The following is a 72089-nucleotide window of genomic DNA, read 5'->3' on the forward strand; positions in this document are numbered from 1 at the left end:
TCTTATAATGTGACGTTCTTAAGAGTTAGGATAAGATCCTTCTATCTATCTATCTATCTATCTATCTATCTATCTATCTATCTATCTATCTATCTATCTATCTGTCTATCTATCTCCGAGTCTATGTTGTCATTATATGTATAAATATATGCTACTGGGCAGAATATGGGAATTATAGTGAATCTAAGGTTTTATAGTGGTTTATAGTGGTTTATAGTGGTTTATAGTGGTTATACAGTGGTGACGGACTTGCACGATACATTTAATGCATTAGATTGGAAGGTGCATAGGATCGTACGTTTAATCGACGTGGGCTCCAAGGTGGGGTAGGATTCTACGCAATCGTTATATAGGTCTTTTTGGCTGGGGGGGAGTAGAGGACTTCTACATACAATGTATGTTTAATGTGCTGGACACATCATGGTATACATGGAGGGATACTTTCACTTTGGCATCTGGTGGGAGCTACGAGGTCTGACATTCACAGCATCACAAATAAATAGAATACACATAAGGATCTCCCACCATATATATATATATTAGAAATATGTATATATATATCTTTATATATTTATATTTTTATATTCTCAAACACTATATACAGAAGGACATGCGAGGGGTCAAGGCGTAGTACAGGAGAAGACATGCCCCTGGTGGATGGGGGGGGGTACAGTACAAAGGACAGATGCAGCCACATGATGTAGTGTGAACGACACAAAATACTGGTGTCAAACTGTGTTTTTATCGATACAGCTCTCCGCGGCACTCTTAAGTTGTAGGGCGTGGGGTTTGGAAAGATGGCTTCTTTCAATACTGCTAGTTTTCACAGGCCACTACTGAGATGACCAGACGTGATGTCATGGCGGCCAAGGTGTGGTATCACAGTTTGCTTATGTCTTTTCTTCCGGGGAGCTGGGGAAGTGGTATGATGATGTCATAATGATGTCACAGTAAGGTCACAGCTCACTACAGCGCTCCTGCTTGCTGTAATGATCAAACTGGTTCTTCCACCGCATCATATAGGCGCTCCAGCGGTGAAACTCTACTTTCCATTGCCGCTCCGCTTCATCAATGTTGTCTGCAAAAAAGATGAGACAAGGAAGGGAAAGTGGGGAGATAGAAATGAAAACATGGAAAAGGGAGCAAAAAAGACAAAAAATGAGACAAGGCAGGTAGAGACAGAGAAAAGGAAAAGCAGAGAGAAGGTCATTGGGGGGAAAATCAAGTAAAAAAAGGAGGGGAACCGGAAACATATGCAAGAAGATTGGGAAAAAAGTGTGTATTAGACTCAAAATATATAACTTATTAACAATTTGAGATTTGGTATGGGGTAAGATAAAGACGGGTGCATCAGGGATCCCTGTCCTTGGGGGGACGAGTGTTAAGGACCAATACAGGGCTTGTGTTGTAGAGTATCGTGGATTAAGCCTTGGTGGCAGACCGATAAAACCCCAGACATACAAACATTTCATAGGTACATATAGGAAGCATTAAGTATAAGTATGGTTAGTAAGTGGGATGGGGTAGAAAATTAGAAGAATATAAAGGCATTGCTATAGGGAAGTGGTTAAGAGCCATGTAGGTGGTGGAATGATTAAGGTCAACTGGTGATGTTTTGAGCGATGTAGGGATGAATGAATGAATAAAAAATATAAGTAATGACATATGAATGTAAAAAAAGACACATGAGCAGAAGGGTAATATGCACTATGGTTAAGAAGAATTAGAAAGAGACATAAGGAGGGTAATACGAAGTGGGGTGAGTAGCGGGGAAAGTATAGTGAAGCAGTGCGATGTAGGGTAGGTGATTTGATATACAGCAAGGAAAGAAAATGACGCCAAAAGTAAAGGAAAAGTTTATTGAGTGTATGGAAACGTAATGAGAAAAACATGGATGATTAGGAAGCGAGATGAATACAGAGCAGGAGAAGCACTTGGCCGGACATGTCCGATGTCACAGTGTGTTAGAGAACAGATGGTAAAGGCTTATGGAAAGTTATGTCAGAGATTGCTGTGTTGATTGCGCAGCGTGAATCCAGTCAGATGTGTTTTGTTATGTTTTGTGCTGTGATAGTAGCACGCAGAGAGCAAGGAGTGGTAGAAAGGGGCTGTTTCTCAAGCAGTTTGAGCAGACATCCCTGGTTTCTACAAGGGAAAGAGCCATAGGTCAAACACTGGGCCAGGCACATAAAAAAATTGTTTCCCCATTCTCTCTGTTAGATATATGGTACTAAAGCCTCATTGAGAAGGTAAGGAATCATTCCATTCAAGTGATGGTCGTTGAGCAAAAGAAGTAGCCATCTCTTAGGAGAAACCCTTCCATATAGCCACATAACTCTCCGACACCGAAAAAGTGTCGTGAGACCTCTGCATTCTACCTATGGCTATCCTATCTTATTGCACGGACGAGAACTCAACTTTATGTCTGAAGCTCATATATCTTCAATATTTATCTCTTTTTTCAGTTAACCAAGTGTCTATTAGGGGCAGGTTAAGGCGAGGACACTAGAGCTGAGATAATTCTGTGAAAAACCCCAAAATGTTAATTTTAGATATAAATTAAAAAGGTTCTTGGGCCAAAGGTTGACTTTCTCATTAGTCCGGACCCTATGAAATTCAACCTTAAATCCTCCCCCCAAACAGATTACAGTAATTGCTCTAAATTTGGTGATCCAAGATCATTAATTTAATTTCTATGGAATCCAAGGTCTACTTCACATGTCAGACATACGAGGATGCTTGATGCAGGTCAGGGTTTACAAGTCATTTCAACGGGTCAGTGGATTAATGAATGGGTGGAAAGATCATTTTACTGTTCATGTCGTATAGATGCAGAAATTAGGTGAAAATGTAAAAAAACAAAACAAATAAAAAACAACAACAAAACAGGAGATCCAAAAAACCCCAAGACAATCAGCAAACTACAAGCCAAGAAAAGGGTTCAAAGGTTAGAATTAAAAGTTTAAAGGTTAGAGAACATGAAGGGAAGAGTTAGCGATTGTAAATAATAATAATAATGTTAGCTGGTTAGTGGTGACAAACCAGATCAGTAGACTACATATTTGATTCTCAGAATATCAAATGTTAATGGATCTAAAATGCCAAGATATCAGCAAGTGATTAGCCGTGAGGTTCAGAAGTCCGCATACGCCAACGGTCTTAGTATAATTATTGGGAAGTCGATAATTTCTTGTACCTGTGATGTTGAGAAGTTTCGGAAGGAAACGGTTCCAGAACATGCACGTTTGGACCCTGATTCCCTGCAGGTCCCTTAGGGGCTTGTTATTTAGTGCTATGTACTTCTGCTCTGTTGCGGTGTAAACAGGCCAGCGTTGCTGACGGGCTTCGTTGCCTTCATTAGGGTCACTGGTAGAAAAGGTAGAAGAGGCAACATGAAGTGATTACAGGCCTCCACTTCTACAATTCAACTCATTAAAAAAAACACAAAGCAACAACAAATACTCAGAGACTCGTTAAACACACAGCTGAACTTTTAGAAAAAAGTCCCATGGAATCATTTCAAATCTCTAAATTAACCCACATTCTCTTATTCATTCTTTCTCCCTCTATCATAGGCCCATTCCCTCACCCTGTTCGTGCAAAGTTGGCCCAATATCTCATCATTCTGCGGCTCAGCTGCTCTTCCTTTGGGGTGTAGTTCAGACTGCTGTTGAGAGGTAATCCAAAGACAAACTCAATCTCGTATCCATGTGGAACTCCCATCCACTGTGGCCAGACAAGGTTGGATGCCCTGTGATCAAAGAAGTAGGCATAGACACGGTTTCCAAACTCGGACACTTTGCCTACAAAGTGGGTCATTGGGCAAATGACATTGTGGTCTCCCACCAAGTTGTCCATGGCTTCCCTGTTCTTAACTCCAGCATGTTCGTCTTCCCAGTCTGTATACTGCATGACCACAGCCTCAAGTGCTATATCATTAGCATGTGGGACACTCATCCTTACCCCACCCAAGAACTCATCTCTAGTGATCAGGCTCTCATTATTCTTGCTGAAACCAGGTGCCCCATAGAGTAGAAAGTAAGAGCCCTCATTCTGATTTACTCCTACTAATAAAGGACATGGCTTAAACCTCCCCATATTCAGCAGTGTCTCAGGTGGTTCTGGAAAGAAGTCTCCGTCTGGCACAGGAACAAAGGAAAAGCGGAAGATACTAGAGGGCAACACAGAGAACTCGTGGTCAATTAACTGCTGTGGTTCCTTTGCTCTTAGACAATTTAACAGTTCAGTATCATTCCCCATTCTACAATCCAACAGTTTTCCCAACAGCTCAGCGCGTCGTCGAGCCTCCTGTGGAGTTACTGTTGCCCAAGGTGAGTTCGGGGAGCCGCTTTCGAGTATAGCCCTGGAAAAAAGATGATGGCTACCAGGGGAAAGGAAATGCATTCCCACCGAAGCACCACCAGCACTTTCTCCAAAAATGGTGACTGTCCTGGGATCTCCACCAAAGAACGCTATGTTATCTTGAATCCACTGCAATGCTAGGCGCTGGTCAAACAGACCCACATTCCCTGGAGCATCTGCACTGCCAGGTGTCAGAGTAAGAAAGCCAAAGGCTCCAACTCGGTAGTTCATGGAGACTACAAGAACATTTTCAATATGGCTCAGAAAGCGTCCATCATAGACATCCAATGAGGAGGATCCACTATAGAAGCCACCTCCATATATCCAAACCATAACGGTTGCGTTGGAGGGACGTGGATGGGGCACCCATATGTTAAGATACAGGCAGTCTTCACTCATAGGCCTGTTAGGATTCCACATTTCCATGCCAGGAAAGCCAGGATACAAGGTATCAAAGTACTGGTAGCAGGCCTTAGGGTAGGCAGTTGCATCCCACACATCATCCCATGGCTTCTTGGGCTCTGCTTGTCTGAAACGTAATTTGCCCAAAGGGGGCTCACCGAAGGGAATGCCCAGGAACGCACTGACATGACCTGAGAGCACAGGAAGTCGCACACCAAGCACTTTACCAGAACGCGTGGAGACCAGGAGATCGGACTCACTTTGGCCAAGGGCTTGAGCCAGGAAGAGGAAGAGACAGATAGTGGAGAGACAAAGTGGGGTAAGGGGTAAGATAGCCATAATTGGTCTTCCTTTGGATAACCTAAGGAGGAGAGAGGTTAAAGACATAAGTCAAAAAGCATAAGCAAAAGATCTAGGAAGTGCAGAAGAAAAGATGGAAGGAACTGGAGAAGGGAGGGAAAAAAGTAAATGGTGGACGAAAAATAAGGAAAGAAATGAAAGGAAGAAAAAAAAAAAAAGAGTTCAAGCCAAACAGTGAGGGTCAAAACACACTACAGAAAATAGTAAAAATTCACACTTGCCTATGAGACCAATTACAAACATAGAATGAGAACATGCGCCAACAAGTCAGATTATCACTTGTGCACATGTTGGTTTGGATGTGACAACTTTGTTATTTTTGTATAGTCTGCCTTCTTTCATTTTTTGCCTCCCTTCCTTTTTTTTCTCGCCCTCAGTAACCCAGAATAACAACCGTGACCTCTCCAGCAGCAAATAATCAACACATGAGGTTAATCGAGTTAGAGGAGGAAGAGAATTTTGGTCCCGTCTTATCACAGCTCATGAGTTTGGTAAGGAGGTGGCTCCCCTTATCAATGCCTAGCAGATCTTACAAACTTGGGGCCGTGGTGGGGGGTGGCGTTGTCACCAAAGGCACTGAACTCTAATATCTCCTGACCGGGTTCCTCTCATTTTCTAAAGTGCTTATATGTCACTGACTGTTAAAATTTGTAAACTATGATATCTTGGAAGCACTGATAATTTGTTAAAAGTTGATAAATTCTGAAATTTCCTAGAATCTGTTTGGTAATTCTCAAAAAAAAAAAAAAACTAAATTAGTGAGTTCCGGAAATTTTGACATTTCCCTTTTAGTTTATAAACGACAGAGACTGATCTCGTGGATATATGGTCGCTACTTCCCAGTGAACTTAATTATTAATTAATTATCATTACAAACATATCCAACCTCTATTCTAAAAATACATAATTTTATGATTTGGGAATTTGAATGTTTACAGATCCTCTGATCATTAAAGTCTAGTGACCGGTATCATATTTTTATTTTTTAACGCATGTCAACTTCTTGCACAAACTCAATTATAGAGCAGCCAATCGCGTGTGTGCTAGCAAAACATCGGTGCTCAGAGAGCATACACGTGATTCGCTGCTGCTGCTACTCCCATTGATTTCAATTGGATGTCAGCCTTTTATTGACTAGAAAGGGAATACTACTGAGCATGTGCAATAAGCATACCGCAGTATGCCCGCTGCTTTCAGTACAGGAAGCTGGAGGGGAGGAGTTAAATGAGACAAAAAGAACTCCAATAACTAAAGTATACCGGCACATATTTGCACGCAATAAAACGTGCTTGTGTCAACACAAAAAGGACTCTGATAACAGGTAATTTGTCACTTCTGACATTCTACGAACATTGATTGCGTGTAAAATTTTAAATTTCTGCAGGCTGAGACCATTTGTATATTCAGATATCAATTCCAGGTCACTAAGAAACTGTAAGTTTTACTAAAGCTCCCCAGATTCCGGTAACTATCTCAAATTCTTAGTAAATCCTGGCATTACCCCAAGGCTGGAATAATTTAGAAAAAAAATGATCTTCTAAATCTGATAATCTTCTAAATTCTGGTATTTCCAATGTCTTGATAACGCTCCGTCTCTGTTTAGAATTTCAGCTATTAGCGTCGGCTCCGCTTGGAAATGTCCTGATGCCGGCCACAATTCATTTAGTGAATTCCTGAATTCTCCTCAGGCCTTTTTAATTACTGTACATTTTGACATCTTTCCCAAGGCCGGGATGATTTGTAAATAACAGACTTTGATGCAAATTGTGATATTCTTAGATCAAAATTCTAGTATATCCCAAGCTATGAGAATTTACAAATCCTGAATATCTTTCTGGTTTTTTTTTTTTAAGATTTTTAAAATCCCGAGGATTGGGAAATCATGATATCGCCTCGGTGTCAGATAATTCCAAATTGCTGATATATTCGTGACAATTTGGAATGTTCACAAATTTTATCGAATGCGTGGCCTCGGATAATTCCTAAATTCTGATATTCTGCCCACTCTAACAATCTGTAGTTTTTATAAGATTTCCCCAGGCTTTGATGATTTTAGAATCTTAGAAATGAATTGATTGATAATATGATTGTCACCAAATTCTAACATCTCATCATCAAAAAAAACAACTTAGTATCCCATAAAGTTATCGGCTTCATACGCCCTCTAAAAATTTGTAAACTCCGATTTCCCCCGGCCCGGCTCTTCTCTAACCCCACTTACCCCTCACTCCCTTTTCTGTCTTCGCTGACAGCTTCAGCTGGGGTGATAAATGGAGGGGGTATGTGGGGGGAGACACTTCCTGCAGCTGTTCCTATCTATTTCTAGCGGAGACACAGATACCATTTCAATATACACACAGATTAGATATATATATATATATATATATATATATATAAGCAGACCTCTGTGTGTACCCTACCTTCTCTCCCATGCATCCATTAATATATCTGTTATGTCTATCCATGCGCATCCATGTCATCCTTCCAGCAGGCGAACAACGCCTTAGACACAAACACGGTCAGCGGATATTTATATATTATATACAGCCGTGCGTAATTAATTTTTGGCGTGCATGTGTCTTTAAGGAACTTGATTAACCCCTCGTGGCGCATGAATGGACAACATGAATGCCATATATCCAGTATATAATATATATATATATATATATACATATACACACACACACATATATATATATATATATATATAGGACAACACACATAAGCACACTCATGAACATATGAAATTATTAATGGTTTGAGTGTCTGAGGAGCCCAGAAAACAACAAACTGAGTGCACATTTTTGCAAGAACATACCCAGCATTTGCACGCATGAATACGCGAGATCTCATTGTCACGAGCAGACCACCTGTTGGATACTTACAGATACAGAGGAATATTACAAGCGAGCTGTCAGAGGAGCGGATTCCTAATTTAGAATTCACTTGTTAGATAGAAGGTTCTGTAGAATGTCTCAGGCATGGCAAATCTAATGAATGAAATAGCCCAGGAGGGAGGTAGGAGGTGAGGGAGGATGCAGGGCAGTGGGAGGAACGCAAGTGGGAGTGAGTGGGAGAGGGGGTGAAGAGAACGTACTGAGAGGCAGAGAGAGAGGGGAAGGGGGAGATGGGGACATGAGGGGACACAGGGGGGGGTGATAATGTTTATGTGAGAGAGGAAAAGGCAGAACGGACAGCAGTCAAAACACTACATGCCCCTGTCACCCCAGTAAAAGCACAAGAGGCCACTGTCACCCCAGTAAAAGCACAAGAGGTCCCTGTCACCCCAGTAAAAGCATGAGAGCCCACTGCCAAATCTGTCTGATTGCTGGAGGCCCCTGTCACCCCAGTAAAAGCACAAGAGGTCAGTCACCTCAGTAAAAGCACAAGAGGTCACTGTTACCCCCAGAAAAAGCATGAGAGCCCACTGCCACGTCCGTCTGATTGCTGGAGGCCCCTGTCACCTCGGTAAAAGCACAAGAGGCCCCTGTCACCCCAGTAAAAGCACAAGAGGCCACTGCCACCTCTGTCTGAGCGCTGGAGGACCCTGTCACTTCAGCCTGATCGCTGGAGGCCACTGGCACCTAAGTCTGAATGATGGAGGCCACTGGCACCTCAGCCTGAGCACTGGAGGCCACTGGCACCTCAGCGCGACTACAAGAGAACAATCAGTCTCAAAGTTGGAGGCCGCTGCCACCTCAACTGGACTGTTGGAAGCCGAGTGTGAGTGCTGGGGGGCAACCACCACTTAGGTCCAAGCACTAGAAGTACATGTCAGTGCTGTCAACGGTAGACAGCGTTGTAACCACATTTTAAGCACTGAGGGTCAATGGCCCTTCCCCTGGACTGTGCCACTTTTACACGTATCACGTGTCCTGAACCCAAACATGTGAATGTTCCACAGTGACTGTAAGCACTCCATACCGCTGCCCGTCTCACTTCATCATACTTAAAGGTTGTCCTGCGAGAGTTTCTTTATACCTATCATGCCCCGGCCACCTCCAACCGAGCTACCCCTCAAACCAAAACTACCACCCACATATTGAATCTAAAAACACATTTACACACGTTGGGCTTCACCCAAGTAATTCAGATGTCGCCGGGTGTTTGTTAACCCACGAGCTGCCACAGCTCCGGCCTCTGCGTATCACTGAGACCCAGGGAGTGTATTTACAGCAATCTCAGAATGATAGGAGTTGTAATCCACTAGGGGATGAAGAATGACAGGTCGCTAATGGAGGTTTTAAGATTTCAGCTCATTTCTAGCAGGTGAACACTGCACGTCAGCCAAGCACTGCATGTCACTGTCAGCCAAGCACTGCATGTCACTATCAAACAAGCACTGCCCGTCACTGTCAAACAAGCACTGCATGTCACTGTCAGCCAAGCACCGCACGTCACTGTCAAACAAGCACTGCATGTCACTGTCAAACAAGCACTGCCCGTCACTGTCAAACAAGCACTGCACGTCACTGTCAGCCAAGCACTGCACGTCACTGTCAAGTAAAATGCCATTAGTGAACGCTACTTAACCTCAACGCCGCGAATAAAAACAAGCCATCAATACTGTGTAAACCTCATCGGGGCAATTAACTATCCTCTGATCCCGACGCACTGCATGCTTATTAAAAGCACTGGAGGTCAGAGGCTCTTTAACCTTAGCACTGCATTTCAACCCAACGACCAAAAAGGCCTGAAACAAACCCAAACACTGTGCTTCGAGGGAAGATCTAGACGTCAGTGCTGTATGAACCCAAACACTGCCCCCCCCATGTTATGGCGGTCACTGCTCGTTGAACTCGGACACTGCGTTCCAGTGCGTAAGAACCAGCGGTCACTGCATCTCACGAGATAAGCGAAGCGCTGCATCCCGCTACCCATCGTTCTAGAGACGCCAATGCGAGTGACCTAATCCTTTCCTCCGTCTGCAGGATCATTCTGCACCCTGGCCTCTTGGCCCATCTGTCCGTCCGTCTGTCCGTCCGTCTGTCCGTCCGGTGTGTCTCTGACCCCCCCATCTCGCTCATAGAATTCCATTAATTAGGAGGCGAAGACGTATGTTTTTTCTGCATCAACACAGATTGCAGACAATAATTGCGCATTTCTTGGCAATTAAACTGCGCCAACACAGATGCCAGTTCCCAAACACATGTACATATGCCAATGAACCCACACACACTGATACACACGCTTACAATGAACCCACACACACACACACTGATATACACGCTTACAATGAACCCACACACACACACACTGATATACACGCTTACAATGAACCCACATACACACTGATACACACGCTTACAATGAACCCACACACACACTGATACACACGCTTACAATGAACCCACACACACACTGATACACACGCTTACAATGAACCCACACACACACTGATACACACGCTTACAATGAACCCACACACACACTGATACACACGCTTACAATGTAACTAAACATCACCAGCAGAACCCGTTTCCTACACGCTGAACCTCGCCCTGACGTACACAGGTATACACACACACACACACAACACTGCGCATGCATGCCACACAAACACAACACTGTGACTGCACGTCACACACGCATATAACACTACATGTGTATGTGATACACGTGCATAGATAACTGTGTACAGGAATGTCACAGCACTAAGCATGCCACATACACACAAAGTTGTTGGTGCACACAACACTGTGCATGTCACACTCATACACACAAAAAAGTCTTTGTAACTATGTAACACCCACGCATGTCACACACAGGCAACACTGAGTGTGCATATCACACCGTCAATGTATGTCACACATCCGCACAACACTCCATATTTATTTATGCCAGACAACATATACACACAACACTTCCCATGGATCTCACACACATATTACACCGTCCATTAATGTCACACACAACAAAATCCCCACGGTCACACAATATGTAACACATACACAACACCTCTGTACCACACACAACACTCACACTGTATGTTATACACAAGCAGACAAACTTACACCACTAAGCAAACATATAGTCTTCTAACCAGGTGTCTTAAAGAGCCCCGTACTTACCTGTCAGTGTAACACACATATCAGTGTCTCTCACACATGTGTTAGAACACACACCATCCCACCACGTCAGCGCAAAACACACACAGATTCATGTGATACAAACACTATCCTTGCATTTGGTGTCACATAAACACACACCCCCTGCATGCCAATGTCACACATGCAGACACACAATCCCCCTTGCCAGTGGAAAATACAACACACACACTACCAATATGCCAGTGTCACACTACCCCATGCCACTGTCACACAAACACACACACCCTGCTTGCCAGTGTCACAGACACACAATCCCCCTTGTCAGTATAAAACACAACACTCCCTGCATGACAGTGTCACACACACACCTAGACATATACACACTACCCCATGCCAGTGTCACACACACACATAAACACAAACACTACACCCATTCAGTTACACACACAGTCTCTGCATGCCAGTGGCACACACACACTACCCCATGCCAGTGTCACACACAGATAAACATACACACACTACCCCATGGCAGTGTCACACAAACACACACACCCTCCATGCCAGTGTCACAGACACACAATCCCCCTTGTCAGTAAAAAAACCCACAACACTCCCTCCATGACAGTGTCACACACACATAAACATACAAACACTACTCCCATTCAGTTACACACTCTCTCTGCATGCCAGTGTCACACACACATAAACATACACACACTACCCCTTGCCAGTGTCACACAGACACACACAGACACACACACACTCTGTATGCCAGTGTCACTCACACTCACATTACCCCCTGCATGCAGCACCCAGTATGTGGCCCAGTGCCCTGCCTCCTGCCCTTACCTGAAGCCAAGCCCCAGCTCCTGCTCAGCTGTGATTTCTGCCTCTCCTCAGCCCTCTCCTGCTGCTCTCCCCTCCCCTCTCCCTGCCTTTATGGCAGTGTCAGCCTGCCTCTCCTCCCTCTGCTGGGCTCTATCCCTTCTCTCCAGCTGCTGTTAACACTCCTCCCCTTCTCACTCAGCCTGCAAATCTCGCGAGGTCCCTCCCTGCACCAAGAGACAGCCAGCAGGACCAGAGACAGCTCCCTGACCGACATCAGGTGAGACCCCTGCCAGGACTGACCACCCTGAGACCTCCAGCACCATAGACAGCAGCCCGAGACACATCCCTTTCCCAATTAAACGGCCCTGGGTGACACATCAGAGCCCACTGAGAGACAGCTAATACAAAAGGCAAGTGGTCCAGACACCTGTGGTCAAGCAGTGGTCAAACAACCAACATAAACTAATTATATATACAGGGCTCTCGCTTACAAGCACATTATCTATGTTATGAAGCCGGGTTTTAAGTGTTACTTGAATACAGGTGCTGCAACTTCAGAGAAAATCCTGGACATAAATATATCAACATTTCTTAGTCAAAATTCAGGTAGACAAAGGGACAGCAAGGGAAATATTAAAATATATAAGACAGCCAGTGACAGCTGAGTATTGCAGACAATTGTGCGACAGTCTGTAAGAGACAGCCAGAGACAGCTGTATGGAAGAATACAGTACACAGTCCATCCGAGAGCTGCCCTGTGTGACTCCTTATGGTCATCGTTTGGTTCAAAGGTCATCTCTGATACATCAACAATTGTGATATGATCACTAGGCCAAACCGAAGCTGCGGGGGGCACTGTTGAGTAAACGTTTCCTGGAACATAATGTCACCCCCCCTCTAGCTGGATACATCATATGAGTCAAACATGGCTGCCTTCAATGGACAACCAGAGAGGACCTCATCAAAGGCAGGTCTCCAGCCCACCATCTACTGGTCCACCAGGTGAAGATCACATTTTGACCTGTATTGACCAATAGATACACATTATTTTTTTTTCCTATGCTAGGAATTTAATGGAACAAAATCTTAGTTTTTAATGTTATTGGCTGAAACGGAGCTTCGAGGAATAAAATATTAACCCGTTGTGATAGGACATGGTTAGAGCTCTCCATGGAATGGATGGAAGAGATTGGTCTTCATAACTATTTTAAAGCCCTGCCGGTGGGGCAAGTAAGAAAGCATTCTCTTTAAGGAGGCACTCATGTGATATAGTGGAGAAGATACAGGTTACTAAGAGTAACAGAGGTTATGATACAATTTGTAACATTGTATATGAAGTCCAAGAGACAGATGCAGGTCAACAGGCCTTATAATGGGACATGCGGTGGACAAACCACAGGACAAACTTAAGGTTCCTGCTCAAGATCTTTCAAGACAAGCAACACAAGGTGTCTTAAGGGTATAAGGGGCATCTCACGCACTGGTCAGGCCCATGCATTGTAAATAAGTTAAGTGTCCACAAGGAAATCGTCAAGATAAGGTTGGTGTCTACGCCCAGCCATGAAGCTGTGGTTCAGCGCTAATCTAGACACAAGGAAAGAACACCATCCATCTGGCATTTATTTGTAGACGGCGTTCACGTGTAACGTGCGTCTGGTACGTGTCAATTTCCTCACGCTTTGTCGGGTCCCGGGATGGTGGAGGAACTTGCAGATCATTATGAAGCATCTTGGGGAAGATGGTCATTTGTACAAATTATATTAAGGCAACACTTTCCGTGTGCTGGATCCTTTTATGGGTGTTCTGCAGATTTCCTCCTGGTGCATTGGGCATGCATTGAGTATACTGCTGACCAAAATATTTTGAGCTACCACATTACTTAGCTTTGACTCGGGTTACCCCCCCCCCACCCCGGCCAATGGTCGTCTGCACTCCCCTTTGCATGACGCTCACCCTTAGACAACAGAATTATAGCAAAATCCCATAAGCTACAGGTCTGGAATAAAGTGTTCCTCCAAGCTAAGCTTATAGTCTTCGAGACTGAGCCTATGATTAATGACAGACTATCCAACGCTCATAGCCATGGAGACAAATAGCGTTGTGTAGAGATTCAGACAGGAAGATCCACATAAGCTAGAGGCTCTGACAAATAGTAATGTCTATCAGTCTATAAACGCTCTGGGAACTGATAATTCATTGATAAAATCAATATTCCATCCATATTCCGGTCTCTGCTTGAATACATTCTTTCTCTTACTCTACGTCCTCTCATTTTTCCATCCCCCCTTTTTATGTGTCTAGCCCCCCCCCCTCGTACTGTCTATTTATTACTCTCTGTAAGAAATGATCCTCTAGGAAAACTATTAATAACATCCTAGTGGAAGTGAATCTCCGGGAGACACGAGAGAGATTGTAAAGCATGTGTACGGGCAAAAAATAACTGCTTGTTTTTCTGCTCGAGTTTATAAATAATAGACAGAGCACATAGAGAGGGGCTCAGAGACCCCCAGAGTCCACCTCAAGTGGTAGGGTGATATGGGGAAACTCATTTAATCTTTATATCTGGAGCCCCAACAGCCCTGTTCCTCAGGATTCTTAACAGGCAATCTGTATCTGTTTATCTACCACCCTCTCAGTGCAGTAAGGTCAGACCTTGGCATATAGATTTTGACCTATACATTGCACATTTTTAAGAAATACATTGATCAAACAAAACATGTTGATTGTGGGGGCACTTTATATTATGTTTACATGCAATACTGTAAAATTCTTAGGTATTCTAAAATATTTCCCACCATGTCTATTTTGATCTATACATTTGTTAGCAGTTTGTATAGGCCAGTTTATTTTTCTGCTGATAACAGGTGGATGGTAAGTTGTGGGCCAATGAAAATAGTCTTGTGCATAGTTTGAAGGCCATTATTGGGGGCTGAAAGGAATCATAAAAGCCATAAACATCACCTACTATATCATCCATAAATGATCTACTGTATGGCAGTTAACTCTCTCTGGCAGTGTGCCTGGTGTATATTCCCAACACATGCGCCAAAAGATAAGATATGTGCAGATCTGATGGACTAAGATGTACTGAAGAAGAAACAGAGAATTCAATTTTTTTTTGGTTTGATTTCAAGTAGGCCGATTGGTACAAAATATGAAATCAATGAATGTGATTTAGTAAAACCAGGGGCATTTCAGGCAGCTTCCTCCAGTGAAACCTCAAAAATACTAAGGTGAGGTTGCTGAGGACAGTTTAATATGAAAAGTCATATACCATGACATCAGAAGATGTCCAGCTGTGCCTACAGCTCAGCATTGGCAGAAAACAATGGGAACCTGGAACACTCATTTACTGTCTGGAGACATCTGGTTAGAAGTGGTCTTCTTGCGGCCACAGAAGCCATACCTCCGACGTGGAAACAAGGCCACGCTACTCAACTATTCACAAAACCACAGGAACCAGGGGGGCAGAATAATGGCAGCAGATGCTCTGGACTGATGAGTCAAAATTTGAGATATTTGGCTGTAACAGCAGGCAGTTTGTTCGCCGTAGGGCTGGAGAGAGGTGCCAGAAAGTTTGCCGCCAATGGCAACATTGGGACCTCCTCATAATTAATGGCGGTTGGATCCGACGGAAGATGCACGTCCCTGTCTGTATGTGATGGTTCGCTCATGACTGGGTGAGAATTTCGGGTATATCATCACATACGTGCATCGTAGTTTGGATCCAACTGATATGATATGCTTATAATATGGATGTGTCCAGCATGCTATATGGGGAGTGTGGGAACTGAAAGAAGAGGCGTTTGGTATATCCTTTCATTAAAGTTTTACTGCAATTATGTTGTTATTAATGTTTAAAGAATTTAAGGATGCATTTTTTTTCACTACAGTTGTCCCTTAAAAAGTCTTGAAGAGAATAAAAAATGTGCAGCCGAGTCGTCAAACATGCCTCACATTGATTGAAGATAAACGAGTGATTTATAGCCGAGCCGTAAAATTGATCTTTGCTTTTTAATCATAACCTTAGGACTAAATATGGATAGTTCATTGGGGCATATGTGTTTTTTATACGTGTAATAATTCTCAAATATTAAAATGTATATGCGACTTGACGTCTCTCCGAAAGAGACTCCGAATGCAAGTTTTAAACAGAAGGGGCACCTGCGTGACGATGCGTATGATGATTTCAGGAGGTTTTGCTGCTTTATGAACTGGGTGACTTGCGTTCCATGACGAAAGCATGAATTATACATTGTATCAGAAGATTCATGTGGAGAATGACAGGCCATCCATCCTTGAGCTGAAGCTGAAGAGACAGTGGGTCATGAAGCAAGATGATCAATGTCAACATACAGAAGGCCCTAAAACTCTAGATGAAGGTACATTGTGTTCTACAATTAGCGCTTCGATGTTTGGATCTCAACACCATGGAATGTGAAACGCTATGGTAGAACCAAAAGCAAGCGGTCTCACGTCATAGGGTTCGACATCCAAGATGGGCATTAGCACTATTAGCATACCTGGCAACATCGCAGAGTGGGCTGCTTGCAGCTCTCCCTCTTCTGGAGTAGCTTCATGTGGAGGCAGAGTTAAAATGCCCCTCCCCTGCCTGGAGAGAGAAGAAAGTGAAATGGAGACCCAGGGATGCAAGGTTTCACCCGGAGACCCAGGGAAGCAAGGCTTCAGCCCGAGAGCCAGGGTAGCAGGGCTTCAGCCCAAGAGCCAGGGAAGCAGGGCTTCAGCCCAAAAGCCAGGGAAGCAGGGCTTCAGACCGAGAGCCAAGGAAGCAGGGCTTCAGCACGAGAGCCAGGGAAGCAGGGCTTCAGACCGAGAGCCAAGGAAGCAGGGCTTCAGCCCAAGAGCCAGGGAAGCAGGGCTTCAGCCCGAGAGCCAGGGAAGCAGGGCTTCAGCCCGAGAGCCAGGGAAGCAGGGCTTCAGCCTGAGAGCCAGGGAAGCAGGGCTTTAGCCCAAGAGACAGGGAAGCAGGGCTTCACCCGAAGACTCCCGGTCAAACCCAGATAGTTCCCTTGTATGACTATTAATTGCTTTTGAGTTCAAGATCATTATCTAAGGTACGTTCCCCATTCATTCATGTCTGGGAAATTGCCACATAATGTCCCCATCTTCTGCTGTCCCTCTCCATGTTGGAGTTGTGAGGTGGAGATGCCTTTGCAGGAGAGGTAGAGCTTCTTAGGTAGGACTTGTTAGAATAGGAAGGCAATAGACTTGGATTAATGCCCTGCACTCTCAACCACAACATCTAAAGTCAGCATAAAATGCAAATATTGAGCGACACCACCAATAAAGCAAACACATTAAATAAGCAAATAAATGAGGTGCATGTAGATAACCAAACAGCTGTGTCCCTAAGTGCCCTATCATAATAACAAACAGGCGTAAAGTGTTAAAGTTTATCATTGTATGAGAGAACGACTGATATCATTCTTTATAGCGCTCAATGCAAATAAACCCTGTTACGGTACACAGGCAAAGGTGGAGAGATCCAGGATGCGGGCTGGCGTTATGACCGTGAGAAAGGCTTCATTTATAGCCTTTTTAATCCATCAATACTCCAGGGGGTCCTAAATTCTAATCAGTGGTGGTGGTGGGGGGGGTTGGACAACCCATTTAGACTCATCGCAAGCTATAGCTGTTATCCTCTTCTTCAAGTTGGCACAAACAGAATTGTCACAGATGGGTTCCTACTGGGTTCTTTCATGAGCAAGGTCCGTTTCCCTGTGAGAGGGCACATGCGTATGTGGTCAACAGCATCTCACAGACAGGACTGCCCCGGCCCAATTGGGACAGTTGGCAGCTGTGCATATGAGAGCGTTCTCTGTACACATCCAGTTTGGTTATTCCTGTCTGTATTTACCCGGTATACATTTATATATATATATTGATCTGTTTACATTTAAACCCCTAGTAAGCATTTACACACATACACCCCCTTCTATTACATTTCTTCAGTCCCCTCCCATGAATCTATAGATTGCTCCGCACAATATATCTTTCTGTATCTTTCATCACAACGCCATGTCAGTCCCCTTCGCTTTTCCTCCTGGGCTACCTCCATCACCGCAGTAATTTAATAAAGTGCTCTGCGGATGAGCTCAGCTCTACGGGAGGATTTATTACCAGAGCTGCAATGCAGGGGTCATCAGGACCAGAATACCCTGCGGAGATTTAACCCAGGACAAGAATGCATCGTAAGATACGGAGGTTTATTTCAAATCACGGAGCACGGACCACAATGCACTGCGCCACCCAAACCCTATAATTAGCACGTGGGGTTGAGTTCCTGCGTGTAATGAAAGTCCAAGATAAACCCCAGAATTCTACCGAAACGGAAACCAACGCATGACGCAAAACATATGTCATAGGAGAACATATCATTCTGATTTGGTGTCACCTTAAAAATATAGATGGCTGTACCCTGGAACATCAAGGCTCCAGCTACCAGGAGCCCTACCTTTTCGAGATGAGAGTAGGTGTACTGATGATGATGTCGGTGGACGGTCCCGCTGACATCACGGGCGGTCCCGCTGACATCACGGGCTGACATCACATTGCATGCGGGGCTAGCACCACAAGCAGGGAGTTTCTCCGAGGGGACCTGGAGACCCGGTGGCACATGACCATTACATATTCCCTGGGGAAAAAAAAGCAGAATGAACCAAAATTGTACCTAATTAAATAATTATTTATGAGAAGGGTTCAAGAATTCTCGGAATTATGTTTCTAATGTACTCGGAATTATGTACTCGGAATTATGTTTCTAATACTGCATTTAGTTACACTAGCCTTAAATTTGTCCAGTTAGGTGGAAGAGCACCTTAAAAAAAATAGTCACAAATAGTCATTCATTTCTTTTATTAAGTAGTAATAATTACATCAGGGGGTTAAATATTAAGTGCCATATTTGAAATTTAAATTACAATGTAACGAAGCTTTACTGATTGGGTGGTAGATAGCGGTAGAGGGAAATACACTTAGGAAAGTTAAACATGAATGGGACAGCCCATGCTCACTACTGCCTGCAAAATCCATACAGTCCATGAAAACCAGGACTGTTGGTAGGTATGCTAGTAAGAGTAGCTGAAGAACCTGCCAATTTTACAGGCCTATTGGTTGGAGTTGGGCGAGGAAGTAGACCCGAGCTTAGTCTGCCGTGGCTTGTCATTGCACTTGGCTGAAGTCCCTCAGGCACGCCTATGTTTTCTTTAAAAAATTGGAGCACTGCACCTCAGGCTTTAAAAAAAATATATAAAAAAACATATGGTTTTATCTCATTCGCTTTTTTGTCCATCTGCAAGTTTTCCGTTCCGTCGGATACATTACACTGAGATCCTCATCCTACCTGGGATAGAAGACCCTGGCTTTGTGGCTTGGAGAACAGCGGAACCTTGGTTCCTGGGTGGCAAAGAGTAGATTAAATTAAATGTTTTTTGTGGCCCACTTCTCCACCTTCCCTTCCAGTAGGGTGACCATGTCTCCCGGAAAGCCCGGTACAGTCCCACATTTTAAGGCACTGTCCCAGGTCCTGGGCACCTTCATTTTGGGACAATGTATTGTCCCGGAATGAGGCTCCCTACCTTCTCGGCCGACCGCCTCCGTGTTCCTGCTTCTCGTAGCTCCGCTTCTTCTCTTGCCTCTTCTTCTTTCTTCATCCCCTTCCCCACATTGACCTTGCCTTCTGGAGCTCTTCCACATACTGATGGAGCCTCCATGCACCATGTGGACTTCATAAGCAGAGCAGGGTTGCCAGGTCCTGAACCTGGGTTCTAACATCAGGACCACAATTGGTCTACAAGAGGAGACAACCTTGAGACTCATTCATAGTCTATGGCAACATGTTCTAATGATGGTTCTTACTAAAACCAGGAGCCAAAGATACACTGAATGAAGTCACCTGTGTTCAAGCAGGGACTTCAGATGTGATATAATAGTGAGAAAAGTACCAGCTGGGATGCTTAGATATCATTTAATCCGAGTAGAATATGATGGAGTTATTTCCAGACTCCGTGACCCAGAGAATCTGCCCCTTCACCTGAAATTTAGGGCAAAACCAGACAATGTCCGAGTTTCGGGCAATAAATGCCTTGAATGTGGCTACTGTTTGGTATATCTGCCCGGGCTTCGTTCAGTTTACCGTAAGATAAAAGAAAGACGCATGTGAGCATTTCCCATTAAGCACAGGGATCTGCTGAACGTCTCGAAAGGATAATGAACACGGCCAATAACCGAGTCATACATGACAGATAAGGTGAATGTAATACTGTGCAGACCAGGCCCGAGAACACGCTAAGAATTTCCATGTAAAACATAAGGAACTGTAAATCAAAGATTTAAAGGGCAGACGGGGGCGTTTTGGGTGGAATTTCATAAATTAACTTAATTTAAGTTAATTTAATGCTACCTGAATTTAAAAATAAAAGTCGGACACAAAAAAGGAAAATTATATATTTATATATTTTTAAGATATTTATTTATTTTTAACGATATCGTTACCTGTCTCGTGTGCATGATTGGGGTTTACGTATAGAAAGTAACTTTAAAGAGTGGTGTTATTGCCATAGCGACCAATCTATTATTCCTGCAAGATGGACAATTCCATTGGTTGCTATGGCGATAGGGCCACTTTTCAAACTTTGGACTAGAATCATTTTTTTGCCCTCTGCGGAGATCGGACCCTCAACGTGCCGCTGATCAAAAAGCTGCTTACAGGACATACTTCCCAACTTCTAACCCTGGTGAATTAGGATGCTGGGGGGGCCGAGTTTGGAGTGTCCCTCACACTGGAGAATTAACTCTGGACCGCGGTATTGTGGGCCTGAATCTCACCAAGCTCTACCTCTGTCCCCGAAAAGCTGGACAAAGGTAGAGCTCAGCGGGACAGCGGAATAGAGTGGTGAAATCGGGACTGTCCTGCACAAAGCGGGACAGTTGGGAGTCAAGAATCAGCCGGCACAGCCCCTATAGACTGCTTTAAAAGGCGATGTGAGCCGACGGAGCGATGGGATGACATCATATCCTGGTGACCTGCGGCGACAATGGCGGCTGTGCACGGGGGGCTCTTGGGCCATATCCAGGGCAGCGCCCAAGGTAAATATCATTGGACACAAGCATTTGGGTTGTAAGTAAGGACACTTGGAAGGTATACTTTGATATGATTGCTAAATTCCCCTGGGAGCTGGATGGGATATTTATTTATTACGTTTAATATGTAAAAACCCACAGAATCATGTAAACACCCCGTTTGCAAGAACACGCTTTCTGTAAAAAAAAAAAAATGGCTGATGTGGTCACCTTAGTCTGTTTACACGAACCACTCAATTAAGGCTGTAGGTAATTTCACAGCGCGTAGCGATCAATACGTTCTATCATACTTTGCCCACGAGGAATCAATATTTTAACCAATCAGGCTAATTAGTATCCCAAAGCCCGCTAGTGGTTTAATTATTTTTACTCTACGACCATGAAAAAAAAAAGAAAAAAAAAAGCGAATTGATTCCTAGTAAAAAAAATTAAAAAAAACGTTAAATTCCTAGAAAAAAAAAATTCACACAACGCTGGGCCAAAAAAAAAAAATCTACACAACACTGAAAAGTTTATAAAACAAATAATGATTTTTTTTTCCATTTTAGGCAGTAAAATGTACGATCATATAATCAAACTACGATAGCCTCTCGTTAGAGATAAACGCAAAACAAGACATACACAAATGACGTGGGCTATTAAAAAAAAACCAACAAAAAAAAACTTGAGCCGTTTCCAAGGCTTAAATGAGGCCAATAAGAAAGAAAACAAACCCAAATCATTACAATTTTTTATTAAAGAAAAGAAAAGGTTTGTTGAATATTAAGCAAAATTAGTCTCGCTTCTTCCAGCTGTGCTTCTTTTTATGTGCGACTTCACTGTAGGGCTATCCTATACCTACCGTGTGGCCCGGTTTAGGTTGGCCAGTCCCTTTTCTACACCTAAATCTTTTTATCCCTTTTTCCTGATAATCATACTTTGGAACTTTCTGGTTTAGGCCACTCAGAACCCTGCCTCCTGGGGGAGGCCACCGGCATATTACCCCCTGCAAGGTGGACACAGTGCCTTTCGCTCATCAGGGACCAGTGGGCTGCACTTAGATACTCGGCAGCTAGTGCCACCCGAGCTAGCTCTACCTCCGACAACTAAGGCCTGCACCGATGCCTGACCTGAGGGACCCCCGTCAGATTATGTTGACCTGAAAAAGACTGGGGAGCGGAATATCAGATTCTAAAAAGAGGTAGAAAAGTTCTCCCCTTTCATAGCTTCCCTGGGCCGGTCAGGGGTGATCGGATCTCCTCGACCATCCCATGACCCCCACTTCCCTCAAAAGCCAGAACATAACCTCATGTATTTCTATGTCAGACTCAACTTACATCATTTGTTTTCTCTAGAAACATATCTTCCGATGCATTATCCAAATATCTCAAGTATTAATTAAATATTTACTCTGTCTGTCTCCACCTGTCACTTTATTTTTTTCAGGACAGCGGCAACAGCCTTTGTGAAGAACATTTGACGAAATGGCCCGTAAGGAATAACGACTTTGACAAGCCATGTCACAGACACTCGCGACTGGATAGGGATATTCTATCTACCCTTTTCAGAATCACTTTTCATTTGTTTTCAGTAGTTGGTTGAACGTCGCCCCCTTGTGGCATTTTCTATAATTACAGCTATTTTTTTTGTATTTTTTTTTTTATTATCCTGCTCCAATTATCCTCCAACTTTTTATCGAATAACTACCGATAGTTTGGTCAGGAGAGTCCGTCTCGGCATCCTAATTTCCAAAACTGCCATTATACTAATGGACAATAATGAGTAATAAGTCTCCTAAGAGAGTGTCCGCTCACCGATCCCTCCATTCTCCAACAGTATGTCTTATGTGCGTTAACGTTATTGTGATTGTCTGCCTGTTGTAATAGTGCTACAGAGTCGGCTGATACTCTCTAAACAAATGTAATATAGTGAAAATGTATAGACTGAAGTGTATAGATCCGGGAGTAAATCATGACATAAGGTTTCTTAGTTACATAAAGCTGAAAAAACAAATACAAGCCCTTGGAATTCAACTCAATTTTCCATATTCTTATTTGCATTGAACCAGGTGAAAGAAAGCAAAAAAAACCCTTATTAACCCCATTGTGACTTTAGGATGATCACCCTTGATTTCCAGACTCATAACTTAATGTATCATAAACGTAGCATGGTTAAAAAAAATACGACTTAGTAAATATTGTGCCATATATAGAGATATATATATATACAGTAGGAAAGTAAGTGAATACAGTCGCTAAAAAGGTATCAAGTGTATTAACCAAAATATGAATATTTAAGATGAAATAATCCCCAGGATATATTCCGCTGTTATATAAAAAAATCTTTCTCAGATCCGGGTTTATTGGTATTTCCAAACGGTAAGAAAAAAGGACACATCCATAGTGTATTTTTTTATTCAATTCACAGTTAAGATAAAGCAGTCCCGCTTACACAGCAAGGAGCATTAATCATGCGCAGAACATCAAGCAAAGGCATCTACATCGGCAAACTTTCACTACACAAACCCTCAGGCTGAACAATGTACATGAGATGCGGGAGATTTATATATATATATATATATATATACGGTATATATAAAAGATAGAAATGTGACAATTTTTACCTTTAATATAATAAATAAATGTAATAATATATAAATAATATATATATAAATAATATATATATATAAATAATATATATATATAGATATATAAATACTATAATATATATCATGTAAAATTTTATATATAATGTAATATAGAATATAATAAATACGCTTAAAACTATTGGTAAGAATTGCAAAAAAAAACAAAACAGTGTTTATAGTACAAATTACCATTGGTTATGAAAGGGTTAAGCACCTGGAATTGTAGCTCAGGAAAATGAAAGCAATTCTTTAGTGATTCCACGGACAGTCGGAAAAAACGCTGGATCAACAGCTTTTGAATTAAAATGTGTTCCTATGAACAGAATTTCTTGCCGAAAACAAAACGTATTCTTAAAAGCTCCACTTGTAATGGTGGTCCTTCCCAACATAGATAGTGGATTCCAGAGCTTTACATCCCTTACTGCAAAGAAAGGACTCTCTGGTTAAAGATAGACGTCCAGATGCAGCTTGCAATAAGTAGCTGCCTGTTACTGAAGAATACCATTTGTTGAAAGCGTGCTAGGTAAGTGGAACAGCCTCCCAGCAGAAATGGTAGCGGTTAATACAGTGAGGGTATTAAACATGCATGGGACAGGCATACGGCTCCTGAATCTAAGCTGAGACCAATGACTGATTAAGGTTTAATTACTTTACTCATTAATTAATTACTTTAGTGAATAACGCCCTTGTGTATTTAAATGTTTCCATAGACTTTGCTTATTGGTTGGCTCTCAATGGTTGATAACGATTATAATTTCAAGCATTATGTTTTGAAAAGAAATCAGGCACTGCTGAGATTCGAACTCAGGATCTCCTGTTTACTAGACAGGCGCTTTAACCAACTAAGCCACAGCGCCGGACCTATGGAAGCTGTCTGTGTGTCCTACATAAAAAAGAAAACGGCCTTCTTCCAGGTCATACAACTCCTTAGTAAGTGTTAAGATGCCACAGTATGTCCTGGACTTTTCACAGTAGCAGGCATTAATATTTAATACATTTTTTTTAAAAAAAAGTATTGAAAGTAATAAAAATGCAATAAAATATGAAAATAAAAATTAATTAGATTAGATTTTTTTTAAAAAAAAAACATAAAAATGTGTCCCGCAATAAAAGGATTTTGCTGAACAAAAACCGGATTAGAGTTCAGCAGTGACACATAACCCCTACAAGAAATTCTAAGCAACATTGTACAAAAGTGTTTTTCCCCTATTTCGGCGTAGTTGCATTTTTTTTTTTTTTTTACATATTTGCACTAATACCGGTAACTGTTATGTTACATAGATAAAGGGACACTCCAGCTTTAATGCATTTCATAGCTGGGTGGTCCCTTTAAATTTTCATGGCAAGATCTGAACAGACTCTATCTTTCTCATCATAAAACCCCAGGAGGGTTGTTTTTTTATAGGTTAATACTGATATTCGCTGTGGAATGTTCGATATCTCAAGGATCTCTCGGTAACGTGTACATCCGTCTGGTATAATCATTATTCTCTAATAAGAATATCCGGGAACTCTCACGGGGGAAGTGGCGCTTTAGACACAGCTACTCCTTGCCCTGTTCCCCTCCCGCTCCTATAGACAATTAATGAGGCTATAGCCACATATGTGGCTAGGCCTGCCCCCTAGTCTCTAATACAGATAACCCTGCCCCCAAGGAGCCACTCTTTGCGTGATTTACCACATATGTGGCAGGGGCCGGGCGGGATTGGCCACACATGTTGCAGGAGTGGGGCCGGGAGTGGACCGGAATATCCCCTTAGTGACCAGGAGTCCTGGAGAATCGGCGCTTTAACCGGAGGCTCTGGGCGAAACCTGGAGAGTTCCCAGGCATGCAAATTGCAGTTTTTAAAGCAGGACCTTGTTTTACACATAAATTTGAGAAAGGCCAAGGGGGAGCAACACCTCTATGGGGGAAGGTTTATGTTACATTTGCAAGCCGAACACTGGCAACCACGTAATGTGAATGAACAGCATCAATGACTGTAAAGTAGAGTGTAGAGGTGTGATGAGTGAGGTGTGATGATAGAATGAGGTGTGATAGAGTAAAAAATGCTTTGTATGAGTGTGTATGTATGTGTTTTCAAATGTGTGTGTAAGCGTGAGTGTGTGTAAGCATGAATGTGTGTATGCCAGTGAATATGTTAGTTACAGGGCGAGTGACAAAAAGAGGAAGCCAGATGCACGTTGGGAAACGCAATTCTCCCCGTTACACAAGAATGATAAATTCACATCTTTTATTTTAAATGTGTTTAAAACAAATCCATATGAAAATGTAGGAATGTTAACATAATCTATCGAACATTTTTTAAGTGCGCTTAGTTTTCTTTTCGGTCGTAAAGCAATTTTAATGACAAACCATAACAAGGCTTTATGGTCTTAAGTGGTGTCATTAACAAGATATAAATAGTAACTTTGATATATTTTTACCTGCGTCACTCCTGCGTCGTTGTTTTCGTTTTTAACCTCGCGGTTTTGGCAGAAAATTTATAGTGCTACATAAGTGTCGCCAGAAAAAAGCACTCGCTTTAGGTAGTCATCACTGAAGGGAGAGTTATGGGGAGTCTTTGTAGGAGAGTGGTGGTCCCAAGCAGGCCCAGACTGGCCAACTGTCTCACTTGGCAAATGTCATGCGATGTTCTTGGCAAGAATGTGGGCTTATGAGGGCCTCTCTTGGAGGGTAAAATAGTAATTAGGCCTAAGTGCAGGATGTAGGATAGAATCTATAAGTAAAATGAAAAGAGGGGTGGGTGGATGAGAGCTTGTAGCAAGATGGTGGCTCACAAATATCTTGAGGTATTAGAGGAGAAGGGGAAGAAAGATGAATGAAAGGGAGGGCAGGAAACAGGGGGGCATTTATGGCTGCAGAAGGACGGTGGAGGAGGGAAACCGGAGGGAGGTATATCTGGGAGTTTCGCCCGGAGACTCCAGATGAAGCACCGCTTCCCCGGGTCTCCTGGTCGCGGGAGCAGCACTGGGGCGCACCCCACTCCCCGCCCACTTCCCCTCCAAAAATGGCGTGTGTCTAGCGACATTAGTGGGACCGCCCTGTGAAGTCACAGGAGTGCTCACTGATGTCACAGGGCCACCCACTGACATTGGCAGAACCGCACACTGACGTCAGCAGGACCTCCTACTCGGATCCGGCAAGGGGGGTTCAGGGTAACCGGACTCAGAGAGTTCCCAGATATGGAGGGAAGGAATGGGAATACGAAAACATTTGTCCAAAAAGAGACATATTTGGTGCAAAAAAAGGAAGTAAATGCATAAGACAGTAGATGAATTAGTCGTCTAAATAAATGCAAGGAGTGTGTGGCAAGATGGTGGCTTGCAGAAAGTTTGGGGTATTAAAGGAAAATCCCTAGAAGGGGAAAATCAATAAATACGGTAATAATCTTTATCAGGGTTCTAGAGCCCCAAAAAACGTTATAAATATAACGTTTAAGCTCTTCTCAATTAAACTTTGCTAAATATTGTTATCAACACCAATGTACCAAACCTCGAACGATAATTTAGAAGTGCGCATTAATTAAATGATTCCGATGGTCTCTCCGTACTGTCGCTTCAATAAATGTTTTTTTTAAAAAAATAATTTATTTTGGTTTTGTTATTTAAATGACAACAAAATAAAAGATTTTTGAAACGTTGCCCTGGAGTTTCTTCAAGAATTATATGAGTTTGCTAATAAATGTATGACATCATGATTGTTATACAAATAAATGGATTCCGATTTGAATAAAAACGGCTTGCTTGGATTTGGGAGACATTTGATAATCCAAGCATTGCCGAGTGATCCGGGTTGACCCGCAGATAAGAACAGATCTCGTTATCTTTTATTGCTCGTTATACAGTGGCACTGCTATATAAAGGGCGTTATTGGAATGCTTGGTTAATGTGAAACTTAGACTGGTTATTTTTGTCTATGTTCCGGGCTGCAATGATATGCATACAATATATAGCCGTACACATTTATGGGTATGTGGGTAAACAAGGTAGTTCCTCTTGTGTTATTCTTGATAAGGTGGGCAGAACACAATCTCACAGGTGCTTTTGATGCTCCAGGGTTTATTTACCAAGGTGTGTTGAGTTGGCGAATTGGCAGGGAAACTCGTGTGCCCTGACCATTCTTCCTCTTCTCACCCTTATGTGTGAAGGTGGATGCTGCATCCCAGAGACCAAATAGGTCAGACCTGTTTTCTAATAAATATAATATGAACAGCTGCCTTGTTTGCCTGTTTGATATCTCTGCTCCAGGCTCCAGCGATCACAGCTCATCACCAAGTCTTTGGTGTCCATGCTTAGACCTCCAGCTATGGGGAAATGACTCTTGTTCCAGTCCATTTTGGCTGTCTACTGTTCTTTTGTACCCCATTGTTCCTCATTGCGTGTCTAGCCACCCCCTGACTCAGCTCCACCGCCTTTAATATTGAGGAGTAGAAGCAACAGTAATCCTCCTCATCATCATCAGTCTCCATTTGGGACTAAGGGCCAGTTGGGGAGATCATAGATCTCATGAGGTCTCTATACGGACCTCTGTTCCCTCTCATGCTGACTATTAATGCCAAGTGCAGTCATATGAACGGCACTCCCCACCATTGGTGTACATAGGAGGCGTCTAACCCGAGTGCACATTGTGTGGGCAGTGAAGAAAATCTACAGCCGAGTGTGTACGTGTGTGTGAGCATAAATATGTATGTGAGCATGTATGTGTGCTTCCCCTCTATTTGTGAAGAAAGATGGTGTGGAAAGTGGATCCCCAATCCTCCTCTTGGGCGCTGCACTCCCAAAGTGAGCATTTGCAGTCTCTTTCTCCCCTACATTGGGCTGCACGCCAAGGAGCTGATGCCGATCATCTAAAGTGCCTCCAAACGGGACCAAATGTATCAACCAAAAAGCAAAAGACGATCTTGCACCCAAGAGTCCGATGCGGGTAGGCATATTTTATAGATATGCCAGTGCTGGTATATACGGAGACTAAGTGGCTTAACGTGTTTGGTGATCGCTTACTTATTAGTTGGAGCTTCTAGGACCCAACCCCAAAGGAGAGGCTAACTGAAGTCTTCAAGGACATGTAGAAAAATATTGTGCCATACCAGCAGGGCTGGCCCAAGACATTGTGCTGCCTGGGTCCAAGAATGAAATGCTGCCCCTTAAAAAAGGCTCACACAAAGCTTTCCTTCTCTGGCAGGCGCTCACTTGATCGGAGCTGATGGCCAAGTCGGTGCTTCAATGTGAAAAAAGAAAAAGAGGTGGAATGTGCCATGGTGGACACCAGATCCCCAAATCTTCTTTCTTCCATGGCTGTACTCTCTGAAGTAATATGTGACCCATTTCTTCCCTCCCCTGCACGACGCAGGGAAGGACCATTGAAGCCGTCTGAGAAAAAGAGCAACCTACAAGGGCTACCACACCTCCCTCACCAGAAAAGCTGAATCGTCGGGGGATCCAGCTCCACTGTGGCCATTTCCAGTATCAACACAGTTTCATGCCATTGTGCACAGTGCCAACAAAATTCAAGGGCAATACAAAACATAAAAGTGACATAACGACCCCAAGGTTAGGCTGGTGTCAGAAAATTTCCTTGCACCACGCAACTAGTCTAAAAAGGCCGGGGCTAGCGACAAGTAAACATAAAAAGTAAAACAAAAAATTGTGTGTAACCAAGACCATATTAAGGTGCTTGGGTTACTATAGGATAGAGACTCTATAGATAGAGACCCTATAGGGTCCGCTACCACTCCAGCAATTGCTCCACGTGCTCCTTGGTTAATGTGGCTGTGCGGCTTGGGTGGACACAAATTTTAAATCAGATCAAGAGTTTGAATATTTGGAAAAAAAAAGATTGTAAACCATTTATTGAAATGTGTTTTAGTTTTACGTATTGTCAAAGATCTGTTTGTGTCTCAATAAAAAAAAAGATAAAGAACCTAATATATTCAAGACATACTTCCCATCTATTTTTAGGTTTTTCAGGGGCTGCCACTTCCTCGCAGGTTGAGCAAGTGACCTTCATACCCTATAAACCTGCCTTAACCTATGTATTAAAATGTCTCTCTTTTTGCCTTTTTTCTCCTCCTCCTCCTTGTATATTGTGAATTATACCCCAACCCAGCCTCCAACTGACACACTAAGCAAATCTCCTACAAACCACCCTATGGGCGTGTTGGAACCCCCAGGGGCATTAATTGAGGTTAATTTTCAGCTGTCAATGTTCCTCAAGGTGGGCTGTTGATCGGCTCATATGTTTATTGACTGATAAGAGCAAATTGTCTCAAATTGTCTTTTATCTCTGAAAACCATAGGCCCATCAGGATAGCTTAAACATACAGTATCTGAGGGGTCTACTCATACAAAAGTGAGTAGACCCCTCACATTTTTGTAAATATTTTATTATATCTTTTCATGTGATAACACTGAAGAAATGACACCCTAAATGGAAATGTCATATCCAAATTGGGCCCAAAGTGTCAATATTTTGTGTGGCCACCATTATTTTCCATGGCTAATTGGGCCCAATTTGGATATGAAAAGATATAATAAAACATTTACAAAAATGTGAGATACTGTATATGGAACATGTTTCTCTTTCCTTCTAACATGGACCTACAGATCATTACCCTCAAATCCCACCACATGACTCTCTAATCCCACCACAATCTTGGACCACTACTCTCCAATCCTACTACATGATTCTCTAATCCCACCTCAATTACAGATCACAGAAAGCATTCATGCATATTATATGTCATGATTGGTTGAATAACCATATTTATTCTCTAATTCCACCAAAATCATGGATTTACATAGCATGACACTAAAACCCTTGTACTGTGTATACAGATTAAAATAAAAAGATTGAAATTATGCATATATAATGGGAGCCGCCATTTTAACTTCCTGTTCTTGGAATTTCCATGATTATTCCTCTCCTATTACATTAGCTGTCCCTTATTGTTAAGTTACTGATTGTTGTTCATTGGTTCAGACATCCTTTGTAGAGATGAATGGAGGAGAAAAGAGAGAACTTCAAGAGAAGAAATTAAAAATAATAATGGAGAGCTGGAGCCATTGAATCATTTTAATATTCTTGCCTTTCCTGAGTCCCAGGTCTGGAATAGAAAACTTCAGGCCAAGCCTGGAGAATGTCAATACAAGTGTGAAGGTAACGGAGGTACAAGGGGGGGGAAACTAAATAAGGTGTCTCATAAAGCACCAACGCAATGGGACTTGTTTATTAAGCTCCGAACGGTGCTGGGTTTCTGCCAAGTTCGCAGCTAATAAAGAGAACTCTGCTTCTGCTCTCTTGGAATCAACTATTTGAACTTGGCTAATTACCTCCATTAATAAGCTTTTATTTTACGGGCCTGTCACATTCAATGTTAATTCCAGAAAGACCTTCGGCAGACAGCTGCAGCTTTGATGTCTGCTGCTGAGCTGCCTACTGTTCCTCTCTGCTGAATTAAACACCCAGCTGGGAAATCATAGATATGCTTAAAATGCACGCAAAAAAAGGTCAATGACCAGGCAAAGAATAAAAAATATGTAATATTCCAAATCAACTCTCTACTGTTTCTTTTCTGTAGATAATTACCCCAAGACTCACACTGAACCCGCAAACAACTAAACTTACAAACTGAAAATGGCAGCGGAGATGAAGATCCAATTGAGACCCACCTTTGCTCATCGTTGGTGGCCTTCAATTCAGTCCAAAAATGCTGTATAGAACTACTTTAAATACCAAAGTATTTTTTTTATTCCAATTCTAATAGAAACCACACTACACAACAATCATAGGATGTTGACATTGACTTCCGGAGGTCCTGTGAATCCACTGTGTCATGTTTGGATGACCAACATGGCCTCAAGAGTCTCAGATCATCCTCATGGAGTGGTTCACCAGTGGAAGATGACCTTATGGTTTGCATACCGGTCGATTATATGTCAATGTATGAGCTTGAGGACAGCCTACCAGATATTGATTCCCATGAATTACTGAAAACCCAAGCCAAGAATATCTGAAATTACGTACATCGTACCAACGCATTTCACTTTGTTTTCCTTTCTCTCAAAAAACAGTGCGTAATTATATATCACTGTAATTTTTTTTATCAAAAGAGCGTTGTATGTTTAAAAGCCTGTTCAACCCTGAACATATATCGCTCTGTATTGATCTAAAGTGATTTTTGGCTATGCCTAGTGTGAACCTTGGCACAGTCAGGAAATTACTTTTAAAACCAACGACTTGACTTTGAAACAGGGGAACCATTTTCGTATCGTGTCTTTGTGACTTTATGTGAATCCTTTAATAGGGTTTATTCACAGGTATAACTGGCATCTTACATGCAAGGGCCATGGGTAGCCATACGCAGCCAATTTGGCATTGCTAAGCCAATTTTTTGCCCCATTGATTTTGTGTTTTTTTGCAAGTTGTGCTTCCTCCCGGAGAAATGCTAAATTTCCCATTCATATCCCTTAGTAAATGGCACATGATAGAGGCCGCCGTCTTAGGTTAAACTTAGCCAATTTGTCCATAATCTATCCCCATAAGACATAAAACAAAGTATCAACTGTGTTACAACTCTATTTTATTAAAATACACGGAGTTTCAATCAATTTAATGTCACACTTTTTATCGCCCTAAGACATGTGTTCTACTGTTATGGTATTTTAAATTCCGTGTAAGTAACAAGCACAGTATTAAAGTGTTAAGAGACGCCGGTTGCCGTCACCTCTTTTAGATAACTGACTTCATAGATTAAAAACTAGCTATAGCTTGTCTTTGTTTGGTAATTAGTGTAATTGCTTTAGAGATATTTAGTTTAAAGTATCTCAAAGTAGTGGCAATCAGCAACTTTACAACAGGGAAGAGATAACTGCTTTCTGACACAGCCTGCCTGACTACTTCTGCCCTGCCAGAGGGCTTCCAAGCCGTGTGCCCTGCCTGAGGGCTTCCAAGCCGTGTGCCCTGCCTGAGGGCTTCCAAGCCGTGTGTCCTGCCTGAGGGCTTCCAAGCTGTGTGCCCTGCCTAAGGGCTTCCAAGCCGTGTGCCCTGCCTGAGGGCTTCCAAGCTGTGTGCCCTGCCTGAGGGCTTCCAAGCCGTGTGCTCCACCACGCTGGTTTCCCCTGTCCTTGCTACAATCCCCAATTATTCTTTTATTCTAGTCCTTCATTCCAGTCTGTTGTGTGCCTTTCTGTACCTACCTACCAGTCATGATGCATCAAGGGATACAGACTAGACTTGGGCACCGGTCAACTCTTCGTGTTCGTCTTCACCTGCACTTCATTGGTTGATGACAGATGAGCCCCCTGCCGGCGACCAATAGAGTCGCTCGTACAGACATTTAAAATCCTGGTGCCGCAATTTGCCCAGGGGAGACCACTGGTCTCCCCGCTCCAAGAGTTAAAGGTCCGTACAAACGACCAATAGAGTCGCTCGTACAGACCTTTAACTCCTGGAGCGGGGAGACCATGGTCTCCCCAGGCCAAGTTTCGCCGTCAGGAGGTAAAGGGCCGTGCAAGCGACTCTATTGGTCGCCTGCAGGGGCCTCCTCTGGCATCAACCTATTGGCATCAACCTAAGCCAGATTTGGCATTTCTTAGTACCGGCTACATGGGCTGCGTACCAGAAGGATAGGGATGAGTGGGAGAAGTTAGTCAAGGAGGTCGGGAATCTTGAGGTACCGGAAGTTTTGTTGTTGGTGCTCTTATGGTCACTGGGTATGGATTTTAAGAATTACGTTTCTGCCTCAGGCATTGGAAAAAATCTGGCAGCCCTAGCTTTTTTATTTTAAGTTAAGGTCGCAGCAGGATCTTACTAAACATTTTTTGGTTCTACAGGCTTTAAAAGGTTATCAAAGGTCACATAGGCGTGCTGATAGTAGGAGGCCTGTGACTTTTGCATTGCTAGGGCAACTTTGTGAGCGGCTGCAGGGTGTATGCTGGTCGCCTTATGAGAAGATGTTATTCAAACTAGTTTTGTGTTGGGTTTTTACGGTGCTTTCCGTATATGTGAGTTGATGAGTGCCAATGTATGTTGCTCAGGCGGCCTTCAGTTAGAGGATGTTGGTGTGATTCAGGAAGTTGTAAATATTGTTGTCAGGCGTAATTATATACTGATAAGGAAGGGAAAGGCCTGAGGGTTTGCCTTTTCCCTTTGCCTGGTTCCATTTTGTGCCCAGTGACACAGTCGCTGTTGCGAAGATGGCACGGTCCTCTCTAGGTATCAGTTTCTGGCTAATTTTAGGAAGTGTTTGGCGGAGCTGGGATTGTCGCAGAGTACTTTTGACTCTCACTCTTTTCGTGAAAGTAATGAAAAAAGCGGCATTAGTGTTTTGTTTTACTTTCCGGTTTTACACTTCCTTTACAGGTTTTCCAGGCTGTTTAATCTGGTGAAGCACACAGTAATACAGGATGATCCAGACAGGTTTCTGGCGAGGGACGATGTTCACCGTAATGTGACAGGCATGGATTTCTGGTCCAGGGAGATACGTTCTGGTTTGGAGAGGGCTTTTCAGTTGTAGGGGGGGCAATGGGCTTGAGTGGGTTTCAAGCTTGTTGCCTGTGGCTGAAGGGTCCCTTGAGAAGAGCTAGGTGAGAAACCCACAAGGGGTTAATGTCTCTATCATGGTTAGATGTTAGAGGTTGTTTATGATGACATCAGTAGGTGACACGGCTTAACCCGACCCGCGGTGTTGAGGAACGACCAGTGGTACCTGGCGGGTGGTCTGCTGATGATACACCATGTTGGAATGTTTATAGTAGTAAGATGGGACCCTACAGGCTTAGGTGGTTAGGTGATTATGGTTTTTAAATAAAGCATGTTGCGGCATTTAGGTAAAAAAATGCTGCGGCGATTTCTACATCCAAGTTGGGCTGGTGTCATTTATTGTGTGTATGTTATTTAAGGTCGTATCAAACCATTGTCACCACATTGCATGGGCAGTGCAAGGGTCATGTGCATTTTAATCTGTAAACACAGACTACATGGGATTATTTCATGTTCAGAACTGTAAAATGACATAGCCGCTCAATGTCCCTTTCAACGTATCTGCTCCGACAGTTGCCAACTCATGACTGTTGTAGCTTCGATTCTCCGCGCTAGGCTTAACTCCCCATTAAACCCCCCCCAATAATGACACCACACCATAAATATGGATGAGAAAAGGCCACAGCCAATTTTATTTATTAGAGTCATTGTCACGCCAAAACCTGAAACAATAAACATAGGTGCGTTAACAAGGACAATGACTCAAAACACCAACATGTAAATATATACAATAAAACACCCAAGCTTGCCAAGTAATCCAGGTACCATAACCAAATACCACTTAAGGAAGGGACATACCAAGATGCCCCCACCCTGACCTGAGGTTCCAGCACTGACAGCCAAGAACCTCCCACCAGATGTTACCAACCATTCACTTACCACCACATTAACCCCCTGGATACCTGGCAAGCTGCCGCCCCACAGAGTGTGACAAACGACACAAACCTACAAACAAAAGAAAAAGGGAGGGAGGGTGGGACACGCAACCAGGTAAGCTAACCACAAGAATGGTTCCTGAGCCCGGGAAAGCAGCCACTTATATAATCTTCCCCCAACTCCACCCCCGAAATTCCCGCCAAAAAGCCTACCCCTCCTCTGCACAACAGTCAAGGCCCACTATAGCCCATGCTGGCCCCGCCGTGGGCATCAATCCACTTCTGCCTTCTGTCCACTGGTGAGTATGGGTAGTCCCACGGTGACCGCATCCACTCATTACATTTCGTAGTTGCACATGACTTTAACTATCTCCATTGTTGTGGCTTCTTTTTTGTGGCACCTGAACGTTCACTTGCTTCTTACAAGATCATTCAGAATGTGACTGCTTTGTTCGTGAAGGGAATCAGCCTTTCTTCACTTCGCCAACTTCGTAAAAGTTAATTGTGAAGCCTAAGTGGTCCTCACCTCCAATACTCAGTTGATACAGCAATTGTGTATATGGAGATAATAAATGAATAAAAACACTAAATCCTTACACATACTATCCATGAAGCTCAAAATCACCCACAAATGGTCATCCCCACGACTATCAAGGGCCCAACCTGGCTTCACCTGAGATAACAACAGTTAGGGGAGACAATAGAGCTATTTATATATAAGAGTTTGTTGTTATGTTATATATTTAATTGTCGCTACTATATCCCCTCTCCCTCAAGTTATGCATGTTAAGATCTAAGCATCTAATGATAATTTTTATCCTGCAAACTATTCACCCTTCTCTGAACTAACTCCAGAATGTCAATGTTCTTCAAAGGTGAGTCTCCAGAACTGTATCCCCCCCAGCTGAGTGTACTAATATTGCTAACTCCTCCCCTTAACAAACATAACCCCCCTAACCACACCCATTTTCTACACCCATTTTGCCCCCAAGCAGCTTGTCAGCTAATTGAAAGGGCCAAAGCTTGAGGCGCCCAAGGTAAAAACAGAAAATTGTGCCCCCCCACTATATCTATACAGAGTACATAAATAAATAACAAGGAAACTCGTGATATTACAACTGCAGAGTTAAAAAATATAGTAAAAGAAATTTCCCTAAATCAAGTGATTTATTTACATTTTGACACTGAGGGTTTTACAGCATAACTCACATCGATATATACTCAGCCTGACGGTGGTACAGTATAACTCCCATCAATATATATATATATATATATATATATATTGTGACAGTGTGAACCCCAGGGAGTTGATTGGCATGGCATCTGGGTACAGCTGCTATGCAAATTATACATATGGGTCCCTGGGGTGGAGCAATTGGAGAGCAGGGTGGGCCAATGCTCCATTTCCCCATTTTGTGGAAACTCCATGCCGGGTTTTCCATGAGGCAAGAAGTCCACAGGATCCGGTCCGGGATTTCTATGAGGCTGACATCAGGCACAGGTGCTGGACATTAAAAACCCCTGGAGCCTGATACTCAGGGAGACTGTTGGGGGAAGAGGAAGCTCCCTGCGCTCCCAGGGCAAGGAGAGGCCCTGAACAAGATCATCCCTGAGCCAAGTGAGGAATACCTGCCTGGACATTGTGTGTGCTGTCTGGGGGAGGTTTTCCAGAGCCTGGCGTAGCTGGGTCTGGCTGGGAGGTTGAGATAGTGGGTGATTAGGCTGGTCAGTCTGCACCAGCGTAGTTTAGTTAGAGAGGGCTCCAATTGGGAGCTAGGTTTTCTTTTTATGATTTGGTTTTGGTGTTTAAGCGGTTAAAATAAAGCGCTGTTTTATTAAACACTGGTGTTCCTGACTCTGATTGCCCTAGAGGACTGTGCTTAAGACCCTTAAAAGTGACATGTATGGCCCTCATGCTATAGGGTTTGTCACAATATATATATATATATATATATATATATATATATATATATATATATATACAGAGCCTGACAGCGGTATACCACAACTCGCCAGTTTAAGTATATAAAAGGACCAGCTAGAAGAAACTATGAGAGCTTGGCCCATCAGAATGCACAATTAAGAATATGAACATTGATTCATCACAGATCAACAAATTAAAATTTTATGGTGTTAACAAAGTTAGAATAAAAAAACAAACAGAAAACTACCAAAGTACGATCAAGTGAAAAATTGCACATTAGTATTCATGGTCACACACCCAAAGCCAGCCGTGGCACCCAGATTAAACCCACAGGACTTTCCCGCACCCAGGTTGAACACGTGGCAACTGTCCCCTTTCATTCTCCTCCTCCTCATTACTCACCTGTTGATTAACGAGAAGCCGTTTCCTTGGTTACTCAGCTGTTTCATAGCGACAAATTCCTTTCTTTTCCAGTTAGACTTGTGCATTCATATTCGGGAGAACATGAAAATGTTCAAACCGAATAACGAATAAACAATATGGCGGGGGATTCTTCGTTTCTTCATGTTCATCTTCATCTTTACGTCGGTGCCCGCCATTTCTTGAAGGAGGAGGGGGGGCATTGATTGATTGCGCCAATCTTCGTTTGTCCAATCATCATGCATTTAATAAAATGGGTGACATTTTAAATTAGATATTAACCCTATAACTCTAAGTCTAAGCTTATTTTGAGTTTTTGACCCACTTTCTTCCATCCGCATACCTGCAAAAAGTCCCAAATTTCCCGTGACAGTCATGCCCCCCCCAGCCCTTTCTCCTCCGCTCCCTGCCGCCTCTAATGCATCTAACTATACAACCGAGGATTATCCATAAATAACTATCTACCGACTCACTTTAAACCTCTTTAAATCATTAACATTAACAACATTGCTGTCGCAGACTGGAAATCATTTGCTTGTTGCACCTACACAGTAGAAATCGACACACTTGCAATACGGCTGTAATCAGTAACGATCTTAAAATGCTTGCGTATACGCTGCAGATTGATAAATGGCGAAATTAAAGATAAGCTTTCATCAAAAAGATCACATTTTTGATCTAGAAATTGTTCCATGAAGCAAAAAATTACAATAATGAAACATATAATTTGCTGGCAGATCGGCCCCATTCGGCCCGTCTAGTCAGGGGCGTACCTAGAGTATTTGGCACCCGGGGCGGATCCTGTATGTGGCACCCCCCCACACACACACTTTAAAACTACCTGGCCGAAACTGAATATGACCCCCCCACACACCATAAAAAATATAACACTTTTATTTAAATTTAAAGTAAGTAACACACCAAAATAGGACAAAACAATTAAATAACAATATATATATATATATATATATATATATATATATATAATTGTTAACAGCAATCACATTCCTATCATGCCCAGGCATACCCAGATTCCAGGAGGCACTCGCAGACTTGGCATGATAGGAGTATGATTGCCCTATCTACCCCTTCTCGCTCCCTTCTGCCCTATCTACCCCTTCTCACTCCCTTCTCCCTATCTACCCCTCCTAACTATCTACCCTCTCCCTCTTTGAAGTTCACTTACCTTTCAGGAGTCCTGCGGTGGGGGTGCAAGGCCTCTGTCTCCCAGCTCTGCCACTGTATGGAACAGTATAGAGTGATGGGAGTTATGATGTACTTTAGAGCATAATTATATAATGAAAAATACATTGGAAATGGTACAGCATAACACCCATCACTCTCACACACTTACCAATCCACACGCATACCAATCCACACGCATACCAATCCACAAACACATACCAATCCACACACATACCAATCCACACACATACACCAATCCACAAACACATACCAATCCACACACATATACTAATCCACACACATACCAATCCACACACACATGCCAATCCACACACACATGCCAATCCACACACACATACACCAATCCACACACATACACCAATCCACACACATACACCAATCCACACACACACACATACCAATCCACACACATCCACACACACATACACCAATCCACACACACATACCAATCCACACACATCCACACACACATACACCAATCCACACACACACACACACCAATCCACACACATACACCAATCCACACACATACACCAATCCACACACATACACCAATCCACACATATACACCAATCCACACATATACACCAATCCACACACATACCAATCCACACACACATACCAATCCACACACACATACCAATCCACAGACACACCAATCCACACACATACACCAATCCACACACATACACCAATCCACACACATATACTAATCCACACACATACCAATCCACACACACACACCAATCCACACACATACACCAATCCACACACATACACCAATCCACACACACATACCAATCCACACACACATACCAATCCACACACATATACCAATCCACACACACATACCAATCCACTCTCACTGTATGCTTTCCTACCTTTCCTCTTTTCTCCTTACAGCCTCTTTTTCCAGCTCTTCTCTCCTCTTCGTCTTCAGTTCTTCTTCCGGGTCAGAGGGCACGGACAGCGGTGGGCGCGGCTTCAGTGTTGTGCGCCGGGATCTGACAACAAGCCCCGGCGCACAACAGCTGTTGCCGCGCAGATCGCAAGGGAGCGGTATCGGAGGTCTTTAACAGACCTCCGGCTCCCTTGAGTGATTTTAAGCCGGGTTCAAGGGAGATCCTTGAACCGGCTTAAAATCACTCAAGGGAACCGGAGGTCTGTTAAAGACCTCCGATACCGCTCCCTTGCGAGCCTGCTCCTCCAGCGGCGGACATTACTGTCCGTCTCTGGAGGGGTGCCGGGTGCCGGCAAGTTGGCACCCCCCTGATGAGCGGCACCCGGTGCGGACCGCCCCCCCCGCCCCCCGCTAGGTACGCTACTGCGTCTAGTCTACCCGTTTTTCCTGATGTAACGTCTCAGACCTTAATAAGTCGTTGGTCTCGACTCGGAGCCATGTGCCTATCCCATACATGTTTAAATTCCCTCACTGTATTAGCCTCTACCACTTCTACCAGGAGGCCGTTCCACTTATCTATCACCCTCTCAGTAAAGTTAAACTTCTGTACATTACATTTAAGCCTCTGACCCTCTACTTGTAGATGATGGCCTCTTGTTCTTACGTTTCTCCTGTACTTTTTTAAAACCTCTTTAAATATTTAAATGTTTCTATCCCAGCCCCTCTCTCGCTTATTTCCTCCAACCCATACATGTCACAGGGCCCCTTCTCGGCCTTCATGACCTACTACCCAGGACTGGGTCCCACACACTTGATTCTTATCTGAGAAGACATCTGTGACAGGAACGACCTGTAACCACGACTGGGTACTCCCGCCAAATGTTGCTTCCTCCACCCCATGTCCACCCGGACACCAGCGATTAACCCCTTCACTGCCAGACAGGACCAGTGCTACAGCGAGACGAGAGGACGCCGCTGCAACAGAGCCTCTGTGGCTAGCCGAAGCTGAGCTACGTGATCATAGCAGAAGCCACAGCTCTTAGGGAACCTCGAGGGCGTAGCAATATATCACTCTACTGCCCTGATAAGGGCAGCACCGAGGCATACCTCAATAACAAGACGAGACTCATAGTGAGGTAAAACAGGGACTGTTATTTGGGAAACACATGGGCTTATATATTATATGTATATATATTATATTAATATTATATTTGGGTGAGAAACAAACCATAAATCATGTCCACATCTCCCAGCCCAGACATTCCGGCCACACTTAGGCCACCGAGCCCCGCAATGTGCGTAGAACTTTAGCCGTCATTCTCGGGGTGATCCCGAGTGGCAACAGTTCAAAGTTTCTCCGGGGCAGACCGCGAGATATCCGTCGTGTGTCCCAGTGACCGGGGATCTGTAGGAGGCTCCTTCTTCGAACCACCCCTCCATAGGTTAACTCCATGGAAGGGGTGCTCCGGGGAGGTTGATGGTGTCCAGGGTATACAAGGTTAAAGTCCATGGGCAGGGCATGTGGAATATGGAGAGGGCAGTACATGAGGGCCACAAAAATCACAACAATAATCACACATATACTAAGACATACAGACTAATCAAACAATAGCTACAACAGACACAACATCTTTCTATATTCCCTGGTGGTGAATCTATAGGAACGTTTACAGATTAACCTACATGATTTATAGTTTATGGCTGACAGAATTACGCAAATTGTCGGAATACAGTTCGCACCCATTGTTAAACACCCATAAAGACATCACGCCGGTGAGTGTCCAGCTAAAAATAGGCAGGATTCTATTTACAGGCAATAAACCTATAGATTTTCAGCAGAAATAGCAAATTTTCGAACTATATAAAGAAACAGCGGTTACGGGCGAACCCGCCCATCCGCATACCTCAAACCATAAATGTATTTATTCGGAAGGTCTAACGGTGTCATGGTACGTTTACAAGAATACAAAGACGCAGTGTTACCCTTATATCAGTAAACCGGTCAACATGATTCGAAAATAGGCAGAAAAAGAAAACTGGGGCAGAAAAGGTCATCTTGATGTTACTTTGGAGTGGAGGGGGATTAGCCTTTACATCAAACGTTAACAAATGTATGGGTGGAAAATTATTATAGCTATAATATATTTAATATTATAGCTATGCACAATGAAATGGTTATAAACACGGTTCCTATCGCCATAGCGACTGACGGAATGGTGCAACCGACAGGAACATTCTATTGGTGGTTCTGGTAATGACACTACTGTTTTTTTCTTAATTTTTCTTTACACCAGAATCACTATATTTGGCATCGATCAGGATTAGGACTTTTTTTCGTTCGGTAATCAATGTGAATTACTTTGAATTTTTACCCCATTTTTGGGGGTAAATGGGCAGATTCTGAGGGTTACTGTTAGATATTTGTTTTTAAACTGCTCTAAATGTCTCGGTGACCAAAGATCAGTCGAAATCACAGCTTCTATGTCTTGTTAGATAGGTACGTTTATTATACAAAATACATACAGCGCCATTCCATGGATGGGGTTTGAGTGCTGTAGGCTCTTGTTCTTAAAATGATGGCGCAGAGAGAGTAGAGGATCGAAGGGTAGAAGAAAGGGGTATCCATGTTCCCTAACCACAAGTCTTTATACCCATTTACAATCTCCGTAAAGTTATTACCTTCTATGGCGAGGATATATGGACCCCGTGTACCTACTACATCATAGAAGAATTCCAGAAAGACCTACTAGTAGTTCTGTCACGTGGTTAAGAGTTAAAACCCATGTTCCTGGCACTCATGTTTCACTTATACCTAATGTGAATATACCAGTAGAATGAGAAGAAAGCTGGAGGCAACTTCTGCTCTTTCTACTCTGACATAATAATATCGAAATTATTTTCGTGAACAACAAAACCTTCCATGACACGAAACTCGATTTGTCCAGTAGACTAGGTTGTCATGGACAGATGGCGGCGTATTTATCTTTGGCATTGCCAAACCATGGAAAGTCCAAACTGGCCATCCTCTCCGCACCACCATGCTTAGTGTTGACCAACAGGATATGACATCATATCCTGGCCCTCTGCCTTTTAAGGTTATGTGGCGCTGGGTTGAAGAAAACTACTTCTGCCGACTTGGCACAATTGTGCCATAGCGTTAATGGGCTGGTTGGCTGATCTTCTATTGTGCATCAGAGGGGCCTAGTCGGACTACCCAGAATAAGTCACAGCGGACAGATAGGGTAGAATGCCTATATACGTATATCTATCTAGCTATATATATATATATATATATATTTATACAGTCTTGCATGTCCGCCTCTTTAAATCCTTAAACAACCACCGCATTAATTACGTAATTTATTTAATATTGATTTGTATTATTTATCGTGCTTGAGACAGATAGGATTCTCTTGCACGTTATTCATGCTGTTGACTCCTAGTACCCAGTTGATAAGATGTTGTGGTTTAAAGCACTGGAAGTCACATTAAGGTAATAAATTTCCACGTCACTCACACGTTTCAAGATAAACTGTTTAGAGGACACAGGAGAACTGACGAAAGCACCGATCGTAAATGTCTTATTTAAGTGAAGAGCAAGGACATTACGGTACTGATTCACAATAAAATATACAAAAATAGCTTTGAAACTCGAGCATAACAGCCAGGGTCCACAGTCAAAAGAAATACAGAAAGGAGAACAGTAAGCTGTTTTTTTCTTCAAATATATTTTATTAAACATTACACAAGAAATATACAAAAAATACACATATTACAATTATCGCTCTTGAACGCAATAAATATAATAACAATGTTATACATATTTTAAACAACAAAAATAACAAAACAAACCAAAAAAAACCCAAAAAATGGTAGAAAAAAAGGGGGGGTTCTTCTTGACATACTAAAATATACCATGTTATAATAAGTACACATATATATATATGCATTCTGCAATGTTTTATTAACTATCAGTATATTAACTCACATGGTATGATTCTCCTTTACACCAGTTTTTTTACTTTAAAAGTAAATTATTTGAAAAAAGCAAAAATCTAACAGAATATTATGTTAAAGTGAATAAGCTTTTTTAACAGTTTCTTCCCAAGAGTCCCAAAGGTATGAAAGTTTTACAAGCAGATGGGTGTCTAATAGAAGATTCAAAAGCTTTATTTTCAAAGGATAAGTACAGTATTTCTTTTATACATGGGATATTTAGAGATTTCCAATTTTTTTTATAACTTTTTAATATGGAAACTCTGAGACTTTACAGGTACAGTAAATGTCCCTCACCACACCAGAAATAATGTATCTTTAAAGTACTTTATGAGCAGGGCCGGCCGAAGACTTAACGCCGCCTGGGGCGAAGTTTAAAATGCCGCCCCCCCCTGCCGACACGGGGGGGGGCGGCATTTTAAACTTCGCTGACGCCATTATTACCCCCCCCGGTACTTACCTTTAAAGAGTCCTGCCGGCGAGTCTCCCTGCTCTGCCACGGTGCCGGTTTGTAATGCTGAGCGCCGGAAATTGACGCCACTTCCGGCGCTCATCATTACAATCCGGCACAGAGACTGAACAGCGAGACGCGCCGCAGAGGAGAGAGAGAGAGGGGCGCCGAGCGGGTAAGCGAAAACCACTCGGTGCCCCTCTCTCTCTCCTCCGCTTCAAAACAAACAACCAAAAAAAAAAGCTTGGGGCGGCAAAGTGCCGCCCCTTCTAAAGTGCCACCTGGGGCAATTGCCCCAGTCGGCTCCATTGTAGGGCCGGCCCTGTTTATGAGTACTATATGCATTCTATAAAATGAAAAAAATAGCTTAGCGTAGGAGATACTGCAGCTATCTAGCAGCAGAATCTCTTCTCCATGGTTCTTAACTTAAGGTTAATGCCTCCTCCATGGACTGACGGTTATTGCCAGGGTGCAGTTTAATGGGCAAATGCGTATGGAGGGATTCTGCAGAATTTCACAAGAAATCAGGCTGTCTGATGACACCCTGGATGCTGCTCTGTTAGCATTGCTGGTTTCATGCCAACAGATCTGATGCAACAGTGCTCGGTTTGAGCGCTGGTACACGGTTATTTCGTGAATGCCCGATCAAGTATGTGTCAATGCTATCCATCAGAAGGATTTGTGGAGAGAGAAGAGACCCGAGAAGGTCACAGAGTGATCATTACAAAGTAGATCAGAGGGAGGAGACGGAGAAACAAAAGTTTCCGAAAAATGGGGGAAAAAAACTTAAAAAAATAAGTATAAATGAAGAAAACAACTTTATAACATATAAGAGGGGTCATCAAGGGGAGTTGCAGAATAAATAAATTGCAGAATAAATAAATAAAAAATGTAAAAACATTTTTGTTCCAAAAAGTGCCCCCCCCCAAAAAAAAATACATGTATTTGGGATATTGTCGCACATAGAGCGGGTTATTGATCAGCAAATGGAGAAAAAAAAAATATATTGTTTCAAAAGGAATGTGCTCTCAGTAAAGTAAAACTTCATATTTGAAAAAAACTTGCCTCGTGTACTTAAATCCCTTTATTTATTTGAATGTTTCTATCACATCCCCTCTCTTTCCTTGGTATTGGGTGGTTGTTTTGCCTGGGGCTATGGGCATAAGCAGTCACGCATTCTAAACTGTACCGTGAGTATTCCTACCCCTCCGTGAGTACATTAAATATAACCCCGACTTCATTTTAAAAATATAGCCAGCTAATTGTATTGACTCTCTCCAATGTTATTACCCTCCTAAAAACAGGCATAATAACAATATAAGTAAGTAATGATCATCTCGAGAAGTATTGCCAGAGTTTGCAGGAGTTCTAAGACGTTATTAACGCGTCTTAATAACCCGGACTTTCACCGGGAAGTATAATAATTTCTTGATACCACGGCTGTTAGCGTCGCAAAATGGTGAAATATCGCATCAGAGAGACGTCAGCAGCCAGGGGCAATAGATTCCTGACTCGTGGCGTGCTCGTCTAATTACTAAACAATGATTTGCCTTTATGACCCTGAACCTACTTTTGGGAAATAAACCTTATTTCTGCCTGACTGTTTGTCATGCGATGGGTGGTGGGTTCTCATAAACAAGTCAGTTCAGGCGTTATAGGTTGGTGTGAGGGGCAGGAGAACAGGTTTACACTATTACTTTACTCACTTTCTCACGCTCAGTGTTATACAGTAAACCCCCCATCTATATCTTCCACTCTCAGTGTTATACAGTAAGCCCCCCATCTATATCTTCCACTCTCAGTGTTATACAGTAAGCCCCCCCATCTATATCTTCCACTCTCAGTGTTATACAGTAATCCCCCATCTATATCGTCCACTCTCAGTGTTATACAGTAAGCCCCCATCTATATCTTCCACTCTCAGTGTTATACAGTAACCCCCATCTATATCTTCCACTCTCAGTGTTATACAGTAATCCCCCCATCTATATCTTCCACTCTCAGTGTTATACAGTAAGCCCCCCATCTATATCTTCCACTCTCAGTGTTATACAGTAACCCCCATCTATATCTTCCACTCTCAGTGTTATACAGTAACCCCCATCTATATCTTCCACTCTCAGTGTCATACAGTAATCCCCCATCTATATCGTCCACTCTCAGTGTTATACAGTAAGCCCCCATCTATATCTTCCACTCTCAGTGTTATACAGTAACCCCCATCTATATCTTCCACTCTCAGTGTTATACAGTAATCCCCCCATCTATATCTTCCACTCTCAGTGTTATACAGTAAGCCCCCCATCTATATCTTCCACTCTCAGTGTTATACAGTAACCCCCATCTATATCTTCCACTCTCAGTGTTATACAGTAACCCCCATCTATATCTTCCACTCTCAGTGTTATACAGTAACCCCCATCTATATCTTCCACTCTCAGTGTTATACAGTAACCCCCCATCTATATCTTCCACTCTCAGTGTTATACAGTAACCCCCCATCTATATCTTCCACTCTCAGTGTTATACAGTAACCCCCATCTATATCTTCCACTCTCAGTGTTATACAGTAACCCCCCATCTATATCTTCCACTCTCAGTGTTATACAGTAACCCCCCATCTATATCTTCCACTCTCAGTGTTATACAGTAACCCCCATCTATATCTTCCACTCTCAGTGTTATACAGTAAGCCCCCCATCTATATCTTCCACTCTCAGTGTTATACAGTAACCCCCATCTATATCTTCCACTCTCAGTGTTATACAGTAACCCCCCATCTATATCTTCCACTCTCAGTGTTATACAGTAACCCCCATCTATATCTTCCACTCTCAGTGTTATACAGTAACCCCCCATCTATATCTTCCACTCTCAGTGTTATACAGTAAGCCCCCATCTATATCTTCCACTCTCAGTGTTATACAATAAGCCCCCATCTATATCTTCCACTCTCAGTGTTATACAGTAACCCCCCATCTATATCTTCCACTCTCAGTGTTATACAGTAACCCCCATCTATATCTTCCACTCTCAGTGTTATACAGTAAGCCCCCCATCTATATCTTCCACTCTCAGTGTTATACAGTAACCCCCATCTATATCTTCCACTCTCAGTGTTATACAGTAACCCCCCATCTATATCTTCCACTCTCAGTGTTATACAGTAACCCCCATCTATATCTTCCACTCTCAGTGTTATACAGTAACCCCCCATCTATATCTTCCACTCTCAGTGTTATACAGTAAGCCCCCATCTATATCTTCCACTCTCAGTGTTATACAATAAGCCCCCATCTATATCTTCCACTCTCAGTGTTATACAGTAAGCCCCCATCTATATCTTCCACTCTCAGTGTTATACAGTAACCCCCCATCTATATCGTCCACTCTGTGTTATATAGTAAGTCCCCATCTATATCTTTCACTCTCAGTGTTATACAGTAAGCCCCCATCTATATCTTCCACTCTCAGTTTTATACAGTAAGCCCCCATCTATATCTTCCACTTTTAATGTTATACAGTAAGTCTCCATCTATATCTTCCACTCTCAGTGTTATACAGTAAGCCCCCCCATCTATATCTTCCACTCTCAGTGTTATACAGTAAGCCCCCCCATCTATATCTTCCACTCTCAGTGTTATACAGTAAGTACCCATCTATATCTTTCACTTTTAGTGTTATATAGTAAGTCCCGATCTATATCTTTCACTCTCAGTATTATACAGTAATCCTCCATCTATATCTTTCACTCTCAGTGTTATACAGTAAGCCCCCATCTATATCTTTCACTCTCAGTGTTATACAGTAACCCCCATCTATATCTTTTACTCTCAGTGTTATACAGTAAGCCCCATCTATATCTTTCACTCTCAGTGTTATACAGTAAGCCCCCATCTATATCTTTCACTCTCAGTGTTATACAGTAAGCCCCCCATCTATATCTTTCACTCTCAGTGTTATACAATAAGCCCCATCTATATCTTCCACTCTCAGTGTTATACAGTAACCCCCCATCTATATCATCCACTCTCAGTGTTATACAGTAACCCCCCATCTATATCTTCCACTCTCAGTGTTATACAGTAATCCCCCCCATCTATATCTTCCACTCTCAGTGTTATACAGTAACCCCCCATCTATATCTTCCACTCTCAGTGTTATACAGTAATCCCCCCCATCTATATCTTTCACTCTCAGTGTCATACAGTAAGCCCCATCTATATCTTTCACTCTCAGTGTTATACAGTAAGCCCCCCCATCTATATCTTTCACTCTCAGTGTTATACAGTAAGCCCCCGTTTGTACAATCCCAGTCTCAGTGTTGTATAATATACCTAGCCCCGTTCATGCAGCCTTAGTCTATTCCGCATCAATACCATCTCATTCCGAGTGTCATAAAGTAAGACCTCTCTACTCCGCATTTCTACAATATCCCAACAAGACTCCCCACTTATACAGTATATGGTAAGAGCCCCCATTTACACAGTTTCGCTCGCAGTGCCATACAGTGAGACCCCCATTTATACAGTCTCACAATTATATGAGACCTCTCTACTCCCGTTATACAGCCTTACTGTCAGTGTCATACAGTGAGACCCCCACTTATACAGTCGATACAGTTTGACCAGTGTACCCCATTTATCTTCAATTGCTCTTTCTTGTGTAACCTACAATGCTTCTCCCCCATAAACATTCTTATCATCTTCTTCATCTGATGACACAGAAGGCCTGACCTTCGCACTCTGCGTTGTGTTTCACATGCATGTTGCATACGTTTTACACCTCCTGTTCCTTTTTATTAACCTTATCTCTACGTTATCTGTAGTTGACGTCATAACTCCCATTATATATATCTCCTTACGGGACGCAAAGGCACATTTGTTTTTTTGAAGTTGATGACAACACAAAATAAGGACTGCAAACTAAGTGAAGAAGAGCTAAGTGCGAGTATAGGAAGGAGAGCGGAGACATTGGACGTGAACAGAAAACTGAGAAGGAGTAGCCACCGTCTTAAAGATGGGGATATCGTCGGGGTTTATTGTCCTCTTGGTTTTATCCCTCCTTGCTGGTGAGTAGCCTTTGTGTCTTACATTATACATCCTCTCGTTGGAAAATAAACTAAATATTTTAGTGTCGGATATTTTTTAAAACCATCCAGCATGGAAAAAAAAATGTTTTTAAAAATTTAAGCAAAGTTCTTGATTGTGTTAGGGGTTTATTGCTTTATTCTGGATCATACCATTCCTTGGAAACATTCAACTAACTTGGCTTGGCTACTCAGACTTTTTATATATGTTCTCATTGTGTGACTATCTATCTATCTATCTATCATCTATCTATCTATCTATCTATCTATCTATCTATCTATCTATCTATCTATCTATCCATATTATCTTTATGATAGTAAAGCCACGTCCTAAACTTTAACCACAATTCATTGTATTTTTTAACACACTTGTGTTGTCTGAGATATAAAAATAATTTGCAAGCGACCATTTAAATAAGAAGCCTTTTAAACATTGAACCAAAATCTTTTTTTTTTTTGCACAACTGCCATTGAGTTGAGTTAAGTTGATATCCACGCTAATGGAGGATTCACAAAAAAATTCTAATGTGTTTATTAAAGGTGCTGTTCCACCTCCAATGCGTAGTACGTGTAAACGCTGGCCTAATATCGCGTTGACTTGCGTGGACCGGACCTTTTGGTGTCAAATCCACATACTGTTCAGCACCCGATTCCCAGCCAATAATAATTCTTCAATCTTGAAAACTTTTACTTTATTCTGTTCATTTTTTTTTTTTTTAAATTAACCCCTTCATAACAAAGGTATTTCCTACCTTAAACATGTGAGCATTTTTTTAATTTTTTTGCAATGTTAAACATATGTTTGTCTAACCTTAATATCCGTTCTTTGTGGTTGGTATACCCAACATATTATATTTAAGGACCGATGGGACTTTCTTTCAGTAACATTTTAATACACCCGTTTTACATTATACATATCGGTAGTTGTTTTTTAGACCATTTTTGGGTGAAGTGTCTCCTTTGGTATGAATAATAGATTTTTTTTTTAAAAAAATTAAATTTATACAGGATTTTATTCACGATAGGTGCCACTGCTAAAACAATCTATACATCCCCCGAGTACAGAAATACCTTATGTATATGAAATAACACATTCCATTACAATTTTTCTTTATTTTGGGATAGTTAACTTATGGCCTCTTATTTTATGTATATTTAAAAATTATATAGAGTTTATCTGCTAACTACACAATAATTGTGCTTCAGAATGAGCATACGGACATAGCTGTGCAAGAATTGGGGGTACAAAAAAAATATACCTAGAACCCCAGTTGGGTTCTGTTGATAAAAGACTCGAAGCTTGGCATTGGTTAAGAAACACCATATTCTCGCTGTTATCCCCTTCATGACAAATACCGTAAATGTACGGCCTCACAATGCATTGTTAGTAATGGGTTTAAGGACAACCCATTGCCCGTAAGGGGTTAAAACATGCCATGAATTAGGGTAGACGTGATTTTAATATCCCCATATAGCCATTTGCATCATGGATGTGCTAAGATACACAAAGAACTTGGTCCGTGAAGATCTGAAGTACATTGATTTGCTTGTGAGCGCATTCATTGGTGGTTATTGATTTCTTTTGGGTTTTGTTTTTTAAGTTTATTTTAAATTTTTCAAGTGATCCTGAGCTATTCTAATTATGTATGTTTTGTTTTTTTTTGGAGCACATTGGAGAGAACTATATTTTTTAGAATGGAAGAGAAATGTATTAATAATAAAGGAAGCGCCATCAGAAATACACTTGTTTTGTCTTAGATATAAAAATTATTTGCGAGGGACACTTTTAATAAGACCGATTTTAGACATTGAACTAGAATCAGTTTTTATACACAATCCCCATTGAGTCGAGTTAAGTTGATATCCGCCCTGATGGAGGATCCATGGAAGAGCCACAAAACATTTCAAAAGTGTGTGCCAAATAAAAAAAAATCATGTTTTTATTAAGGGTGCTGTTCCACCTACTCAGCATTAGAAACACCCTGCGTATTATGTGTAAATGTTGACTTGTAAAATAATTTACAAGGGACACGTTAAATAAGACCACGTTTTAAACATTGACCCTGCGTTGTAGCAAGTGTATTTGTAGATGACTCAATTTACACCCCAAGTAGCTTTTAGACTTTCTACTTCCCTAAATATTGTAAAATATTTTTTTTATAAAGGTATGTTTTTTCAGTATTTAAGATTTTTTCCTTCATATTTAAAACTTAGAATACAATAATATATAAAAGAAGAAAAAAAATAGTACTTCCCATGTGATTTCCTTAAAATGATTATCCTCATATCTCATATTTTTCGGATAGTTTCTTTTCAATATATATTTTAGCACTTGTAATATCCTGTAATAGTTTTATATGGTTTAGATAAAAATTTTCATCATACATAGTCATGCAACTATACATGTATACACATATAGCTATGCCTCCGTATATTATATAAACTATAAAAAAGAAAAGGGAAACAAATTTGATTAACAATAAAATGTGATACTTCTTAATCGGTTACAGGTAGATCACAAGCGGTAACAACAGACGCAACCACAGAGGGATCAAACCCAACTGTATCAACAATAGCTGAATCATCTTCTTCTGAAATAACATCAGGCACAACATTGTCCAGTAGTTCAGAGCCAGCTACAGAGGCATCACCTAGTCCAACACTAGCAAGTACCTCGGATCAAACAGCATTATCCTCTGTGTCCCCTGAGGTATCATCTGATTCTCCTCAAACAATAACATCATCAGTTACATCATCCGCTTCAGCTGACCCAACATCATATTTCAGTTCTTCAGAGCCATCCTCAGGTTCTGAATCGACATCCTCTTTGCCTGCAACTATATCAACCATAGACGCATCATCTTTATCCTCTGAAACAACAGCCATGACATCATTCAGTCCTTCATCATCAACCACAGATGGTTCCTCTACTCCTACGTCACAAAGCGTAGATGAATCATCGACTGCCGCTGAAGCATCAATAGCGACAACATCATTCAGTCCATCATCGGAAAGCATTGATAGCTCAGCCAGTTCAACAGTATCGTCAGCTTCCTCTGAACCAACTTCCTCATTGGGTACAACTGTATCAACAATAGCAGAATCATCTTTTTCCTCTGAAATAACAACAGGCACAACATTGTCCAGTAGTTCAGAGCCAGCTACAGAGGCATCATCTAGTCCAACAGTAGCAAGTACCTCGGATCAAACAGCATTATCCTCTGTGTCCCCTGAGGTATCATCTGATTCTCCTCAAACAACATCATCAGTTACATCATCCGCTTCAGCTGACCCAACATCATATTTCAGTTCTTCAGAGCCATCCTCAGGTTCTGAATCAACATCCTCTTTGCCTGCAACTATATCAACCATAGATGCATCATCTTTATCCTCTGAAACAACAGCAATTACATCATTCAGTCCTTCATCATCAACCACAGATGGTTCCTCTACTCCTACGTCACAAAGCGTAGATGAATCATCGACTACCCCTGAAGCATCAATAGCAACAACATCATTCAGTCCATCATCGGAAAGCATTGATAGCTCAGCCAGTTCAACAGTATCGTCAGCTTCCTCTGATCCAACATCCTCATTGGGTACAACTGTATCAACAATAGCAGAATCATCTTTTTCCTCTGAAATAACAACAGGCACAACATTGCCCAGTAGTTCAGAGCCAGCTACAGAGGCATCATCTAGTCCAACACTAGCAAGTACCTCGGATCAAACAGCATTATCCTCTGTGTCCCCTGAGGTATCATCTGATTCTCCTCAAACAACATCATCATCAACATCATCCGCTTCAGCTGACCCAACATCATATTTCAGTTCTTCAGAGCCATCCTCAGGTTCTGAATCAACATCCTCTTTGCCTGCAACTATATCAACCATAGATGCATCATCTTTATCCTCTGAAACAACAGCCATGACATCATTCAGTCCTTCATCATCAACCACAGATGGTTCCTCTACTCCTACGTCACAAAGCGTAGATGAATCATCGACTACCCCTGAAACATCAATAGCGACTACATCATTCAGTCCATCATCGGAAAGCATTGATAGCTCAGCCAGTTCAACAGTATCGTCAGCTTCCTCTGAACCAACATCCTCATTGGGTACAACTGTATCAACAATAGCAGAATCATCTTTTTCCTCTGAAATAACAACAGGCACAACATTGTCCAGTAGTTCAGAGCCAGCTACAGAGGCATCATCTAGTCCAACACTAGCAAGTACCTCGGATCAAACAGCATTATCCTCTGTGTCCCCTGAGGTATCATCTGATTCTCCTCAAACAACATCATCAGTTACATCATCCACTTCAGCTGAACCAACATCATATTTCAGTTCTTCAGAGCCATCCTCAGGTTCTGAATCAACATCCTCTTTGCCTGCAACTATATCAACCATAGATGCATCATCTTTATCCTCTGAAACAACAGCCATGACATCATTCAGTCCTTCATCATCAACCACAGATGGTTCCTCTACTCCTACGTCACAAAGTGTAGATGAATCATCGACTACCCCTGAAGCATCAATAGCGACAACATCATTCAGTCCATCATCGGAAAGCATTGATAGCTCAGCCAGTTCAACAGTGTCAGCTTCCTCTGATCCAACATCCTCATTGGGTACAACTGTATCAACAATAGCAGAATCATCTTTTTCCTCTCAAATAACAACAGGCACAACATTGTCCAGTAGTTCAGAGCCAGCTACAGAGGCATCATCTAGTCCAACACTAGCAAGTACCTCGGATCAAACAGCATTATCCTCTGTGTCCCCTGAGGTATCATCTGATTCTCCTCAAACAATAACATCATCAGTTACATCATCCGCTTCAGCTGAACCAACATCATATTTCAGTTCTTCAGAGCCATCCTCAGGTTCTGAATCAACATCCTCTTTGCCTGCAACTATATCAACCATAGACGCATCATCTTTATCCTCTGAAACAACAGCCATGACATCATTCAGTCCTTCATCATCAACCACAGATGGTTCCTCTACTCCTACGTCACAAAGCGTAGATGAATCATCGACTACCCCTGAAGCATCAATAGCGACAACATCATTCAGTCCATCATCGGAAAGCATTGATAGCTCAGCCAGTTCAACAGTATCGTCAGCTTCCTCTGAACCAACATCCTCATTGGGTACAACTGTATCAACAATAGCAGAATCATCTTTTTCCTCTGAAATAACAACAGGTACAACATTGTCCAGTAGTTCAGAGCCAGCTACAGAGGCATCATCTAGTCCAACACTAGCAAGTACCTCGGATCAAACAGCATTATCCTCTGTGTCCCCTGAGGTATCATCTGATTCTCCTCAAACAATAACATCATCAGTTACATCATCCGCTTCAGCTGACCCAACATCATATTTCAGTTCTTCAGAGCCATCCTCAGGTTCTGAATCAACATCATCTTTGCCTGCAACTATATCAACCATAGACGCATCATCTTTATCCTCTGAAACAACAGCCATGACATCATTCAGTCCTTCATCATCAACCACAGATGGTTCCTCTACTCCTACGTCACAAAGCATAGATGAATCATCGACTACCCCTGAAGCATCAATAGCGACAACATCATTCAGTCCATCGTCAGAAAGCATTGATAGCTCAGCCAGTTCAACAGTATCGTCAGCTTCCTCTGATCCAACATCCTCATTGGGTACAACTGTATCAACAATAGCTGGATCATCTTCTTCTGAAATAACAGCAGGTACAACATTGCCCAGTAGTTCAGAGCCAGCTACAGAGGCATCATCTAGTCCAACACTAGCAAGTACCTCGGATCAAACAGCATTATCCTCTGTGTCCCCTGAGGTATCATCTGATTCTCCTCAAACAATAACATCATCAGTTACATCATCCGCTTCAGCTGAACCAACATCATATTTCAGTTCTTCAGAGCCATCCTCAGGTTCTGAATCAACATCCTCTTTGCCTGCAACTATATCAACCATAGATGCATCATCTTTATCCTCTGAAACAACAGCAATTACATCATTCAGTCATTCATCACCATCCACAGATGGTTCCTCTACTCCTACATCACAAAACGTAGATGGATCATCGACCACCTCTGAAGCAACAATAGCGACAACATCATTCAGTCCATCATCGGTAAGCACTGATAGCTCAGCCAGTTCAACAGTATCGTCAGCTTCCTCTGAACCAACATCCTCATTGGGTACAACTGTATCAACAATAGCTGGATCATCTTCTTCTGAAATAACAACAGGCACAACATTGTCCAGTAGTTCAGAGCCAGCTACAGAGGCATCATCTAGTCCAACACAAGCAAGCACCGCGGATCAAACAGCATTATCCTCTGTGTCCCCTGAGGTATCATCTGATTCTCCTCAAACAATAACATCATCAGTTACATCATCCGCTTCAGCTGACCCAACATCATATTTCAGTTCTTCAGAGCCATCCTCAGGTTCTGAATCGACATCCTCTTTGCCTGCAACTATATCAACCATAGATGCATCATCAGCCAGTTCAACAGTGTCAGCTTCCTCTGAACCAACATCCTCATTGGGTACAACTGTATCTACAATAGCTTCATCATCTTCTTCTGAAATAACAACAGGCACATTGTTCACTCCCTCAGAGCCGACTACAGAGGCTAGTCCTGGACCAACTTCTTTCTTGAGTTCAACTGCATCAACCACGACCACATTGTCTGCTTCTCCTCAAACAACAACAGGTGCAACATCATCCAGTTCCTCAGGTCCAGATTCAGAGACACCATCCAGTCCATCACCAGCAAGCACATCTACAGTAACATTATCTGCTTCACCTGAACCAACATCCTCCTTGAGTCCAACGACATCAATTCTCACCAGTACCAAAACTACTCTAAAGCCAGGTTAGTAGTCTGTATAGATATTTACCGTATGTATAAGCTCAGATATTGAATACATAGTATAGGACTTTTTTCTTTTTTATAAAAATATCTTTAACTGGATGGAATAAAGAAACTTCTGTGCACTGTTTAGTACTTAAAATTGTAATATGGTCCACATTTTAGAGTAAATATAAAATGAAGGGATTTTAATGCTTGATTTCATTCTGCTTAATCAATTTTTACGTTTAGGAGCGCTCTGTCTTTTTAATCTTTTTGTTAGTATTTTATGTGTCCAAATTTTTACTTTAACCACTCTATATATCTGTTTAGGTCTGGTTTGTCTCAATGGTGGCCACACTGACGGGAATAAGTGCGTGTGCAGACCAAATTATTATGGAATTGTGTGTGAATTCATTGTGAATGAGATAAGGCCAGGTAAGTTTGTCGGGGTTTTTTTTCTTATGAAAAATAGAAAAAAAGTAAAAGAGAATATTTGATAGAAGACATTAACAGTATATGAAGAAAATGTGCTCATTAGGATATATATGTTACTTTGATTTTGGACATACATATTAAGTTTGCAAATGATTTTGTTAGCAGCTACCTATTGCTAAAGCTTGAATTTATACAGTTTTGTGCGCTAAATTAACCTATAGAATGCTGTTTACAACTTATAACAAGCAATATACATTCCTGTCTCTATCCTGATTCATTTTATTGAATGATGTAGTACAGCAAGTCTTATGTTCTCGGCATTACAGAAATCAAGATTAAAGTAAACGTCACAGTGAGTGTAAAGAATGAAATATTCCACCCGCAACTTAACGACAAAAGCTCCGATGAATATAAGAATTTTGAAAAGCGATTTAAGGCGGAGGTACGTGTGAACATCCTTTACAGTTTCAACAGAAGTAGGTACAAGTAACCAAATGTAGGAAGCAAACCTTTATAGGAGGAAATGTTCCTCCTATATGTTTATAGCTGTGGATATGGTTCCACTAAGAGTGATTTGGTGGCTTTTTCAATGGTTACTTCTTGGTGGATCTAGAGAACCGTTAGTCCAAATCACATTATATGCGAAGCAAGATTAAGGTTTTCTTCTACAGAGAGACATGACGTTATTGTCAGTAGCTCGTCTGTATCTTTACTTAGAGCTCATGTCTTGTCCTTGCCCTGAAAATAATTTCTCTTGCAGATGGATCTCATCTACAGGAAGATCCCCAACTACATTGATGTGGAAATCATCTCTCTCACGTGAGTTTTAGAAACAGTTTTGGCCCTAGTGAGTTGGAAGGGAAAACATTGTAAATCCAATGACACTTTGATATGGGGCCGACGCTACGATATAGGCAAACTAGCCGGCAGTCTATGGTATGTTCAAAGCAAGTTCATACCGGGGAGGACTTAAGAAATATAACTTATCTTGGGCGCTAAAAACCAGCCCAAAGACAATGGTCCAAATGAAAGAACGTCCATTAACCATAGTCCCAATTTTGCCCAGTTCCACAATTTCTTAATAGAAAAATAGAGGGATTTTTTTAGGGTTCCTCACAGGGCTTGGGTATTATTTTAAAAGAACAAGATGGCTGACTAGGGGGGGTCAAATATTAAGATGTGACACCTACTTTTTTCCTTTCCAGGAATGGAAGCATCATCGCTGATCATGTGGTTCTTTTGGGTGTTTTCGCAGAAGACTTGAACAGCACTGTAGAAACCATGGAAACCATATTAAACAACACAAACTGCACAAGTGACCATAAAGGTGAGAGCCTAAATCATTTAAATAGGAACCCATATCCACTAGACCTGTGCACATGGACCCTAAACGATTCGGAAAAAAAAGAATTTTGGAGTTTTTTTAGTTCATTCATTTTTGGACAACAAATTTTGTTTCCAGTCCTTTTGGTTCAGATGAAATTGGGACGGCTTTTTTTTTTTATTTGAAAACTCTCTCTCACACTCTCTTAGTGTCTCCCTACCTTTTCCAACAACAGCGTCCATGTCTCGGCTTCTCCATCTCATTATCTACAGGCCCGCTTCTTGTTCTCCGCTTCTCCCAGCTCTCCGCTGCATTATTCTGGCCTCCGGGAGTTCTTCCGCAACAGGGTGGAGCCTCCGGGCACACATCCCCCTCATTCCACCAATCGGGGGAGAGTCTGTCCCCCTGGCATGCACGTAGACTCCGCCCTGTTCCAAAAGCACTTAAGGAGGCTAGAATAATCCATAAGGGGGCCGACAGAGATAAACAAGAATGGGGATGAAGGTAGGGAGACATTGAGAGGGAGTGTGAGAGAGCGTGAGCTCTCGGCAAAAATGATAAATGTGACGAGATTTTAAATAAAATAATATTTGGAATGGCAAAACACGCATGCATTTAGCAGAGACATTAAATGATGTACAGACGTATTATTATATGTTAAATTATATAGCACCATCATATTCCGCAGTGCTGTACAGTAGGGTATGATCATCAGACTAGTTGTTGTAAAAATACAAAGACGACAACAGTTTTCTTTCTGTATCCAACGTGCCTTTTTTCTCCATTACAGACTTTCTATGTTTTACACCAGGAAAAACTAAAGTTGAAAAGCCTAAATTAGATACTAAAGGTAAGATTACCCTTAGACCTCACCTTTGTAGTCTAGTTTTACTTCTCAACAATTTAAAGGGCCAAAAATGGTGCGATTAAAGCTCTTTTCTGACTTGTTGACCTACTAGTAGCTATTTACTGTGTATAATCACGTATTCTCTGCTGTTTCTATGCAAGTTATTGTGACTTTTAGGGCTGAAGAACCCTGTGATATCCTTCATAGCCACCAAACATTCCGAGCCCCTAGAAAAGAGGGGCATCGGGAGACATGGTTTCGGGTCACTAAAGAGATATATTAGATAGGACATTAGACTGTCCTGAAATCATACAACTTGGTTGACCTCTTTATATGTATTTAACCTCTTATAGGCTCAATGGTTGATGATCTATAGGTGTTCTGAGCTTCTCCTGCAGGAAGAGCTTGTATAATGTATAGTTAAGTCTGTGAGAGTCTCCTAACTCATTAATTATGCATTAGGCAGGGCCAGCTCAGCCATTGCTGGTGTTGGCCCTTCATAATGAATAATGAAGTGTGCGATTTTACATCACAACTCTCCTGCAAAACACTCCCTTTAGTGAATAGATCCCAAAGCCGTGCTTAAAATATTCCATGGGTAACGGGTATTGAATAATGTTTATAGCACACCATACATATCTATGATTATAAAACTGGGACACCAAGTGGTCATAACGAGTATTGCAAGGTATAACACCATCACGAAAGCAGTGACTCTATGTCATGTGTATAGAAGTTTATATTTAACCATCACACAGCCAAGTGTTTAGAATACTCAGAGAATAGCGACACGTCGTGGTAACAGTATGTATTTTATTATTTATTGTTTCATATAGCGCTATCATATTCTGTAGCGCTGTACAATGGGTAGACAGGTAACATTGCACTGTCCTGTCTACTCATTGTCCAGCGCTTCGTGATTGAGCTTACAATCACAAACCATTGTGTAGCAATGGACATTACATGGTCTTTTGTTCTCGGATTTCAGATGCTTGCGCGAACCTTGGAAGCATCTCTGAAGACGTAAGGCACTTCTATTCCGAAGCGAAGGTCGATGGAATTCTTACATGTGTGTCCAACTGTAGTAGCTACAGTGAACATTTTTACGACTGCAACAAAGGACAATGTTCATTGACTCACCAGGGTCCGCAGTGCTAGTAAGTCACACTTATCTTCACTCATTCTCTCCATACCATGCATATATATATATGTTATCTGATCTCCTTCAAGCTTGATCTGTCCTGTCTCCATATAAAGTTTTCTTACACCCCACCCCCTCTCTTTTTCCGCAGCTGTGAGATATCGGACCAGTTCTGGTATTCAGGAAACCAATGCCAAATATCTATAAGTAAACCCGGTGTCTATGCTGGAGTGGCTGTTGCAGGGGCCATACTGCTTATCATAATTGTGGCCCTTGCCGTCATGCTGTGCAGACGCAGAAGGAAAGACTCCCCAAAAGACAAGTGAGTACATTGGCTCTAGCGTGTGGCAAAGGCTGTTAACTTGATGATCTATGTATTTGCCTTAGATTTACTTCCCAGCTGGAACCATAAGAGAAACACACATCATGGTAAACAATAGAAAGACACAGTCTTAGGCAACCAGAGGGACCCTCTGAGTTATGAAAGTCTATGGGACAAGTGACTTCATTAGATATGCAGGACCTCATTGTCTCTGCTGTAAGGGAACAGCTCAGATTGGTGTTATCACCTACAATGGGCACTACTATACACTGTATATTATTATTAGTTTAGTGTATTTAGTGATGGGTGATTCAACAGTCGGGGCATTTCAACATTTGGTGGGGACTCAGCAGCAGATTATCCTTTTAATCTGTAAAATATCTCAGCGTGTAGGAGAATGCAGATGGTTTAAGGTTCTAGATTGAAACTAGATTTCCTCCAATTCTTTCTTCCTACCCTCAGGTTAATAGACTCAGAGAAACAATGGTACGAAGACGGCTGGGAAGAAGATGGTGAGTGCCATTTTTATCATTTCTGAGGTCTATCTACAAAGCTTTGGCTTGTGTCAGGAGGGCAGCTGACTTGAATTACCTAGACTAAGTTGACTGAGTTGGGTGAAACTGGACTTGCCAGCTTGGCCCAAGTTGAGTCAACGCCCAACTGCTTCTATCCTTTGTTCGCAGCTTGTTATAAAGCACACAAACTCAACTTGATGTAGATCTCCATTATACTTAGCCAGTTCAGCTTAGGGACAGACCTCTGTACTAGTAGATCCACTTAATTGACAGACCGGACGATCAACCCAACGAAACGAGAGACTGGAAATGGGCTATGAAAACTTAAGTTGACTTAATGTTCCATTAATCTCAGAAGGACGGCCAAACACAACAACAACAAGCTTGACTAAAAGAGACAGACTCTACTCATGCATTACCAGACCAACCCAGCAGACAGCAATCCAACGAGAGACCTGCAATGTGTAACTTCACAGGACTAGTTAGCGTAATCAGGTTTGGTTGAGCAAAGGCGATCAACTTACCTTTGATAACTCGAAGCTTAGTGCAGAGCATCAACCATGACTTGAGTGTCACCATAATATCACATGATTAACCCTTTTTGACATCATTGACCATTAATCTACCTTTTTTTTGTGATACAGGAAGCCAGAATTCATCAAGTGGCAGAACCAATTTCCATCCAGTATTAGAGAATGTAAATACTGATGTGAAGGTGAGTGTCTGTGCTAACATACGTGATAATATACATCACATGTCCATACACACGTAAACTCCATTTGTAGAGCCCGTTAGAATGACATTGGTAATACTGAAACACATCATTAAGATTACCCATAATGCACACTGTGTAGCCATACCAACTTCTCTTTTGGTCACAATACTAGAGTATTAACGTGTATAAATGCCTACAGTTGCCCTTGCTTGGTCCTCTTCTGTTTCCATTCACCAAGTTTTCTCTTTTTCCCTTAGATGACTGTCCCCAGACCCAAGCCTTTTTTTGTGCCGGGATCCATACCGGTGGAATCCACCAGTTGATCACATTATTACAACGTTAACAAAACTGTCAACTGGTATCTCGTATTCAGACTGGAATGTACTGGGCACCATCTTACATGTTAAATGGCGCAAGACAAGAATTGACTCAGAATGCACTTTAAAAAAAAAAAAAGATAAAATCAGCCAATCAGAATTTTCTACACGCGCCTTATTGGCTCTGCTTGACTGGAATTGTTGCCATGGTTACTTTTGAATTGCCCTGACCTTTACCGGAACGTTCCATTCCTATGAAGCTGCAGGAGGTGGTGAAAACAGGACGTGCCAAATTCATGGAAAATCTGGAATTATATTTTTGAAAAACGATTTTTTAAAAAAAATTAACTATGTGATGACGTCTGCACTTTACTAAATTTGTAAAATTTGTCCAACGTGGGTATTAACCCCTTCTTTTATACATCTTTTATACTAAATAGATTCGTACCGTATATATTCCTTTTAAAAATGCAACATATTTTTTTAATTTTTGTTTTTTATATAATGACATCATTTTATTTATTTAATCATTTTTTGTGCAAATAGATGTAAGTATGACATAATATTATTATATATTTACACATGTGCAACATATTTATTCATTATAAGATGGCACTTTTGATTGTATGTATATGGTCTACAGTGTAGGCCAAACTATTAGCCAAATGGCAATAATAAAAAATTTTATTTAAAAAAAAACGAAACTACAAACTGTGCCTTCATTATTGTTTAACTGACGAATATTCCTATGCTAATTCATATCTCCCAAGTGTCCCTTTTAGGAGGGCCAGTCCCTCTTTCAGAATGTTTGCTGGGTATGGGGGTGTCACAGGTATTGTAAATCCCTAGAAGTTCCAATAATGGGTATAGAAACAGCAGGTAATGGGTTAATAAAATAAATTAAATTTCTTATTATGACCTCATTATGACCTCGTTATGACATGATAAAAAGTAAAGGCCTGTACTGAGCCAGACCTCGAACCATGGCCCCCCAAACCCCCATCTTTGGCAATTTGAAATGTTTGGGGGGGTATGCTAATCTAATATCCTGATAATATACAAACACGCCGACGGCGAGAGCGATTAAACATGTCATGTACTGTACTGTAGAGTGTTCCTGTGTGAAACACTCTGCAGAACCACTTGAACCTGTTTCTCTTGTCTAGAAGGTTGCTGGCGGCCCCACGGAGCACCGCTGGGTTCTGTCCTGAAGCCACCAGCCAAGAGAGCGTGCGAACACAACAGATGCCTGATGTTGCTGCAAGGCCGATGCCAGTAGGCAACCACGGGTACGTGAAATGGCAACCTCTCCAAGTAAACTCTATTAGTATTGCTAAAACACAAAGGTACTTTTCTTTGTTATCTGAAAAAAATGAGCATTGCTGCCTCTTCCAATGCATATTCATAGATACAGTCATACCTGGGAACATTGCCGGGTGAGCGGCGCTCCTCCGGTTCTCCAGGTCAAGACCCGAATCCTCCGGGCCTCGGGAGCGGGATCTTTACACGCCCCGCTCCCAGACCATTTTTTCTTTAAATGGCGGTGGTGCCCGCTGACGTCAGTGGGCATTCCTGGCTGCGCCCCGCAAGGGAAGGATCCGGGTAGCCGGAGCTCAGAAGTTCCCAGGCATGGATACAGTCCATCGACTGGCCGGTGATTGTCGGAATTTCTATAGGACTCGTAGGCTATGTTGCATCAACGTGTAATGTTTTACGCATGTGTGATCGCACATGGAAAGTGTCCAGGGATGAGCATGCTCATGAGTCTGAAGGTTTTTACCCCTATCTCAGGGCAAATAGATAGATTCAGAGGGTCACATGACCTGGAAGTGATGCCTTCATATTGGATTTTTGGGTTGGGGAAAGGGCAAACGGGGTGGTGGGGGGATTATTCGTGCAGCATCTTCTATGGTCAGCACAGCCGCCATACTGTATATGGGCCAGTTGGGGAGTGTGGAGATCTCCCCTGTAACCGGCCCAGTGAGCAGCGGGATACCGGGGGGGGGGGTGATTGCGCAAGAGGGCAATCTGCTGCCCCCCGTGGACCTGCCACTGGTCCCAGGGGGCTTTTCAAAGGAATAACGCATACTCACTATACTCAGTAATTTATAAATACTTTTTACAAATGCAATTACATGTCTTTATTTAGTGTACAGAACTCTAAAACTGTCTAAGTGAATAAAAAACATCATAAACAAATTATATATAGGTTACGGATTAGGTTTGGAAATTATCTGAAGAATAAAAGTACGTCATTAGCAAAAAGAGTTGGCTAAATATTAAAGTTTTATACTAAATACAGCGTGCGATAGGGAAGTCTGTGGCCTTTTATTGGCCCACATAGAAAAACATAGATAAGCCTTTGAGACCTCAGAGGTCTCTTCTTCAGTTCACTGACCTCACCTTTCAGTTTAATGACTATACTAATGCCTTTGTTAAATGTTAACATTAAATGTATGGAGTATCGTGCAGTGTCTTGCTTTGAAATGAAAAGGAAAAAGAAAGAATAAACAGCGTAGACTTTGCCCCTTGTAAAGTTTCGCACAATTAACATTTTATCGGTTTACACGGATATAATTATGTTTATTCCGTTACTGAGGTTGTGCGTCACTGAGGTTCTGAAGGTGCAAGTCCTTTAATTTATTGGTGTAATAAGAGTTATTACCAAATATCACGTAGGAATAAACAGTGAAGGGTAAGCAAAGGGGTCATTGCAGCAAAACAAGAGAGAGACAATAGAAACATTAAAGGGACGCCCCAGCCCTATGTTCCACGTTAATGGCTATGATAGCTGAGAGGTCCCTTTAAACTTACGTGGCGCCCCCTTTGTCAAAACATAAGCATTTGCCCCCTTTCTCCACCTCCCAGGAGATGTCTATAGCCGAACACATCTCCGGACATGGTACACTTACCGTTTACTCTGCGGGTCCTACGAGACCCCCTGTGCAGACGCTGAAAAACGGTCCCATTGATTTCAATGGGGACGCTTTCCTTCCACTGATTGGCTGCTTCAAGCAGCCAATTGGAGGCATGAATCATCAGGGCACGAAGGTAAGTGCCTATTAAAGTACGCATTCTTTTTTTAGTGAGGCTGTCAGGGACAGTAAACTTTCCCTTTAAAAGGTTTATTAAAGGAAAGCTGGAATTATAATAAAACGACCCATTTACAATTTTAAATAGTAAATAGTAAATAAATTAAAAGTAAATAGACATAATTTCAGGAGCAGAATCTTCAGTCATTGTCCTCTCCCCTTCTGCCTCCTTTCCCCTGGGAGCCACCCACATAATTAAATAATTAGATTATAATCTAATTAATTATACTTTATAATAATAATAATTATAATTCAATTATTGCAGCAATAAATCTAAATTAAATGCATATGATAGCTGATTGGTCCCTTTCAATTTTTGTGTGTTCCCCCTTTGAAATGCACAAAGGGGTACTGTATGATTCCTCCATTCTCTTTTGCCCCTTCCCTCGCCACCCTCTATTTTCCCTGCAGGAGATGTGTACGGCTAAACCTCTACTGACACCGTCAGTAGGGAGACACCTCCATGCGCATACATTGAAAGCGCTCCTTTTGATTTCAATGGGAATGATTTCCTGCCAGTGATTGGCTGCTTTAGTCAGCGAATCAGTGTCTAGAATTGTTGGACCATGGAGTAAAACTTGGGATTTGCAATTCTTGGTTTTAGGTAAGTGCTTTTTTAACCTTAGTAAAGTACTTACTTGTCAGGGACGTACAACTACTTCTTTAAGATGCGGTAACAGGGAAGGGGCAAGTTGGGGGGGTACAATGAAGTAGGAACTATAATGGTAAGATGTTGATGATTAGACAGCAGAAATAACCAGTAGGACCCTGATGACCAGTGGGAGGTAAGGGATTAGAAAGTCCTGAGGCAGCAAGGTGTTAGGGTGAGTATAGATACTGGCGTGGCACAAGCTGTCATTACAGCCAAGAAACATCAGTTGTGAGAGGGGTTCAAAAGAAGAAGAAAGGAGGAAAGGAGAAGAGGGACTGGTGTATAGAGTACAAGGAGGACAAAACAAAAAGAAAAACAGTGAATTCAAAAGAGAAGCAAGACGGAGAGTTATAAAGAAGAGAGACAGAGAGAGAGAGAGAGAGAGAGAGAGAGAGAGAGACAGAAGACTGGGGAGACAGCAGAGAAGAGTATAAAAGAAGAGTGGAGGACAATAGACTAATTAGAAAAAGAAAGGAGGTCACAATGTCAAGTATATGGAAAGGTTAACACTTTTGTAGCGAAATGCAACAGTTAGAGAAAAATACTCCTAGTATTTTTGAATACCCAGACCTTTATTAAAAATAATTATTTAACAATGTAAATATTTGGCTCATTCATAGTATTTTTATCAGAAATACTTAATTGTCATGTGACACAAAGCAGGCACTGATAGATTGTTGACCTAAAAAAATGTCTGTGTTGGGGCCGTTAGTTTTGGCCAAAATTTTTCTTTTTTTTAAATTCGGAATGACATTCGGGGGGTGGGGGGCTTGCGTTTGTCACCAATATTTATTTATCAATGAAGAATAATAGATTATATGATAGAAAGATAATAAAAAATGAAATGGCCAACTGTCTTCATAAAATAAACTCTACCTCAGGGGAAAAATAAAGTTCCTAAAAGTCTAATAAATTTATTGAAATGACTTGAAAAGATTTGCTTGGCTTGAGTGGCGTAAAACAGCCAGTGGAACTACATCTTTAATGTATGTTAGGGTTGCAAAATGGCTAAAGGTGAATCTGTAACTTCTTAAGAGTGGTAACATGCAACGCGTAACATCATGTTAACGCAGGCTCCATAAACACAGAATTCCTTTCTATTTTAAATCGGTCAGCTGACTAATATATGGTTTAATCTATATGGGTTAAAGATAAAGCCTCTGAGCTACTTCCTTGATCTTTTTGAGTTCAGGGAGCCAGGACACATTTTTCTGTGCCAGGAACTGGGACCATTTTTAATATAGGGGAAAAAATAATTTATAGATATCTAGTGTAGGGTGCGCCATGTATCACATGTTCTGAAATCCTGGGCTTCATACAATGACATGTCTAAACGAATGGATGACTAACCAAGGCAAACCATTCACTGGGTGGTTCTGTTTTATTCCAATATGGAGGACACTACTACTCAAAGTGGAGAAGCTGGAGGGGCTGGTTGCTGAAGATAGGAAGGAGAGAGGACCTGAAGTGGCCTGAGGATGGCCAAGGTCTCCATAAACACTAAAGACAGCCCTGAGGACATGATGTATCTGATGGGCAGACTAGATCGGAAATCATCTGCAGTCCTATCTACAAATTCTATGTCAAATTCTAATTTTATGTAGTTTCAACCCAACCAATTGCCCCCCCCCCAGTATACTCTTTTCTGTGTCTGTTCTATCTCCTTTCTGAAACCCAACTTTGGGTCAGAACAAAGACTAAGGGGTCTCAGTATTTATACGAGAGAGAGGATATGGGAGAGACACATTTAAATACATAAAGGGACTTTACAAAGTACAGAAGGGACGTTTATTTCAAAGGAGGAGAAATGCCAGAATCTAAAACTAGAGGGTGAGAGGTTTAGATGGAATGTAAGGAAGTTTTAGTTTTTACTGAGAGGGTGGTGGGTAAGTGGGTAAGGTTAATACAATGAAGATTTTAACATGCAGGGGATAGGCACATGGCTCCTGAATATAGAGACCAAGGGCTCAATGAGATTTGAGGTTTTTAATGCAGTAATAATGGGTAGATAAGATGGATCATCAAATTCTATGGTTCTAAACCAAAAATAATTATGCAAAGAAAAAATATAGATGGGGAGGATCAATAATAATAATAATAATAATGTTAAACAAAATAATATGTAATTATAGCTTTTTGTGCTGCAATGGCAACAACATTAAATTTATCAGCGCCCTATTTGTGTGTCCTATAACAACCGTTTCTGTATGGGGACACTATATTTTCCCACATATTATAATAGTACACTATAGTACCTTTATATACAGTAATTAATGTGTGTTTCTTTAAATAATAAAGCAAAAATGTATAATATTAAACTTGTGAAATAAGCAAACCTCTACCCCTAAGGCATTTTTTTTTCTCTTGCAGAATTTCCTGGTCGCTCAGCTTGGAAATGTCTATGATTGCCGAAAAACTTTTATTACTGCTTTACATAGTAACATAGTCATTTAGGTTGAAAAAAAGTCCATCAAGTTCAACCTCCTTCTTATTCTTCCTACTTTTGACTCAAAAGAAGGCAAAAACCCCAAATTCTCGAATTTTGACAAATTTCTTCTAAAGGCCTAAAGGAAATATTGAAACGCAAGCTAAATAATTATACAAATCTCAGTATTCAATATTTGTAGCTGCCTAATATTCCATAATTTGATCATCCCAACCGTTGGCAGGGGAAAAATGTTAATGATTCTACTTTAATGATTTAATGCTACAGAATTTTATCTGGTTGTGTGATTGTACGAGCTTACATAGTAACTAAGGGGAATGAGGAAGCAGCTTAAGGTTTTACCAGCAGATTACAAAGCCGTTTTAACCCAAAGCAAGGGATATGATCGTTTTCGTGTTTCTATTGGAACTGTCCCTTAAAAGATTATTTTTGATCATATGTCTGTCAATGTGGCGGTTTTGTTCATTACACCAAATACGGCGAATAAGTTCCAGAATATTTGCCTATAACCCGGGTGAGATCACATAAACATAGCATTAAAATTGTCCCGGGAATTCATATTAAAAATCTGCTCTTATCTAACATGGAACACATGTTTTTTGTCGAATTTACAAAAGTAATGAGGTATGGTTATACACGCGTGTGATGTATTGTGGCCTGTGCGGGGAAACTCCAGGCGGTGGCACGCCCCAACTCCCTGCCAGCTTGGCATCTAACTGGCACCATCAGTGGGACTGGCACCATCAGCGGGACCGCCCACTGACATCAGCGGGACCACCTACCGATATCAACAGGACGCCTACCCATATCCTGAAAAAAGGGAGGGCTCCTGGCAGTGTGATAACTAGGCCTTGGATGGCAAGTCCTATAGGTTACTATGGTTACTATGGAGATCTTTGATCCGGTCCATCCACACCATATCCTGTCTTAAAATTATGAAGCAACAGCATATCCCAGTGCTCTGCAGTGAAGATGAGGTCGTGTTTTCCAGGACACATATCATTTTTACATATTGCTGACCAGCCCAGATAAAATGCTGCCCTGCAGTATGGAGGATGTATAACTGAGTATTCCCTTCTATTAATCTAGACATCCTACATACCGCAGGAGAGCCTTTTACCTGTACTGGTCATCAATATGTGTCCTGAAAAACATGGCTGAAGTGGTCACCCTACCGTCAGGCCTAGGGCAGCACCCAGGGTAAGTATGTCTCTTGATACACAGCTTGGCCTTTCACCCCTGTTGTTACCCAACTTTCTTCATCGCGAAACATTAATCTTGATAAAATAGTAATCCAGTTGGGGGTCCACAAAGTTGAGGAGCGATAGGTAGAAGCCTAGCAGGAGTGATCTAGAGAGACAGCTGCGGGTGCCGCAGATTTACTCTTCAGGCTCTCTCTCTTTTCACATATTAACTGAGCGAACATTGTGACTTGTTAATAGGATCGGCTTTATCGATTGATGTCCATGCACGTATTGAGGAAGAGACTTGGATTAAAACACCAAGATTTATCATTAACTTCTGTGCTACGCTGCTGTAAAAGATAAATACGGTTCAAGGATTCTGCAAATATTAGATAATATATTATAATTAATGTATACCGCTACTTTCATATGAATTCATCGTTCAGGGGGGTACCTGAAACGGTGGAGTGTCCCTTTAAAATAGATGATTGACCTACTGCTGCCCTATTCAGAACGTCAACAATTGAGGTATTCAAGGGGGAAAAGACAAAGTAAAAGACAATTTAACAGAAAGTTCTAAAACATTGCCTGCTACTGTCATCAAGCCGACACTTTTTTCTTTTTAAGTCTTTCATCACTAATTTACCCCCCCCCTTAGACTGCTGTGATTATAAGTCTGTGTTTTGTTTTTCGATCCTTATACAGGCAAAGATGTTTTTCTATTTTTTATTATTTTGGACAGAAACTTTGGACAAGTGGTCCTAAAATGTAAGCTCAATAAAAGGGTGCACATATATATGCATGTCTATATGTTATTGGAATACACCTGTAAGCGTTAAGCCATTCTTTTGTGAAGGTTTTAAGGAAGAAAGGCCGATATACTTTTTTTTTGTCTCATAACTGTCAATCATACCACAACTACACCCCTTTAACCTTGGGATCTATCATTAACCACATTTGAAATTGCAAGTCCCAATGCATGCATATTGACTTCACCAAGTTTAATTATCTTGTAATTATTAATCCTGTCCTGCGTAAGATGTTACAAAGATCATGGTGATATAATGTGTATCCTACGTCGTATATTCATTCTTCGTTTACGCAGCAGGGGATGTTGTGTTCTTTGACAGTGAAGCCATTAGCTTTGGATACTGAACATAACCACAGAGATGAAGGCAGCCAAGACCACCTTGATGGTGGGTCTGATGTTGCTTTCTGCAAGTGAGTAAATTGTTGAATATATTACTGATTTTTTTTTTTTTTTTTAAATATATTTTATTTCTGTTTGGAATTATGAAGACATTGCCCTAAATTTACGTAAGAGAAGACGTTCAGAGATTTGGCAAAGTTGGTGACGTTGGTGGGTTAGAGAAAATTAAGAGGACGTTTGTGGGCATGGTAGCCACCTTTGGGATGAAATCATGTTGGGTGTACCATCATCCAACCTGATTACCTCAATGATGGAGCTTCGACACTAGTCTAGCCACCTCTAGGACGAGATTATGAAATTACTGTCTCGGAAATTCTTAGTGCAGATACCTATGAGGCAAAATTCTCACATCGCTACCCGTGACTTGAGCTTCTGGAATTAGTTGTTCACATTGGTTCCATTATGTTGCATTATTGATTCTTGTGATGAAGTCATGATTTGGGTGTAGCTACCGCACAAAAGGCACACTGTTATGGAAATACTCAGCTCTGGAATAAGTTTTTTGGACTGACGTACAACCTGCTCTGAGATTGAGTTGTGATGCTGTCTACCACGTTTCCTTCATAATGCTTTTTTGATTATGTTGTTACTAATCTTATTGGGACATATTCAGTTGCTTCTGGTCTTCATTTAAAAAAAAATGCTAAAAACATCTTCCGAGATTGAATATTTCAAGAAGGTGAAGTTATATTTTTATTTGTATCCCTTAACAACTAGAAAAAGTCCGTTAAGAACAGCTCACCCTCCTTGTACTTGTGGTATTAGAGGAGTTGGGCAATCTTCAGTAACTGGTGAAAAATAGTCTCCGATCCTATAATTAAAGGAACGATATTCAAACGAGGAAATTCTGCACTTCTGTCCTCTGTCAGTAAATCCAACGTATTGTAGTGGAGTCGTGTGTGAATAAAATAAAGATTCTTTATTGGATCATGTTAAGATCAGAGATACACGGAGGAAACCAGTCCGACATGTTTCACCAAAACGGCTTAATCGCAGACCGTTATTGGTTTTACTGTGAAAAAGGACACTGAGTAAGATCATCTATATAAAATCTGTAATTTTAGGAATTTTCTTTTTTGGCAACTGATAGAAGATCCAACAAAGAAGGAGGCTCTGCTAGTTTTTAGAAATGGAGACTTGGTTTTGGATGTCACTGCTGGAGTGATCATCAATCAGTGTGGTTTAATATACAGACAGAGGTTGCGCCGCACTGCACTAAAAATAAGGTTTTAAATTTTTGTAAAAAAAATGGCCAAGAGAAATAGAATAATTTAAAAGATGTTCTGCTGAAGGCAGCAGAACATTGTCGGTAAGACTAGAGGAATACGCTGCTGTATTCTACGTTTAGGAACTAAAAACAGACTCCAAACAAGGAAGAGTAGAGCAAATATAAGCTGAAGGAGACAAAATGCATTATTAGATGCTCCAAAGCATACACTTACAAAAAAAAGTGATACAAATTTATAAGTGAAAGAAGAAAATTTAGGCAAGGAATAATTTGATTAAAGACAAGTAATGGGAGTTATACAGTATAAAATGTGCGTTTGCAAAGGAAGAGGTTCTACTTGAACTCTCCAAATTAAAAACAGATAAATCCATTGGGCCAGATGGGATACACCCAACGTTAGTAAAACTTCAGATTGTCCTGGCAAAACCACTGGCAGACCTATTTGACCGGCCACTAATGATAGTAGTTCCAGAGAGTTGAAAGTTTACAAAAAGTTACCAAAAAAGGTCCCGGGGAAGATTCAGCCAACGACAGACCAGTAAGACTTATGTGAGTAGTTGGCAAATTAATGGAAACCCTGATTAAGAAAAGGATTGTCAAATATCTGGATGAAAATGGTTTGCAAAATCAGAAACCACAAGGGTTTACCCC

General features: G+C 41.7%; 2 protein-coding genes and 1 non-coding gene across 6 annotated transcripts; 1 reads left to right on the top strand and 2 right to left on the bottom strand.

Moving 5' to 3' along the window:
- Positions 1 to 897: 897 nt before the first annotated feature.
- On the bottom strand, positions 898 to 12174 carry ACHE (acetylcholinesterase (Cartwright blood group)). 4 transcript variants are annotated; one of them, XM_053462944.1, is made up of 4 exons: positions 12024 to 12173; positions 3590 to 5125; positions 3197 to 3366; positions 898 to 1078 (listed from the first exon to the last, which is right to left on the bottom strand). In XM_053462944.1, the coding sequence occupies exons 2-4, from the start codon at positions 5101 to 5103 to the stop codon at positions 957 to 959; spliced, it is 1806 nt and encodes a 601-aa protein (XP_053318919.1). In that variant the 5' UTR covers positions 5104 to 5125; positions 12024 to 12173; the 3' UTR covers positions 898 to 956. The 4 variants fall into 4 exon arrangements, with proteins under 4 accessions (XP_053318919.1, XP_053318922.1, XP_053318921.1 ...); XM_053462947.1 differs by lacking the exon at positions 12024 to 12173 and adding an exon at positions 11196 to 11289; XM_053462946.1 differs by lacking the exon at positions 12024 to 12173 and adding an exon at positions 8010 to 8231.
- A 12339-nt stretch (positions 12175 to 24513) lies between these two features.
- On the bottom strand, positions 24514 to 24587 carry TRNAT-AGU (transfer RNA threonine (anticodon AGU)). The gene has a single exon. It is a non-coding gene; the product is annotated as a tRNA-Thr (tRNA).
- A 24364-nt stretch (positions 24588 to 48951) lies between these two features.
- LOC128491558 (serine-rich adhesin for platelets-like) lies at positions 48952 to 62325 on the top strand. Its single transcript, XM_053463877.1, has 12 exons — positions 48952 to 49117; positions 51646 to 56031; positions 56341 to 56445; positions 56772 to 56887; positions 57206 to 57264; positions 57651 to 57772; positions 58560 to 58619; positions 59605 to 59773; positions 59909 to 60079; positions 60542 to 60591; positions 61239 to 61309; positions 61567 to 62325. Exons 1-12 carry the CDS (start codon positions 49066 to 49068, stop codon positions 61630 to 61632), a joined length of 5427 nt encoding a protein of 1808 aa, XP_053319852.1. The 5' UTR covers positions 48952 to 49065; the 3' UTR covers positions 61633 to 62325.
- Positions 62326 to 72089: the final 9764 nt, after the last annotated feature.

This window comes from Spea bombifrons, chromosome 4 (genome assembly GCF_027358695.1).
Source record: "Spea bombifrons isolate aSpeBom1 chromosome 4, aSpeBom1.2.pri, whole genome shotgun sequence".
NCBI classification, from domain to species: domain Eukaryota; kingdom Metazoa; phylum Chordata; class Amphibia; order Anura; family Pelobatidae; genus Spea; species Spea bombifrons.

Bases quoted from the DNA above. Each gene is read 5' to 3' on its own strand.
- ACHE (XM_053462944.1), bottom strand. From the start codon at position 5,103: ATGGCTATCTTACCCCTTACCCCACTTTGTCTCTCCACTATCTGTCTC. The intron at 3,367-3,589 runs GTGAGGGAATGG...CTTTTCTACCAG, and splicing joins GCCAACTTTGCACGAACAGG to TGACCCTAATGAAGGCAACG. The intron at 1,079-3,196 runs GTACAAGAAATT...TCTTTTTTGCAG, and splicing joins GAAACTTCTCAACATCACAG to ACAACATTGATGAAGCGGAG.
- LOC128491558 (XM_053463877.1), top strand. From the start codon at position 49,066: ATGGGGATATCGTCGGGGTTTATTGTCCTCTTGGTTTTATCCCTCCTT. The intron at 56,032-56,340 runs GTTAGTAGTCTG...ATATCTGTTTAG, and splicing joins CAAAACTACTCTAAAGCCAG to GTCTGGTTTGTCTCAATGGT. The intron at 59,774-59,908 runs GTAAGTCACACT...CTTTTTCCGCAG, and splicing joins CACCAGGGTCCGCAGTGCTA to CTGTGAGATATCGGACCAGT.